Source organism: Triticum aestivum, chromosome 4D (assembly GCF_018294505.1).
Source record: "Triticum aestivum cultivar Chinese Spring chromosome 4D, IWGSC CS RefSeq v2.1, whole genome shotgun sequence".
In the NCBI taxonomy this organism is placed as follows: domain Eukaryota; kingdom Viridiplantae; phylum Streptophyta; class Magnoliopsida; order Poales; family Poaceae; genus Triticum; species Triticum aestivum.
Genome location: NC_057805.1, coordinates 309162854 through 309234942, shown reverse-complemented (window position 1 = coordinate 309234942; position 72089 = coordinate 309162854). Strand labels below are relative to the sequence as shown.

The 72089-nt window shown below is 46.1% G+C and overlaps 1 protein-coding gene across 1 annotated transcript; it reads left to right on the top strand.

Annotated features, from left to right (window-relative positions):
- Nucleotides 1-44358: 44358 nt before the first annotated feature.
- LOC123097608 (uncharacterized) lies at nt 44359-47697 on the top strand. The gene is made up of 11 exons (XM_044519391.1): nt 44359-44391; nt 44484-44765; nt 45193-45339; nt 45427-45538; nt 45940-46037; nt 46109-46177; nt 46291-46406; nt 46506-46560; nt 46655-46775; nt 47096-47238; nt 47331-47697. Exons 1-11 carry the CDS (start codon nt 44374-44376, stop codon nt 47430-47432), a joined length of 1263 nt encoding a protein of 420 aa, XP_044375326.1. The 5' UTR covers nt 44359-44373; the 3' UTR covers nt 47433-47697.
- The last annotated feature ends 24392 nt before the right edge of the window (nt 47698-72089 follow it).

Genomic DNA, 72089 nt, shown 5'->3' with positions numbered 1-72089 from the left:
GGAGAACCACGCAACACTATGTAAATGGTGTTGGGGAACGTAGTAATTTCAAAAAAAATCCTACGCACACACAGGATCATGGTGATGAATAGCAACGAGAGGGGAGAGTGTTGTCCACGTACCCTCGTAGACCGAAAGCGGAAGCGTTAGCACAACGCGGTTGATGTAGTCATACGTCTTCACGATCCGACCGATCAAGTACCGAACGCACGGCACCTCCGAGTTCAGCACACGTTCAGCTCGATGACGTCCCTCGAACTCCGATCCAGCCGAGCTTTGAGGGAGAGTTTCGTCAGCACGACGGCGTGGTGACTGTGATGATGTTCTACCGACGTAGGGCTTTGCCTAAGCACCGCTACGATATTATCGAGGTGGATTCTTGTGGAGGGGGGCACCGCACACGGCTAAGAGATCAATGATCAATTGTTGTGTCACCAAGGGGTGCCCCCTCCCCGTATATAAGGAGTGGAGGAGGGGGAGGGCCGGCCCTCTCTATGACGCGCCCTAGGAGGAGTCCTACTCCCACCGGGAGTAGGATTCCCCCTTCCAAGTAGTAGGAGTAGGAGTCAAGGAAAGGAAAGAGAGAAGAGAAGGAAGGAGGGGGCGCAGCCCCTCCCCCTAGTCCAATTCGGACTAGGCCTTGGGGGGCGCCCAGCCTCTCCTCTCTCTTTCCCCTAAAGCCCAATAAGGCCCATATACTCCCCGGCGAATTCCCGTAACTCTCCGGTACTCCGAAAAATACCCGAATCACTCGAAACCTTTCCGATGTCCGAATATAGTCGTCCAATATATTGATGTTTACGTCTCGACCATTTCGAGACTCCGCGTCATGTCCCTGATCTCATCCGGGACTCCGAACTACCTTCGGTACATCAAAACACATAAACTCATAATATAACCGTCATCGAACTTTAAGCGTGCGGACCCTACGGGTTCGAGAACAATGTAGACATGACCGAGACACGTCTCCGGTCAATAACCAATAGCGGAACCTGGATGCTCATATTGGCTCCCACATATTCTACGAAGATCTTTATCGGTCAAACCGCATAACAATATATGTTGTTCCCTTTGTCATCGGTATGTTACTTGCCCGAGATTCGATCATCGGTATCTCAATACCTAGTTCAATCTCGTTACCGGCAAGTCTCTTTACTCGTTCCGTAATACATCATCCCGCAACTAACTCATTAGTTACAATGCTTGCAAGGCTTATAGTGATGTGCATTACTGAGTGGGCCCAGAGATACCTCTCCGACAATCGGAGTGACAAATCCTAATCTCGAAATACGCCAACCCAACAAGTACCTTCGGAGACACCTGTAGAGCACCTTTATAATCACCCAGTTACGTTGTGACGTTTGGTAGCACACAAAGTGTTCCTCCGGTAAACGGGAGTTGCATAATCTCATAGTCATAGGAACATGTATAAGTCATGAAGAAAGCAATAGCAACATACTAAACGATCAAGTGCTAAGCTAACGGAATGGGTCAAGTCAATCACATCATTCTCCTAATGATGTGATCCCGTTAATCAAATGACAACTCATGTCAATGGCTAGGAAACTCAACCATCTTTGATTAACGAGCTAGTCAAGTAGAGGCATACTAGTGACACTATGTTTGTCTATGTATTCACACATGTATCAAGTTTCCGGTTAATACAATTCTAGCATGAATAATAAACATTTATCATGAAGTAAGGAAATAAATAATAACTTATTATTGCCTCTGGGGCATATTTCCTTCAGTCTCCCACTTGCACTAGAGTCAATAATCTAGTTCACATCGCCATGTGATTTAACACCAATAGTTCACATCACCATGTGATTAACACCCATAGTTCACATCGTCATGTGACCAACACCCAAAGGGTTTACTAGAGTCAATAATCTAGTTCACATCGCTATGTGATTAACACCCAAAGAGTACTAAGGTGTGATCATGTTTTGCTTGTGAGAGAAGTTTAGTCAACGGGTCTGCCACATTCAGATCCGTATGTATTTTGCAAATTTCTATGTCTACAATGCTCTGCACGGAGCTACTCTAGCTAATTGCTCCCATTTTCAATATGTATCCAGATTGAGACTTAGAGTCATCTGGATCAGTGCCAAAACTTGTATCGACGTAACCCTTTTACGACGAACCTTTTGTCACCTCCATAATCGAGAAACATATCTTATTCCACTAAGGATAATTTTGACCGCTGTCCAGTGATCTACTCCTAGATCACTATTGTACTCCCTTGCCAAAATCAGTGTAGGGTATACAATAGATCTGGTACATAGCATGGCATACTTTATAGAACCTATGGCTGAGGCATAGGGAATGACTTTCATTCTCTTTCTATCTTCTGCCGTGGTCGGGCTTTGAGTCTTACTCAATTTCACACCTTGTAACACAGGCAAGAACTCTTTCTTTGACTGTTCCATTTTGAACTACTTCAAAATCTTGTCAAGGTATGTACTCATTGAAAAAACTTATCAAGCGTTTTGATCTATCTCTATAGATCTTGATGCTCAATATGTAAGCAGCTTCACCGAGGTCTTTCTTTGAAAAACTCCTTTCAAACACTCCTTTATGCTTTGCAGAATAATTCTACATTATTTCCGATCAACAATATGTCATTCACATATACTTATCAGAAATGTTGTAGTGCTCCCACTCACTTTCTTGTAAATACAGGCTTCACCGCAAGTCTGTATAAAACTATATGCTTTGATCAACTCATCAAAGCGTATATTCCAACTCCGAGATGCTTGCACCAGTCCATAGATGGATCGCTGGAGCTTGCACATTTTGTTAACACCTTTAGGATCGACAAAACCTTCTGGTTGCATCATATACAACTCTTCTTTAATAAATCCATTAAGGAATGCAGTTTTGTTTATCCATTTGCCAGATTTCATAAAATGCGGCAATTGCTAACATGATTCGGACAGACTTAAGCATAGATACGAGTGAGAAACTCTCATCGTAGTCAACACCTTGAACTTGTCGAAAACCTTTTGCGACAATTCTAGCTTTGTAGATAGTAACACTACTATCAGCATCCGTCTTCCTCTTGAAGATCCATTTAATCTCAATGGCTTGCCGATCATTTGGGCAAGTCAATCAAAGTCCATACTTTGTTCTCATACATGGATCCCATCTCAGATGTCATGGCCTCAAACCATTTCGCGGAATCTGGGCTCATCATCGCTTCCTCATAGTTCGTAGGTTCGTCATGGTCAAGTAACATGACCTCCAGAATAGGATTACCGTACCACTCTGGTGTGGATCTCACTCTGGTTGACCTACGAGGTTCGGCAGTAACTTGATCTGAAGTTACATGATCGTCATCATTAGCTTCCTCACTAGTTGATGTAGGAGTCACAGGAACAGATTTCTGTGATGAACTACTTTCCAATAAGGGAGCAGGTACAGTTACCTCATCAAGTTCTACTTTCCTCCCACTCACTTCTTTTGAGAGAAACTCCTTCTCTAGAAAGGATCCATTCTTAGCAACGAATATCTTGCCTTTGGATCTGTGATAGAAGGTGTACCCAACTGTCTCCTTTGGGTATCCTATGAAGACACATTTCTCCGATTTGGGTTTGAGCTTATCAAGATGAATTTTTTTTCTTATAAGCATCGCAACCCCAAACTTTAAGAAACGACAACTTTGGTTTCTTGCCAAACCACAGTTCATACGGTGTCGTCTCAAACGAATTTAGATGGTGCCCTTTTTTACGTGAATGCAGCTGTCTCTAATGCATAACCCCAAAACTATAGTGGTAAATCAGTAAGAAACATCATAGATTGCACTATATCCAATAAAGTACGGTTATGACGTTCGGACACACCATTATGATGTGGTGTTCCAGGTGGCATGAATTTGTGAAACTATTCCACATTGTTTTAATTGAAGACCAAACTCGTAACTCAAATATTTGTCTCCACGATCAGATCGTAGAAACCTTATTTTCTTGTCACGATGATTTTCCACTTCACTCTGAAATTCGTTGAACTTTTCAAATGTTTCTGACTTATGTTTCATCAAGTAGATATACCCATATCTGTTCAAATCATCTGTGAAGGTCAGAAAATAACGAAACCCGTCGCGAGCCTCAACACTCATCGGATCGCATACATGAGTATGTATTATTTCCAATAAGTCAGTTGCTCGCGCCATTGTTCCGGAGAACGGAGTCTTAGTCATCTTGCCCATAAGGCATTATTCGCAAGCATCAAGTGATTCATAATCAAGTGATTCCAAAAGCCCATCAGCATGGAGTTTCTTCATGTGCTTTACACCAATATGACCTAAACGGCAGTGCCACAAATAAGTTGCACTATCATTATTAACTTTGCATCTTTTGGCTTCAATATTATGAATATGTGCATCACTACGATTGAGATCCAACGAACCATTTTCATTGGGTGTGTAACCATATAAGGTTTTATTCATGTAAACAGAACAACAATTATTCTCTAACTTAAATGAATAACCGTATTGCAATAAACATGATCAAATCATATTCATGCTCAACGCAAACACCAAATAACACTTATTTAGGTTTAACACTAATCCCGAAAGTATAGGGAGTGTGCGATGATGATCATATCAATCTTGGAACCACTTCCAATACACATCGTCACTTCATCCTTAACTAGTTTCTGTTCATTATGCAACTCCCGTTTCGAGTTACTACTCTTTAGCAACTGAACCAGTATCAAGTACCGAGGGGTTGCTATAAACACTAGTAAAGTACACATCAATAACATGTATATCAAATATACTTTTGTTCACTTTGCCATCCTTCTTATCCGCCAATTATTTGGGGTAGTTCCGCTTCCAGTGACCAGTCCTTTTGCAGTAGAAGCACTCAGTATCAGGCTTAGGTCCAAACTTGGGCTTCTTCACTTGAGCAGCAACTTGCTTGCCGTTCTTCTTGAAGTTCCCCTTCTTTCCCTTTGCCCTTTTCTTGAAACTAGTGATCTTGTTAACCATCAACACTTGATGCTCTTTTCTTGATTTCTACCTTCGCCGATCTCAGCATCGCGAAGAGCTCGGGAATTACTTTCGTCATCCCTTGCATATTATAGTTCATCACGAAGTTCTATTAACTTTGGTGATAGTGACTAGAGAACTTTGTCAATTACTATCTTATCTGGAAGATTAACTCCCACTTGATTCAAGTAATTGTAGTACTCAGACAATCTGAGCACATGCTCACTGGTTGAGCTATTCTCCTCCATCTTATTGGCAAAGTACTGTCAGAGGTCTCATACCTCTCGACATGGGCACGAGTATGAAATACCAATTTCAACTCTTGGAACATCTTATATGCTCCGTGGCGTTCAAAACATTTTTGAAGTCCCGGTTCTAAGCCGTAAAGCATGGTGCACTAAACTATCAAGTAGTCATCATACCGAGCTTTTGTCAAAACGTTCATAACGTCTGCATCTGCTCCTGCAATAGTTCTGTCACCTAGCGGTGCATCAAGGACATAATACTTCTGTGCAGCAATGAGGTTAATCCTCAGATCACGGACCAAGTCCGCATCATTGCTACTAACATCTTTCAACTTAGTTTTCTCTAGGAACATATCAAAATAAAACAGGGGAGCTAAACGCGAGCTATTGATCTACAACATAGATATGCTAATACTACCAGGACTAAGTTCATGATAAATTTAAGTTCAATTAATCATATTACTTAAGAACTCCCACTTAGATAGACATCCCTCTAATCCTCTAAGTGATCACGTGATCCAAATCAACTAAACCATGTCCGATCATCACGTGAGATGGAGTAGTTTCAATGGTGAACATCACTATGTTGATCATATCTACTATATGATTCACGCTCGACCTTTCGGTCTCAGTGTTCCGAGGCCATATCTGTTATATGCTAGGCTCGTCAAGTTTAACCTGAGTATTCCGCGTGTGCAACTGTTTGCACCCGTTGTATTTGAACGTAGAGCCTATCACACCCGATCATCACGTGGTGTCTCAGCACGAAGAACTTTCGCAACGGTGCATACTCAGGGAGAACACTTATACCTTGATAATTTAGTGAGAGATCATCTTATAATGCTACCGTCAATCAAAGCAAGATAAGATGCATAAAAGATAAACATCACATGCAATCAATATAAGTGATATGATATGGCCATCATCATCTTGTGCTTGTGATCTCCATCTCGAAGCACCGTCATGATCACCATCGTCACCGGCGCGACACCTTGATCTCCATCGTAGCATCGTTGTCGTCTCGCCAACTTATGCTTCTACGACTATCGCTACCGCTTAGTGATAAAGTAAAGCATTACAGGGCGATTGCATTGCATACAATAAAGCGACAACCATATGGCTCCTGCCAGTTGCCGATAACTCGGTTACAAAACATGATCATCTCATACAATAAAATTTAGCATCATGCCTTGACCATATCACATCACAACATGCCCTGCAAAAACAAGTTAGACGTCCTCTACTTTGTTGTTGCAAGTTTTACGTGGCTGCTACGGGCTGAGCAAGAACCGTTCTTACCTACGCATCAAAACCACAACGATAGTTTGTCAAGTTAGTGTTGTTTTAACCTTCTCAAGGACCGGGCGTAGCCACACTCGGTTCAACTAAAGTTGGAGAAACTGACACCCGCCAGCCACCTGTGTGCAAAGCACGTCCGTAGAACCAGTCTCGCGTAAGCGTAAGCGTAATGTCCGTCCGGGCCGCTTCATCCAACAATACCGCCGAACCAAAGTATGACATGCTAGTAAGCAGTATGACTTGTATCGCCCACAACTCACTTGTGTTCTACTCGTGCATATGACATCTACGCATAAAACCTGGCTCGGATGCCACTGTTGGGGAACGTAGTAATTTCAAAAAAATTCCTACGCACACACAGGATCATGGTGATGCATAGCAACGATAGGGGAGAGTGTTGTCCACGTACCCTCGTAGACCGAAAGCGGAAGTGTTAGCACAACGCGGTTGATATAGTCGTACGTCTTCACGATCCGACCGATCAAGTACCAAATGCACGGCACCTCCGAGTTCATCACACGTTCAGCTCAATGACGTCCCTCGAACTCCGATCCAGCCGAGCTTTGAGGGAGAGTTTCGTCAGCACGATGGCGTGGTGACGATGATGATGTTCTACCGACGCAGGGCTTCGCCTAAGCACCGCTACAATATTATCGAGGTGGATTCTGGTGGAGGGGGGCACCGCACACGGCTAAGAGATCAATGATCAATTGTTGTGTCTCCAAGGGGTGCCCCCCTCCCCGTATATAAAGGAGTGGAGGAGGGGGAGGGCCGGCCCTCTCTATGGCGCGCCCTAGGAGGAGTCTTACTCCCACCGGGAGTAGGATTCCCCCCTTCCAAGTAGTAGGAGTAGGAGTCCAGGAAAGGGGAGAGAGAAGAGAAGGAAGGAGGGGGCGCAGCCCCTCCCCCTAGTCCAATTCGGACTAGGCCTTGGGGGGCGCCCAGCCTCTCCTCTCTCTTTCCCCTAAAGCCCAATAAGGCCCATATACTCCCCGGCGAATTCCCGTAACTCTCCGGTACTCCGAAAAATACTCGAATCACTCGGAACCTTTCCGATGTCCGAATATAGTCGTTCAATATATCGATCTTTACGTCTCGACCATTTCGAGACTCCTCGTCATGTCCCCGATCTCATCCGGGACTCCGAACTACCTTCGGTACATCAAAACACATAAACTCATAATATAACCGTCATCGAACTTTAAGCGTGCGGACCCTACGGGTTCGAGAACAATATAGACATGACCGAGACACGTCTCCAGTCAATAACCAATAGCGGAACCTGGATGCTCATATTGGCTCCCACATATTCTACGAAGATCTTTATCGGTCAAACCGCATAACAATATACGTTGTTCCCTTTGTCATCGGTATGTTACTTGCCCGAGATTCGATCGTCGGTATCTCAATACCTAGTTCAATCTCGTTACCGGCAAGTCTCTTTACTCGTTCCGTAATACATCATCCCGCAACTAACTCATTAGTTACAATGCTTGCAAGGCTTATAGTGATGTGCATTACTGAGTGGGCCCAGAGATACCTCTCCGACAACCGGAGTGACAAATCCTAATCTCGAAATACGCCAACCCAACAAGTACCTTCAGAGACACCTGTAGAGCACCTTTATAATCACCCAGTTACGCTGTGACATTTGGTAGCACACAAAGTGTTCCTCCGGTAAACGGGAGTTGCATAATCTCATAGTCATAGGAACATGTATAAGTCATGAAGAAAGCAATAGCAACATACTAAACGATCAAGTGCTAAGCTAACGGAATGGGTCAAGTCAATCACATCATTCTCCTAATGATGTGATCCCGTTAATCAAATGACAACTCATGTCTATGGCTAGGAAACTCAACCATCTTTGATTAACGAGCTAGTCAAGTAGAGGCATACTAGTGACACTATGTTTGTCTATGTATTCACACATGTATCAAGTTTCCGGTTAATACAATTCTAGCATGAATAATAAAAATTTATCATGAAATAAGGAAATAAATAATAACTTTATTATTGCCTCTAGGGAATATTTCCTTCAAACGGTACCCGCACACAAAGAACAAATACTTGCAACCCGACGTGTAAGAGGGGTTGTCAATCCCTCCCGGGTAAAAAGATAGATAAATTTGAAGTAGATTGGATAAATAGATCTCGCGGAAACGCGAAATAAAATAAATAATAATACATTGTAGGAAGGTATTTTTGGGTTTTTGGATTAATTTATCTCAAAATAAAAGCAAATAAAAATATATCTCGAAGGCAAATATGATAAAGAAGAGACCCGGGGGCCGTAGATTTCACTAGTGGCTTCTCTCGAGAAAAATAGCATACGAGGGGTAAACAAATTACTGTTGGGCAATTGATAGAACTTCAAATAGTTATGATGATATCCAGGCAATGATCATTTTATAGGCATCATGTCCAAGATTAGTAGACCGACTCCTGTCTGTATCTACTACTATTACTCCACACATCGACCGCTATCCAGCATGCATCTAGTGTATTAAGTTCATGGAAAACAAAGTAATGCAATAAGAACGATGACATGATGTAGACAAGATCTATCATGTAGGAATAGACCCCATCTTGTTATCCTTAATAGCAATGATACATACGTGTCATGTCCCTTCTGTCACTGGGATTGACCACTGTAACATCAAACCCATCACAAAGCACCTCCGCCCATGGCAAGAAAAATTGATCTAGTCGGCCTGACTAAACCAAAGATTCGAAGAAGAAATACGAGGCTATAAGCACTCATGCATATAACAGATCAAAACTCAAATAACTTTCATGGATAAAATATATCTGATCATAAACTCAAAGTTCATAGGATCCCAACAAACACACCGCAAAAAGAGTTACATGAAATAGATCTCCAAGAGACCATTGTATTGAGAATCAAAAGAGATAGAGAGAGGAAGCCAACTAGCTACTAACTACGGACCCGTAGGTCTACAATGAACTACTCACGCATCATCGGAGAGGCACCAATGAGGATGATGTACCCCTCTGTGATGGTGTCTAGATTGGATCTTTGGTTTTTGGAACTTGCGGTAGATGGAATTGTGTTACATCGACTCCCTTAGGGTTTTTGGATTTTGGGGGTATTTATAGAGCAAAGAGGTGGTGCGGGACGCGGCCAAGGTGGGCACAACCCACTAGGGCGAGCCTGAGCGCGCCCTGGTGGGTTGTGCTCCCCTCGGGGCCCCCTCTAGTACTTCCTTGGCCCATCGTGTGTCTTCTGGTCCAAAAAGTTTTGCTGCATTTGGACTCCGTTTGGTATTGATTTTCTGTGAAGTAAAAAACAAGCAAAAAAACAATAACTTGCACTGGGCACTATGTCAATAGGTTAGTCCCAAAAATTGATATAAAGTTATTATAAAATGATTGTAAAACATCCAAGAATGATATAACATCATGGAACAATAAAAAATTATAGATACGTTGGAGACGTATCAGCTTGATCCCGGCCAAAATCAGGTCATTGGCCCGCTCCACCTGGCCGTTTGACTGGGGGTCCGCGATCGAGGCTAGGTTGAGCCGGATGCCGGACGTGGAGCAGTACTGGGCCAGGGCGCCCTTGGCGAAGTTGGTGCTGTTGTCAGTGATGATGTTGTGGGGCACGTCGTAGCGAACCGCGATATCCATGAGGAATCTAACGGGTGTGGGCCCATCGAGTTTCTTGATTGGTCGCGCCTTGATCCACTTGGTGAACTTGTCCATGGCGACCAATAGGTGCGTCATCCCATCTTGCGTGGTTTTGAATGGCCCCACCATGTCGAGGCCCCAGACGGCAAATGGCCACGTGATGGTAATGGTCTGAAGAGCTGAAGCCGGTTGGTGGCCGCTCTTGCTGAACCGTTGGCAACCCTCGAACTTGAGGACCAGCCGCTCGGTGTCTTCCAGGGCTGTGGGCCAGTAGAAGTCGTAGCGGAATGCTTTGGCCACCAAGGCTCTCGAGGCCGCATGGTGCCCACACTCTCCCTGGTGGATGTCGAGGAGGATCTCGTGCCCCTTGTCCGGCTCGACACAGCGCTGGAACACGCCGATCGCACTGCGGTTGATGAGCTCGTTGTTGATGATGGTGTAGGCTAAGGCCCAACGCTGCACTTGCCGGGTTTCGACTTCGTCGACCGGGGGCTTGCTGCTCTCGAGAAAAGCGAGGATGGGTTGAGCCCATGACGGCGCCATTACTATTGTGAGGACGGCAACTTCGGCCAGAGCCGGCTCGGCATCCCCCAGGCCAGCGTTGGCCGAGCCAGGGACGGCAGCCACCGGGATGCAGCCGGCAGCCCCCGAGGACGGGACAGGGACGGCAGCCCCCGAAATGGAGCCAGCAGGCCCCGAGGCTGGGCCGGGGTCAGTAGGCCCCGGGATGGAGCCTGCGGTCGGGCCGGGCGTAGGGGCGTTAGGTCGGCCGGGACGAAGATGGACTCTGAGTCCAGGGACGGCTTGATGGAGGGTTTCTGTAGGTGCTCGAGGGAGACGCCAGACGGGATCGCTTGTCGGGTTGAGGCTATCTTGACCAGTGTGTCGGCTGCCTCCTTGTCTACTCGAGGGACGTGGAGGAACTCACAGCCGTCGAAGTCATCGAACAGTTGCTGGACCAGGAAACGATAGGTGGCCATGTTGGCATCTCTGGCTTCCCATTCCCTGAAGGCCTGCTGCACCACCAGGTCCGAGTGGCTATAGCAAAGGATGCGACAAATGCCGATTTCCTTGGCTAGCCGGAGGCCGTGGATCAGGGCTTCGTACTCGATGATGTTGTTGGAAGTGGCGAAGTGGATCTACAGCGCGTACTGCAGCCGGTCGCCCTTGGGAGAAGAGAGCACGATGTCGGCTCCCAGGCCGGTGCGCATCTTGGACCCGTCAAAATGCATGCGCAAGTGCGTCGAGTCGGGTGCCGGCGGCAGCGACTGGATCTCCGCCCAGTCGACGAGGAAGTCGGCCAGCGCTTGGGACTTGATGGCGGTGTGGGGCTCATACAGGATCGTGTGGCTGGCCAGCTCGATGACCCACTTGGCAACCCGGTTGGAGGCATCTCGGCAGCCCATGATTTCGCTGATGGGGGTCGTGCTCACCACAGTGATGGTATGCTCCTGGAAATAGTGCTTCAGCTTCTTGGCAGCTAGGTACACGTCGTAGCACATCTTCTGGTATTGGCGGTAGTTCTGCTTAGAGAGGGAGAGCACCTCGCTCAGGTAGTACACTGGGCGCTGGACCGGCTGAGCCTTGCCCTCCTCTGGGCACTCGACCGCCAGCACCATGTTGACCACGTGGGAAGTCACCGCGATATAGAGCAACAGTGGCTCCTTCATAGCCGACACGGCCAGGACGGGTGCGGTGGATAGTACGTGCTTGAGGTCGTGGAAGGCCTCGCCCGCCTGGTGGTTCCACTCGAACGCCGACGTCTTCTTCATCAGCTAATACAGGGGCAGGGCCCCCTCCCCCAGCCGGCTGACGAACCGGCTAAGAGAGGCCAAGCGGCCGGTGAATTTCTGGACAACACGCAGTCGAGCTGCTTGTCCATGCGCTTGATCGCCTTGATCTTCTCCGGGTTGGCCTCAATACCGCGCTCCAAGACAAGGAAACCGAGGAGCTTGCCGGCTGGTATGCCGAACACGCACTTCTTCGGGTTGAGCTTGATCTGATACTGGCGCAGATTGGCGAAAGTTTCCTTAAGGTTGGCCAGGAGGGTGAGGTGCTGCTTGGTCTTCACCACGATTTCGTCAATGTAGACGTGCACGTTGCGGACGATTTGGGGTAGGAGGCATTTCTGCATGCAGCGCTGGAAGGTGGCGTCGGCATTCTTCAACCCAAACGACATGGTGATGTAGCAATACGCCCCAAAGGGTGTCATGAAGGACATCTTGAGGGTGTCTGCCAGGTTTAGCTTGATTTGGTGGTAGCCAGAGTAGGCATCCAGGAAGGACAAAAGCTCGCAACCGGTAGTGGAGTCGCTCACCTGATCTATCTGCGGCAAGGCAAATGGATCCTTGGGGCAAGCCTTGTTCAGGCTGGTGTGTAGTCTATGCACATTCGCTGGGTTTGTTCTTCTTCAGGACAAGGACCGGGTTGGCCATCCACTCAGGGTGGAAAACTTCCATGATGAAGCCAGCTGCGAGTAGCCGGGCAATCTCCTCACCGATGGTTCTTCGCTTCTCCTCGGAAAAGCGGCGCAGCGGCTGTCGGACATGCTTGGCGTCCTTGCGGATGTGGAGTTTGCGCTCGGCGTACTTCCTCGGAACACCTAGCATGTCTTTGGGGGACCATGCAAAGATATCCCGATTCTCACGGAGGAAGTCGACGAGCTCGCCTTCCTATTTGCTGCTGAGGCGGGTGCCCACCATGACGTACTCGCTAGAGCTGGGGTCAGCTAGGTTGAGCGGGACCTTCTTGGTATCTTTGGAAGGCTGGAACGAAGCCTCATTGGCTGGCTGCTTGGGCATAGCCGGCAGGGCCGGCTGCTCGTGAAAGCACAATTGCTCCCTGGGTGATTTTGGTAATTAATGTCAACATATCTCTTGTTGGACTAATATTTTCATCTAGTATATTTCAGAAAGTCCAACAAAGGCGTGGCATGGACAAGAGGATGTGGAACCCCTTCAAGATGCTAAGGACAAAGATTGGCAAAAGCTCAAGACTCTTCATTTTCATTTTAGTGGTCCAAGATCACATTGAGTCCATAGGAAAAGCCAATACTACTAAAAGGGGATGAGGTGTTGCTTAATGGCTTGCTTTCTCAAAGTGCTTAGTGATATGCTCCAAAGCCCGCAACCACTTTCTCATTTCCACATTTGTCCTAAACCTAAAGTCAAACTCGACCCCACCGATTTGATCTATCCGGCGCCACCGAGTACACTTGACATAACCACCGCCAGAAACCCTAATCAATTCGGTCTCACCGATGGGATCTCGGTCTCACTGAGATGGGCTTGCAAACTCTCTATTGCCTGTTGTGATTATTTCGGTCCCACCGAGATATGCAATCGGTCCCACCGAGTTTGCTTGACCAAGTCTTTGTTTGCTTATTACCAAAATCGGTCTCACCGAGTTTGTGTAATCGGTCAAACCGAGTTGAGGAAAGGAATGGGTTCTTGATAGTGGATGTGCAAATCACATGACCGGAGACAAGGATATGTTTCGTGAGCTTGCTGAAAACGAAGACCCTCGAAAGTATGTCACTTTTGGTGATAACTCAAAGGGTAAGGTGGTTGGCCTTGGTAAGGTGGCCATCTCACATGATAGCTCCATACAAAAATGGCATGCTCGTTGAATCTCTTGGCTATAATTTACTTTTCGTATCTATATTAGCTGACTTTGGATTCAATGTCCTATTCACTAAAGTGGATTGCCAAGTGTTTCGAAGAGATAATCATAGAATGGTCTTTACCGGTATACGTAGAGGTGATCTATACATTGTTGATTTCACTAAAAAAGGCTCAACCTAGAACTTGCTTAATTGCTAAATCTTCTATAGGTTGGTTGTGGCATAAAAGGTTTGGTCATGTGGGCAAGCGAAATCTTGATAAGCTTATTAAAGGTGATCATATCCTTGGAGTGAAAGACATTATATTTGACAAGGATAGATTGTGCAGTGCTTGCCAAGCAGGAAAACAGGTTGGAGGAAGCCACCCCGTGAAGAACATCATGACCACGAGAAGACCGCTCGAGCTACTTCATATGGATCTCTTCGGTCCAAATGCCTATAAAAGTATCGGTGGAAACTCGTTTGGTATAGTCATAGTCGATGGTTTTTCAAGATTTATGTGGGTGTTCTTTCTTGATGATAAATCGCAGGTCCAAAATATCTTCAAGAACTTCACTACGAAGGCCCAAAATCAATTTGAAGTGAAGATCAAGAAGGTTCGCAGCAACAACGGAATGGAGTTCAAGAACGCAAATGTGGACACCTTTCTTGACGAAGAAGGGATTTCACATGAGTTCTCAGCTACGTACACGCCTCAACAAAATGGAGTTGTTGAGAGGAAGAACCGGACTCTTACTGAGATGCGAGAACGATGCCTGATGAGTACAAGACGCCAAAACACTTTCGGGCGGAAGCGGTTGAGACAGCTTGTCATGCAACAAATCGCCTATATCTTCACAAGCTACTCGACAAGACGGTATACGAGCTTCTCACCGGTAACAAACCCCAAGTTGGATACTTTCGAGCATTTGGCTCAAAGTGCTATATTCTTGATAAGCATCATCGTTCTAAATTTGCTCCAAGGTCTCATGAGGGTTTCCTACTCGGTTATAGCTCAAACTCTCACACTTACCGTGTCTACAACAATTTCACCTGAAAGGTTGAAGAAGCAGTAGATGTGAAGTTTGATGAATCTAACGGCTCACAAGTAGAGCAATTGCCAATTGATGTAGGAGACAAAGACCATTCGAAAGCAGTCCAAGACTTGTCTATTGGCAAGATTCGTCCAACGGAGGTGAAGGAGAGTACCTCGTCCGTCCAAGTGGAAGCTTCTACCTCATAACAAGGTGAACCACGAGTTGACTCGGAGGCATCCACAAGTGGGACACGTCAAGATGAAGAAAACGAGGATGTACTGTTGGGGAACGTAGCATGCAATTTCAAAAAAAAACTACGGTCACACAAGATCTATCTAGGAGATGCATAGCAACGAGAAGGGGAGAGTGTGTCCACGTACCCTCGTAGACCGAAAGCGGAAGCGTTAGCTTAACGCGGTTTATGTAGTCGAACGTCTTCTTGATTCAACTAATCAAGCACCGAACGTACGACACCTCGGAGTTCTGCACACGTTCAGCTTGATGACGTCCCTCGAACTCTTGATCCAGCAAAGTGTCGAGGGAGAGTTTCGTCAGCACGACGGCGTGGTGACAGTGATGGTGAATTGATCCACACAAGGCTTCGCCTAAGCACTACGACAATATGACCGGAGGAGTAAACAGTGGAGGGGGGCACCGCACACGGCTAAGAACAATTGATGTACTTAGAGATGCCCCCCCCCCCCCGCCCCGCCCCTGTATATATAGGAGGGAGAGGGGAGGAGGCCGGCCTAGGGCGCGCGAAGTGGGGGGAATCCCACTTGGACTCCTAGTCCTATTCGGCCCCCCTTCCTTCTACCGGAGGGGGAGAGGGGGAAGGAGAGGGAGAAGGACAAGGAAAGGGGGGCCGCGCCCCCTCCCCTTGTCCAATTCTGACTCCCCATGGGGGGGCCACCCCCTTGTGGGCTGCCTTGCCTCCCTCCTATGGCCCATATGGCCCATATCTTCCCCCCGGGGGTTCCTGTAACCCCCCGGGACTCCGATATGTACCCGATACATTCTGAAACACTTACAGTGTTCGAATACTATCGTCCAATATAACAATCTTTACCCCTCGACCATTTCGAGACTACTCGTCATGTCCGTGATCTCATCCGGGACTCTGAACAATCTTCGGTCAGCAAAACACATAACTCATAATACAAATCGTCATCGAACGTTAAGCGTGCGGACCCTACGGGTTTGAGAACTATGTAGACATGACCGAGACACATCTCTGGTCAATTACCAACAGCGGAACCTGGATGCTCATATTGGTTCCTACATATTCTACGAAGATCTTTATCAGTCAAACCATAATGACAACATACATTATTCCCTTTGTCATCGGTATGTTACTTGCCCGAGATTCGATCGTCGATATCTTCATACCTAGTTCAATCTCGTTACCGGCAAGTCTCTTTACTCGTTCTGTAATGCATCATCCCACAACTAACTCATTAGTCACATTGCTTGCAAGGCTTATTATGATGTGCATTACCGAGAAGGCCTAAAGATACCTCTCTGAAACTCGGAGTAACAAATCCTAATCTCGATCTATGCCAACCCAACAAATACCTTCGGAGATACCTGTAGAGCATCTTTATAATCACCCAGTTACGTTGTGACGTTTGATAGAACACAAGGTATTCCTCCGATATTCGGGAGATGCATAATCTCATAGTCAAATAAATATGTATAAGTCATGAAGAAAGCAATAGCAATAAAACTTAATGATCATTATGCTAAGCTAATGGATGGGTCTTGTCCATCACATCATTCTCCTAATGATGTGATCCCGTTCATCAAATGACAACACATGTCTATGGTTAGGAAACTTAACACTACTGCAGGATGCTGCTAAGGCGACACTAAGATCAGAGACCCTTCGAGAAACTGTGTGCGACGCGATAATCGCAAACGGTGATGTATGAAAACCGTCAGAAATGTATAAAACATTTGTGATGATGGATGCATCAAACACGGTTCAGGTTTCAGTTGCGTGTGCGATGAAGGGCATATGGTTCAGTTCAATTAACTGTTTGCGATGAGGAGGAACAAAAGAAACGGGCAGCCAGATGAAGGTGTGTGCGATACACAGCATACGGTGCACTTGGATGAACTGTTTGTGATTAGGCAACACAAAACAAACGGGCAGCCAGATGAAGGTGTGTGCGATATACAGCATACGGTTCACTCGGATGAACTGTTTGTGATTAGGAAACACAAAAGAAACGGTCAGCCAGATCAAGCAGGTGTGTGCGATATATGCATGCGGTGCACTCGGCCCTTGTCATCAGTGTGTGACCTCTTTGCAACCGTTCGCTCCCCAAGGCACCTCTTCGTGTACCGTGGCAACCGTCCACCGCCTCTTCGCCTTCCCTCTCGATTTGGAACTGCTGTCGCACGCTCTTCCTCCCTTCATTTGCCTTCACCCTTCCTTCTGCCATTGTTCGATCATCTTCTCCATGGAGGGAACACGCCAAAAACGACCCCGTTATTCTTGCCCCAATCTGGAAGATGACGTGGTGGAGGAACTCATTGATCGGTGCGACGTCATCACCTCGGCTAGCATGGCAGGTTCGTTCAAGACCATTCTCGACTCAACTAATAACATCATTACAAGGAATCCAAGGGTCCAGGAGCGGTTTGATCTCCCCTATCTTCTTCGCCGTGATCCCGCTGACTGGCGCGGGGACGAGGGAAGCCTCGCCTTGTGCAACTTGATGCCGCTTGATAATGACACGTATGATGTTAAGATGCCATCGCTTGAGGGCAAGGCTTGGGCAGGCGCAAATGGAGATTGGGTTGTTTATATTGGGTACAACTGCGAGTGGGAACTTGTGAATGTGTACACTCGTCACCGGGTTCCACTTCCAAAAATCTCAGACGACTGCCCAGAGGTTGAGTACACCGGTATTCTACGTGAGTTCAAATACGATCATGGTGACTGTCGTCTACGGAAGATAGCAATTTGTCGAGTTCCCAACCGCTATTGGGATTACTCGAACTATGAAGTTGTTGCTATCTTCGACAAGCTTGTTGCCTTCCTTACTTCCAGGCCTCGATGGATATTGCTCAAAAATCAATTTCTGTACACGGATGAGTACTGTGATGCAATTCAATACGAGGGTCTTGTGTTTGCTGCCACCACTCGTGGCACTGTTTTTGCATGGAATCATCATGCTTTCGGTACGTTTGTCTTCCACCGTAATTATAATTGTTTCATCCACATGCATGCGGGTTAGCTAGTTTCCCTTTACTAATTAATTAACCTTCTTGTGTTTCCAAGGTCCTGTGAACATTCCACCACCTATACTTTAAATTTTATAACCAAGGGGGAGATGACGATGCTGATGATCACGAGCATGAGGACGAGCTGGACCCATATACTCAGTGGCGCCTGGCAACTTATTCCGATGGATCACCTCTTCTTGTCTGTATACAGGGCACTGCTGATGTTACTAAGGAAGCAGGTGTTGTCTCGCATGGTCGCACTCTCCGGACCTATTCCAACATCCGTTGCAGGGTATTCGGGATGGATACTAGTGTACTAGCGCCAACACCTTCTCCCTGGTTCAGTATTGAAAGTCTTGGAGGAAACTCGCTCTTCCTTGGACAAAACTATCCAATGATGGTGGAAGGCGATCCAGCTGCTGTTGACACAACGTTACTACCATTTATGAGAAGCAACTGTATCTATACCTCGGACATTGCTATGCTTCCCTACCGTCCCAATATGGGTCCTGACATAGGCCGCTTCAGCCTGGATGATCAGTCCTGCGTTGGTCTCGAGATTGACAGTAGCTGGCCCTTCCCAGAGAATCACTTCTGGTTCAAAGCAAGCGTTTCCAACGCCGACGAGTGGTTGAGCTGAAGTTCATTTCATCGCTTTGTTATTTGTTGTGTGAGAAAAACTTTACTAGAATGTTTTGTTGGAAATGATCTATAATCCAACGTGTATCCTCGTTGTCGTTGTGGGCTGATGACTTGTTGTATGTAATCAATGGTACATTTGCATATGCGTCCATCAACTCACGCCTGCTAGTGGTGTCCATATGAACAGTGCTAGTGATTTTTAGCTGCATATTTTGACAAATCGCAGTGTTACAAGGTTGACAAATGGCAATGTTACTAGATAAACAAATGTCAATCTTTCCAGTTTGACAAATGGCAACATACCCAAAATGACAGATATGCAAATCTTACCCAATTGTTTGTACGTGGTTGCACACGGGTCATGCAAAACAACCGTTTGCGTTGAAGGGATGCAGAAATCCTGCTCGGCACATTTTCCCTTGGCTTCCTGGGGAAGCTGTCGGTTTGCATACGGGTGTTCTAACTAAAACGTTTGCGATGAGTGTTTTATATTTAAAAACCATTGACGTTTTTTTCAAAAGAAAATCGTTTGATAAGTCTGTACATTAAGAGAGAAAAACGCAAGTTCGTTCAAACCATATCTTTCATTCAGTCACACTACGAATTTATATTCATATGATCGAGAATTCGAGATACAGTATTAAACCCCCAAAAAATTATTTCCGGCGGCGGCGGAGGCGGCATGCCACGCCGTCGTTGTCGTTGTCGTCCTCCGGGACACCGTTGTTGAAGTCCTCAAGGCAGCACAAAATGTTCTTCACTTGTAAATCAAACATCATGTCGTCGCGCGGTCGACGGGCGGGGCGCGGGAGGACGGCAACTAGCGCCGCTGAGAGGTAGCGGCCGACGGCAGCGTCCCATGCCGCTGAGGGGGGCACACGCACGGGCACGGGCGCGGCGGGTGCAGCCAAACGCACGGGGGCCGGCGCCACGGTGGGTGGAGAGGCGCGCACGGGCACGGGCGCTAGCGCTGGCATGTACATGAGCTCGCGCGGGTCCGCGGAGACCTCGCTGACGCACGCGGCTTCCAGATCTACGATAGTGCTCGGCGACCAGCCCGTCAATGCTACAGGGATGGTTGCTGGCGCGGGCACGGGGATGGGAGCGGGGACGGGAGCGGGGGCAGCAACCGCCGCGGCCAGCTCATTCTGGGCCATGTCCATGAGGCCGCATTCGTCCTTATTTTCTATCTCCTCCGGCTCGGAGTCGACTTCACCAAACTTGAAGACTAGTGGCAGATGATCGTTCTGCGGCATGGCGTTGGTGGAGGTCTGTGGCTGCGGGAGGGAGGGGAATGGGAGGCGAACAGTAAGGCCACCTGTATTAAACAGCGGCGCGGGCGCCATTAATGGAGAGGAAGGCGGGCGGCCATGGAAGTCAAAGGGCTCGCTTCCCAGTGAGCCTACGCAGCGTACAGCTCGCACGCTTCCCGATGAGCCTGCGCATTGGAGGACAGCTTGCACGCCTCTTGGTCAGCCTACGCACCAGACTGCGCTCGCACGCCTCCCGTTCAGTCAAGGTCAAGCAGTTGTCTGCACGGCACCTCCTACAGCCATTAAAACCAAGACATGTGGCGTCACATGAATGGTTAAAATAACGCACACGGTTTGAATTCTACAAACGTTTGAGATATTAAAGTGGCAGGTATTTTTTTCAAAATGCCTTTGTTGGCTATCAATATTCAAGTGCGCCTTCTCTGAAAATGGACACGAAAAAATGCCAGGGCATGTCGGGTGCCATTCCATGATAGCATGCCAAGTTTCATGAATTTCAGACGAGTTTTGGATTTACTAGAATTTAAAAACCAAGCATCTCAATGTTTTGCCGGCAATCAATGGTGCCCTGGTGTTTGAAATTCATTCCCATTTCTTGCATGGGACCTAAGCATGCACCCAACGACAGAGATTTGATTTTTCTAACCAATTTATATGCACTGGAGCATGTGCATGTAGTTCAAATTTGAATTATGCACATAAATGCATTGAAAACTCAGTTAATGCATAAAAATATCCAAACGAACCGCGATAAATACCAAAAATTGACACAACACTCCTGTTGTTCTATCTTGACACGAGAAAATTTATGAAAGCAATAAGGGGCAATGGATATCGTTTCGTACCCAAAGATGGGACGTTCCCTACCGAAACCATCATGCTAGTTGTGAGAAGCTCTGGTTTGTGAGAAGCGTATACCCGAACCTGCCCCGAATGGGACAATTTTTTTACCACGGCATGTTGATGCCGCTCCATGATAGCATGCCAAGTTTCATGAACTTCAGACGAGTTATGGATTTACTAGAATTGAAAAACCAGGCATCTCAACGTTTTGCCAGCAATCAAGAGTGCCCTGGAGTTTGAGTTTCATTCTCATCTCTTGCATGGGACCTAGAAATTCACCCAAGGACACCGATTCGATTTTTCAACCAACTTTTGTGCATTGGAGCATGTGCTTGTAGTTCAAATTTGAATTATGCACATAAAATGCCTAGAAAATCAAGTTAATGCATAAAAATGTCCAAACGAACGTTAAGAAATCACAAAAATTGACACAACATTCGTGTTGTTCTAGGTTGACACTAGAAATTTTTTGAAAGCAATAAGAGGTAATGGATATCATTTCGTACCCAAGGGTGGGATGTTCCCTATCGAAACCATCATGCTTGTTGTGAGAAGCTCTGGTTTGTGAGAAGCTTACACCCGAACCTGCCCCAAATGGGACAAAAAATTTACCACGGCATGTTGATGCCGCTCCATGATAGCATGCCAAGTTTCACGAATTTCAAACGAGTTATGGATTTACAGTTTTGCCGGCAATAAACAGCGCCCTGGTGTTTGAATTTCATTCCAATCTCTTACATGGGACCTAGAAATTCACCCTAGGACACACATGTGATTTTTCAACCAACTTTGGTGCATTGGAGCATGTGCTTGTAGTTAAAATTTGAAATATTCACATAAAATGCCTACAAAACCCAGTTAATGTATAAAAAAAGGCCAAACAAACCCCGAAAAAATCCAAGATTAAACACAACACTCCTGTTGTTCTATGCTGTCACTAGAATTTTTTTGAAAGCAGTAAGAGGCAATGGATATCGTCCCGTCCCCAAAGGTGGTACGTTCCCTCTCGAAACCATCATGCTTGTTCTGAGAAGCTCTAGTTTGTGAGAAGCTTATACCCAAACATGTCCCAAATGGGACAAAATTTTCACCACGGCATGTTGATGCCGCTCCATGATAGCATGCCAAGTTTCATGAATTTCAGACGAGTTTTGGATTTACCAGAATTTAAAAACCAGGTATCTCAACGTTTTGCCGGCAATCAACAGTGCATGGTGTTTGAAATTCATTCCCGTCTCTTGCATGGGACCTAAGCATGCACCCAAGGACACACATGTGATTTTTCAACCAATTTATATGCACTGGAGCATGTGCATGTAGTTCAATTTTGAATTATGCACATAAAATGCCTAGAAAACTCAGTTAATGCATAAAAATGTCCAAACAAACCCCGAAAAATCCCAAAAATTGACACAACACTCCTATTGTTCTATGTTGACACGAGAAATTTTTTGAAAGCAATAAGAGGCAATGGATATCATTTCGTCCCCAAAGGTGGGACGTACATTCCCTACCAAAACCATCAGGCTTGTTGTGAGAAGCTCTGGTTTGTGAGAAGCATATACCCAAACCTGCCCCAAATGGGACAATTTTTTTACCACGACATGTTTATGCCGCTCCATGATAGCATGCCAAGTTTCATGAATTTCAGACGAGTTTTGGATTTACTAGAATTTAAAAACCAGGCATCTCAATGTTTTGCCGGCAATCAACGGTGCCCTGGTGTTTGAAATTCATTCCCATTTCTTGCATGGGACCTAAGCATGCACCCAAGGACACATATTTGATTTTTCAACCAATTTATATGCACTGGAGCATGTGCATGTAGTTCAAATTTGAATTATGCACATAAATGCATTGAAAACTCAGTTAATGCATAAAAATGTCCAAACGAACCCCGAAAAATCCCAAAAATTGACACAACACTCCTGTTGTTCTATGTTGACACGAGAAAATAAATTGAAAGCAATAAGAGGCAATGGATATCGTTTCGTCCCCAAAGGTGGGACGTTCCCTATCGAAACCATCATGCTTGTTGTGAGAAGTTATGGTTTGTGAGAAGCATATACCCGAACCTGCCCCAAATGGGACAAATTTTTTACCACGGCATGTTGATGCCGCTCCATGATAGCATGCCAAGTTTCATGAATTTCAGACGAGTTTTGGATTTACTAGAATTTAAAAACCAGGCATCTCAACATTTTGCCGGCAATCAACAGTGCCCTGGTGTTTGAATTTCATTCCAATCTCTTGCATGGGACCTAGAAATTCACCCAAGGACACACATGTGATTTTTCAACCAACTTTAGTGCATTGGAGCATGTGCTTGTAGTTCAAATTTGAATTATGCACATAAAATGCCTACAAAACCCAGTTAATGTATAAAAAGGCCAAACGAACCCCGAAAAATTCCAAGATTAAACACAACACTCCTGTTGTTCTATGTTGACACTAGAAATTTTTTGAAAGCAATAAGAGGCAACGGATATCGTCCCGTCCCCAAAGGTGGTACGCCCTATCGAAACCATCATGCTTGTTGTGAGAAGCTCTGGTTTGTGAGAAGCTTATACCCAAACCTGCCCCAAATGGGACAAAATTTTCACCACGGCATGTTGATGCCGCTCCATCATAGCATGCCAAGTTTCATGAATTTCAGACGAGTTTTGGATTTACTAGAATTTAAAAACCAGGTATCTCAATGTTTTGCCGGCAATCAACAGTGCCCTGGTGTTTGAAATTCATTCCCATCTCTTGCATGGGACCTAGAAATTCACCCAAGGACACACATGTGATTTTTCAACCAACTTTGGTGCATTGGAGCATGTGCTTGTAGTTCAAATTTGAATTATGCACATAAAATGCCTAGAAAACCCAGTTAATGTATAAAAAAGGCCAAACGAACCCCGAAAAATTCATTCCCATTTCTTGCATGGGACCTAAGCATGCACTGAAGGACACAGATTTGACTTTTCAACCAATTTGTATGCACCGGAGCATGTGCATGTAGTTTAATTTTGAATTGTGCACGTGAAATGGCTAGAAAACCAGTTTATTGTATAAAATGTCCAAACGAACCCTGAATAATTCCAATTCTTTTACGACACACATATAGTTGCATGTTCACTGCAGATAAAAGGTCTAGCAATTCAAACAGCGTCCATTGCCGCTGTGACCCCATTTTGTAATTCAAATCAAGTAGATCCCACACAGTTTATTATCACCAACCGTGTGAGATGTAGTACAAAATATCTTGGAGCACCGTCGGTGTATAGTACGCCTATGGCTTACGCGAGAAGGTGCGTCTGCTACAGTCCACAGCCGGCGTGTCAAGCACACTAGCTCACTCCCCAAAAACTCCCGCCTCTGCATCCCTCGCAATCTCGAAAGTATCTATCGACTGGAAGGTTTTAATGTTTGATAGCACACGATTAGTATGTGCGGACTGTGTGCGATGTCTGTTACTCCCGCTCTGCTTCAGTCCCTTGATTCAAATTTTTAGTAGCCCCGGCATTTTATTCCCGCCTCTGCATCCCTCGCAATCTCAAAAATATCTGCTCGCCCTTGATCCAAATTTTCAGTAGCCCCGCCTTGTTACTCCCTCCTAGTAAAATTTTCAGTTGCCGCAGTATTTCCACAAACACAACCTTGCTCCCCCCTCCACACACACCCCCCAAAACCTCTGCTCACACAGACACACACAACCCTCGAAACCATTGGTAGGTCGCCGCCATCGTCGGCGCCTCCATCCTCAACCTCTGCCCGTGTGCCGGGGAGCTCGAGGAGCCAATGGCCAAAAAGAGGTTTATCGCGGCCTTTTCGCCCGACGCCAGCGAGGTGGCCGCCGAGGTGTCCTCGTCGTCCTCGGCGGGCCCGATCCACCGTCGCCGGTCCCCCGATCCGCCCGCCGCAGCGCCCCTACGCCGGTTCAAGGACTTCCCCGTCCTCCCTCGGACCCGGCAGCCGATGAAGTCCTACCTCGGGGTCCGGTAGCGGCGGTTGGGGACGTGGGTCGCCGAGATTACAGACCGGGAGACCCACACCCACCGGTGGCTTGGTAGCTTCCACACGGCCGAGCTCGCGGCCATGGAGTACGACCGCTGGCAGGTCCGCTACCACGGCGCGGCGGCTAGGCTCAATTTCCCCTTCGGCACACGTCCGGTCCACCTCATTCCGCCGGAGCCAGGGGTGGTGAGCTCGGCTATGGCGCGGGAGGACCGCGAGGCATGGGAGCGCCTTGAGGCCGAGGCCGCCGACGAGGCCTACATGCAAGAGCTTCGCCGGCAGCACCCGGAGCTCGTGGAGGCGGAGCGGGCGATCTTTGCCGGCACGGAGGGCAGCGAGGTTATCGCGCTCTCCTCCGATGATGAGGTCGAAGGCGGTGAGGACGGCGGAGCTGAGGGCGGCGAGGTTATCGCGCTCTCCTCTGATGACGAGGTCGAAGGCGGTGGCGATGGCGGCGCGGAGGGCATCGAGGTGGGCCCCGAGGATGAGGAGATCAATGTCTACGAGTGGAGGAGTGCCTTCCCCAACGACCCCGATGACGGTACTGGCCCGGACCCGGCTCGCGGCACACCGTACATGACGAGGAAGGATTGGCTCGACCTCTACTTCGACCGAAAGTAGTTTAGCTTAGTTTGAATTTATGTTTTATGTTCGGTTATGCAAAATTATCTATGTTTATGTTTGAATGCATGCTACTTTTGTTTGAACCTGGTTTGAACTTGATCAAATTGAAGTTTACAACCTTAAGTTTAGGGGATCGACTAGAAAAGGCCAAAAATTGCTGGAGTATATATATATCCACTAAGGGTTTTAGTCCTTTAACTTTTTAAGGATCGCCTAGAGATGTCCTTATGACTTGTTTATTTCAGTTCTTCACAATGTGATGCTCTATATGTGCAACTATTTGCCGTGCAGTTCAATTTCATCAATAACAGTTTCAACAATACCATATGAATTATGATATTTGGTTGATGTTAAGGATATTGCAGTTAACATGCCTTTTCGTTTTTTATTTGTTGTTTAGCAACATGCATTGTACTGAATGACTAAATATGCAATCCCAGGCTACATAGCAACAAGGAAGAGTGTTACCTTAATGTTCTGATGATGTCTAGATATACATGTAATAAAATCTTATATAATGGGATGGATGGAGTGTTGTACTACATCATTTTTCAATTGTTGTTTAGCTTCTAATATTAACTTGGTGCTTTTAGGTACATATATCATTGCCAAAGATCCACACTTGGACCCTTTCTGCGTATGGGGCAATGAGATATTCATGAATCAGCATCAAGTGAGGAAACTGATAAAGATTGTTATTAAAATGGGTCAAAAGATGTCAATCGAACTATTTGTTTACACTTTATGCAAGACAACAGTGAACTGCAGGATGGTAAGTAAGAACCCTGTAGCCTTCTTTTTACTGCCCGTAATGAGTTGTGTTAGATGACAATATCTGAATCTTTTTTCTTTTGCAGTGGATCCTGAAGCAGTTTACTCAAGATTACCTCTCAAACTACATGATTGGCGGCCGGCCATCACAAGGGGTTGGACTAGAGTCCTGCATGCCTTCTGCATCCAGGAGAGCACAATAGGGCCATTCCGCTTCACCTTGTTCAGCAACTGGAATGTCTGTCGCCTCTTTCTTTACCATCTGTAATAGTACAAGTATAGAACCCTGGTACATCATTCTTTATTTGGTGCTTATGTAATTCTTAAACATATGTACCTGTGAATCGAATAATGCATTGGTTGTTTGAACCTGATGGATATGAATAAAGCTATAGCCTACTTTCAAGTTTAAATTAGGTACAATTTTAAATAGCAGCAATTAAATTAGGGCGAAATTACATTGTGCAGGTCATTACGGCACACACGGTTGGTAAAACACAAACGTTTGCGATATACACCATAATCCGAGACGGTTCACAGAGAGGAAACGTGTGCAAGCATGCACACAGTTGCCGTTTGCAAAGCGTGTGTGATGTCAGACACTATCACATACGGTGCGGGAAAACTAAATGTGTGTGATTGTCTACCCATCATACACGGTTTATAATCATGAACTGTTTGTGATGTGCCAGGCATCGTAAAACTCCCGTGCCTAGAATCTGCCTGGAAAACTCCCGTGCCTGGAATCTGCCTGGTTTTAGGCAGAACCACAAAACTCCGACTGCGATGGCAATGCGAGCACAAACGAGTAGCAAGGATGAAGCGTTTGGGATATTCGAGATATCGGAAACGGTTATATAGGGACAACTGTATACATCAAGGCTCCCTATCCCCGACAGTTTCTGGGTCGTGTGGGAATGATCCCCCTATCACCCACACTCACTTGGCGACGGTTCCAAATGTCATCGCGAAAAGGGGTAATAAACCGTTTGTTTAGGACCGACGCGCACCAGTGTAACCATCTTTGATTAACGAGCTAGTCTAGTAGAGGTTTACTAGGGACACCGTGTTTTGTCTATGTATTCACACATGTATCAAGTTTCCGGTTAATACAATTCTAGCATGAATAATAAACATTTATCAGGATATAAGGAAATATAAATAACAACTTTATTATTGCCTCTAGGGCATATTTCCTTCAGTCTCCCACTTGCACTCGAGTCAATAATCTAGTTCACATCGTCATGTGATTTAACACCAATAGTTCACATCTTTATGTGATTAGTTCACACCGCCATGTGACTAACACCCAAAGGGTTTACTAGAGTCAATAATCTAGTGCACATCTCTATGTGATTAACACCCAAAGAGTACTAAGGTGTGATCATGTTTTGCTTGTGAGACAAGTTTAGTCAACGGGTCTGACACAATCTGATCCGTATGTATTTTGCAAATTTCTATGTCTACAATGCTCTGCATGAAGCTACTCCAGCTAGCCCACTTTCAATATGTATCCAAACTGAGACTCAGATTCATCCAGATTGGTGTCATAGCTTGCATCGACGTAACTCTTTACGACAAACTCTTTACACCTCCATAACCGAGAAATATTTCCTTAGTCCTCTTTAGGTACCTAAGGATAATTTTGACCACTGTCCAGTGATCTACTCTTGGATCACTATTGTACCCCCTTGCCAAACTCATGGCAAGATACACAATAGGTCTGGTACACAGCATAGCACACTTTATAGAACCTATGGCTGAGGCATAGGGAATGACTTTCATTCTCTTTCTATTTTCTGCCGTGGTTGGGTTTTGAGTCTTACTCAACTTTACACCTTGCAATACAGGCAATAACTCCTTCTTTGACTGTTCCATTTTGAACTACTTCAAAATCTTGTCAAGGTCTGTACTCATTGAAAATCTTATCAAGCGTCTTGATCTATCTCTATAGACCTTGATGCCCAATACGTAAGTAGCTTCACTGAGGTCTTTCTTTGAAAAAATCCTTTCCAACACTCCTTTATGCTTTCCAGAAAATTCTACATCATTTCCGATCAACAATATGACATTCACATATACTTATCAGAAAGGCTGTAGTGCTCCCACTCAATTTCTTGTAAATATAGGCTTCACCGCAAGTCTGTATAAAACTATATGCTTTGATCAACTCATCAAAGCGTACATTCCAACTCCGAGATGCTTGCACCAGTCCATAGATGGATCGCTGGAGCTTGCACACTTTGTTAGCACCTTTAGGATTGAGAAAATCTTCTGGTTGCATCATATACAACTCTTCTTTAATAAATCCATTAAGGAATGCAGTTTTGACATCCATTTGCCAGATTTCATAAAATGCGGCAATTGCTAACATGATTCGGACATACTTTAAGCATCGATACGAGTGAGAAAATCTCATCGTAGTCAACACCTTGAATTTGTCGAAAACCTTTTGCAACAATTCGAGCTTTGTAGATAGTAACACTACTGTCAGCGTCCGTCTTCCTATTGAAGCTCCATTAATTCTCAATGGCTCGCCGATCATCAGGCAAGTCAATCAAAGTCCATACTTTGTTCTCATACATGGATCCTATCTCAGATTTCATGGCCTCAAGCCATTTATCAGAATCTGGGCTCATCATCGCTTCCTCATAGTTCATAGGTTCGGCATGGTCTAGTAACATGACTTCCAGAACAGGATTACCGTACCACTCTGGTGCGGAACGTGCTCTGGCTGACCTACGAGGTTCGGTAGTAACTTGATCCGAAGTTTCATGATCATTATCATTAGCTTCCTCACTAGTTGGTGCCGGCATCACGGGAACGGTTTTCTATGATGAGCTACTTTCCAATTCGAGAGAAGGTACAATTACCTCGTCAAGTTCTACTTTCCTCCCATTCACTTCTTTCGAGAGAAACTCCTTCTCTAGAAAGGATCCATTCTTAGCAACAAGGATCTTGCCTTCGGATCTGTGATAGAAGGTGTACCCAACAGTTTCTTTTGGGTATCCTATGAAGATGCACTTCTCCCATTTGGGTTCGAGCTTATCAGGCTGAAGCTTTTTCACATAAGCATCGCAACCCCAATCTTTAAGAAACGACAGCTTAGGTTTCTTGCTAAACCACAGTTCATATGGTGCCGTCTCAACGGATTTAGATGGTGCCCTATTTAACGTGAATGCATCTGTCTCTAATGCATAACCCCAAAACAATAGTGGTAAATCGGTAAGAGACATCATAGATCGCACCATATCTAATAAAGTACGGTTACGACGTTCGGACACACCATTACGCTGTGGTGTTCCAGGTGGCGTGAGTTGCGAAACTATTCAACATTGTTTTAAATGAAGACCAAACTCGTAACTCAAATATTCGCCTCCGCGATCAGATCATAGAAACTTTATTTTCTTGTTACGATGATTCTCCACTTCACTCTGAAATTCTTTGAACTTTTCAAATGTTCCAGTATTGTGTTTCATCAAGTAGATATACCATATCTGCTCAATTCATCTGCGAAGGTCAGAAAATAACGATACCCGCCGCGAGCCTCAACACTCATCGGACCGCATACATCGGTATGTATTATTTCTAATAAGTCAGTGGCTTGCTCCATTGTTCCAGAGAACGGAGTTTTAGTCATCTTGCCCATGAGGCATGGTTCGCAAGTGTCAAATGATTCATAATCAAGTGATTCCAAAAGTCCATCCGGATGGAGTTTCTTCATGCGCTTTACACCAATATGACCTAAACGACAGTGCCACAAGTATGTTGCACTATCATTATCAACTTTGTATCTTTTGGCATCAATATTATGAATATGTCTATCACTACGATTGAGATTTAATAAACCATTTATATTGAGTGTATGACCATAGAAGGTTTTATTCATGTAAACAGAATAACAATTATTCTTTGACTTAAATGAATAACCGTATTGCAATAAACATGATCCAATCATATTCATGCACAACGCAAATACCAAATAACATTTATTTTGGTTCAACACTAATCCCGAAGGTAGAGGGAGTGTGCGATGGTGATCTTATCAATCTTGGAATCACTTCCAACACACATCGTCACTTCGCCCTCAACTAGTCGCTGTTCATTTTGTACCTCCTGTTTCGAGATACTCATCTTAGCAACTGAACCAGTATCAAAACCCAGGGGCTACTATGAACACTAGTAAAGTACACATCAATAATATTTATATCAAATATACCTTTGTTCACTTTGTCATCCTTCTTATCCGCCAAGCATTTGGGGCAGTTTCGTTTTCAGTGACCATTCCCTTTGAAGTAGAAGCACTCAGTTTCAGGCTTAGGTCAATCTTTGGGCTTCTTCACGAGAGTGGCAACTTGCTTGCCATTCTTCTTGAAGTTCCCTATCTTTCACTTGCCCTCTTTTCTTGAAACTAGTGGTCTTGTTAACCATCAACACTTGATGCTCTTTCTTGATTTCTACCTTCACTGATTTCAGCATCGCGAAGAGCTTGGGAATCATTTTTGTCATCCCTTGCATATTATAGTTCATCACGAAGTTCTAGTAACTTGGTAATAGTGACTAGAGAACTCTGTCAATCACTATCTTATCTGGAAGATTAACTCCCACTTGATTCAAGCGATTGTAGTACCCAGACATTCTGAGAACATGCTCACTAGCTGAGCTATTCTCCTCCATCTTGTAGGCAAAGTACTTGACAGAGGTCTCATACCTCTCGACACGGGCATGAGTCTGAAATACCAATTTCAGCTCTTGGAACATCTCATATGCTCCGTGGCGTTCAAAACGTTTTTTGAAGTCCCGGTTCTAAGCCGTAAAGCATGGTGCACTAAACCATCAAGTAGTCATCATACCGAGCTTGTCAAACGTTCATAACGTCTGCATCTGCTCCTGCAATAGGTGTATCACCTAGCGGTGCATCAAGGACATAATTCTTCTGTGCAGCAACGAGGATAATCCTCAGATCACGGGTCTAGTCCGCATCATTGCTACTATCATCTTTCAACTTAGTTTTCTGTAGGAACATATCAAAAATAAAACAGGGGAGCTATATGCGAGCTATTGATCTATAACATAGATATGCAAATACTATCAGGACTAAGTTCATAATAAATTAAGTTCAATTAATCATATTACTTAAGAACTCCCACTTAGATAGACATCCCTCAAGTCATCTAAATGATGACGTGATCCATATCAACTAAACCATGTCCGATCATCACGTGAGATGGAGTAGTCTTCAATGGTGAACATCTCTATGTTGATCATACCTACTATATGATTCACGTTCAACCTTTCGGTCTCCAGTGTTTCGAGGCCATATCTGCATATGCTAGGCTCGTCAAGTTTAACCCGAGTATTCTGCATGTGCAAAACTGTCTTGCACCCGTTGTATGTGAACGTAGAGCTTATCACACCCGATCATCACGTGGTGTCTCGGCACGACGAACTGTCGCAACAGTGCATACTCAGGGAGAACACTTATACCTTGAAATTTTAGTAAGGGATCATCTTATAATGCTACCGCCGTACTAAGAAAAATAAGATGCATAAAAGATAAAACATCACATGCAGTCAAAATATGTGACATGATATGGCCATCATCATCTTGTGCCTTTGATCTCCATCTCCAAAGCACCATCATGATCTCCATCATCACCAGCCTGACACCTTGATCTCCATCGTAGCGTCGTGGTCGTCTCGCCAACTATCTACAACTATCGCTAACGCATAGTGATAAAGTAAAGCAATTACACGCCGTTTGCAATTCATACAATAAAGCAACAACCATAAGGCTCCTGCCAGTTGCCGATAACTTTTACAAAACATGATCATCTCATACAATAACGTATATCACATCATGTCTTGACCATATCACACCACAACATGCCCTGCAAAAACAAGTTAGACGTCCTCTACTTTGTTTTTCCAAGTTTTACGTGGCTGCTACGGGCTTTTAGCAAGAACCGTTCTTACCTACGCATCAAAACCACAATGGTGATTTATCAAGTTTGTTGTTTTAACCTTCAACAAGGACCGGCCGCAGTCAAACTCGATTCAACTAAAGTTGGAGAAACAGACACCGCCAGCCACCTTTATGCAAAGCTAGTTGCATGTCTGTCGGTGGAACCGGTCTCATGAACATGGTCATGTAAGGTTGGTCCAGGCCTCTTCATCCAACAATACTGCCAAATCAAAATAAGACGTTGGTGGTAAGCAGTATGACTATCACCGCCCACAACTCTTTGTGTTCTACTCGTGCATATCATCTACGCATAGACCTGGCTTGGATGCCACTATTGGGGAACGTAGCATGCAATTTCAAAAAAAAATCTAGGAGATGGATAGCAACGAGAAGGGGAGAGTGTGTCCACGTACCCTCGTAGAACGAAAGCGGAAGCGTTAGCTTAACGCGGTTGATGTAGTCGAACGTCTTCTCGATTCAACCGATCAAGCACCGAACGTATGGCACCTCCGAGTTCTGCACACGTTCAGCTCGATGACGTCCCTCGAACTCTTGATCCAGCAAATTGTCGAGGGAGAGTTTCGTCAGCACGACGGCATGGTGACGGTGATGGTGAATTTGATCCGCGCAGGGCTTCGCCTAAGCACTACAACAATATGACCGGAGGAGTAAAAAGTGGAGCGGGGCACCGCACACGGCTAAGAACAATCGATGTACTTAGAGGTGCCCCCCACCCCCATATATAAAAGGAGGGAGAGGGGAGGAGGCCGGCCTAGGGCGCGCCAAGTGGGGGGAATCCCACTTGGACTCCTAGTCCTATTCGCCCCCCTTCCTTCTATCGAAGGGGGAAAGGGGGAAGGAGAGGGAGAAGAACAAGGAAAAGGGGGCCACGCCCCCTCCCCTTCTCCAATTCAGACTCCCCATGGGGGGGGCACGCCACCCCCTTGTGGGCTGCCTTGCCTCGCTCCTATGGCCCATATGGCCCATATCTTCCCCCCGGGGGGTTCCGGTAACCCCTCGGTACTCCGATATGTACCCAATACATTCCGAAACACTTACGGTGATTGAATACTATCGTCCAATATATCAATCTTTACCTCTCGACCATTTTGAGACTCCATGTCATGTCCGTGATCTCATCCGGGACTCCGAACAATCTTCGGTCACCAAAACACATAACTCATAATGCAAATCGTCATCAAACTTTAAGCATGCGGACCCTACGGGTTCGAGAACTATGTAGACATGATCGAGACACATCTCCGGTCAATAACCAACAGTGGAACCTGGATGCTCATATTGGTTCCTAAATATTCTACGAAGATCTTTATCGGTCAAACCGTAATGACAACATACGTTATTCCCTTTGTCATCGGTATGTTACTTGCCCGAGATTCGATCGTCGGTATCTTCAGACCTTGTTCAATCTCGTTACCGGCAAGTCTCCTTACTCATTCTGTAATGCATCATCCCGCAACTAACTCATTAGTCACATTGCTTGCAAGGCTTATTATGATGTGCATTACCGAGAGGGCCCAGAGATACCTCTCTGATACTCGGAGTGACAAATCCTAATCTCGATCTATGCCAACCCAACAAACACCTTCGGAGATACCTGTAGAGCATCTTTGTAATCACCCAGTTACATTGTGACGTTTGATAGCACACAAGGTATTCCTCTGGTATTTGGGAGTTGCATAATCTCATAGTCAAATGAATATGTATAAGTCATGAAGAAAGCAATAGCAATAAAACTTACGATCATTATGCTAAGCTAACGGATGGGTCTTGTCCATCACATCATTCTCCTAATGATGTGATCCCGTTCATCAAATGACAACGCATGTCTATGGTTAGGAAACTTAACCATCTTTGATTAACGATCTAGTCTAGTAGAGGTTTACTAGGGACACTGTGTTTTGTCTATGTATTCACACATGTATCAAGTCTCCGGTTAATACAATTCTAGCATGAATAATAAACATTTATCATGATATAAGGAAATATAAATAACAACTTTATTATTGCCTCTAGGGCATATTTCCTTCATATACACCAAGATGAACCTCATCAACTTCCTTCTCCACCTCCACAAGAGAAGAACAACACCAACAACGAAGAAGGCCAAGAGGAAGAACAAGATGATGAAGAAGATGTTCCACCCCGACCCAAAAAAAGCTCTCACGAGTTAGAGCAAGAGTCTCAAGAGACCACCCCGTCGAACAAATCTTTGATGATATTCAAACCGGGAGAATTACTCGCTCTAAAACTCGTTTGGCTAATTTTGAACATTATTCATTCATCTCTAGCATTGAACCTATGAAGGTTGAAGAAGCACTAGAAGATCCGGATTGGATAAATGCCATGCACGAAGAGCTACACAACTTTGAAAGGAACCAAGTGTGGACATTGGTAGAGAAGCCCGACAACAACCACAACATCATAGGTACCAAATGGGTGTTTCGGAATAAGATGGATGAAGATGGACAAGTTGTATGCAACAAGGCCCGTCTTGTCGCTCAAGGCTACACTCAAGCCGAAGGTATGGACTATGGTGAGACATATGCCCCCGTTGCTAGACTTGAGTCCATACGCATCTTACTTGCCTATGCCAATCATCATGATATCACATTGTATCAAATGGACATTAAAAGTGCTTTTCTAAATGGTGAAATTGAGGAGGAAGTTTATGTTAAACAACCTCCCGGCTTTGTTAATCCTAAGGAACCCGACCATGTTTACAAACTTCACAAAGCTCTTTATGGTCTTAAACAAGCTCCTAGAGCGTGGTATAAATGCTTGACCAAGTTCCTTATTGAGAAAGGCTTTGAGATTGGAAAAATTGATTCTACTCTTTTTACTAAAAGGGTTAATGGATAATTATTTTTGTGCCAAATTTATGTTGATGATACCATATTTGGTTCGACTAACCCTCATTTTAGTGAAAAGTTTGGAAGGCTAATGTCGAAGATGTGTGAACTCAAGTTCTTTCTTGGTTTGCAAATCAAGCAAACTAAGGAAGGTACCTTTATGTCTCAAACAAAGTATACCAAGGACTTATTCAAGAAGTTCAACATACAATAAACCAAAGGTATGAAAACACCTATGCCTACTAGTGGACATCTTGACTTAACTAAGGATGGCAAACCGGTTGACCAAAAGGTTTACCGCTCTATGATTGGTTCATTGTTATATCTATGTGCCTCCCGTCCCGATATTATGCTAAGTGTGTGCATGTGTGCACGATATCAAGCGGCCCCCAAAGAATGTCACCTTAAGGCCGTGAAAAGGATAGTGAGATACTTAATTCATACACCATATTTTGGCATTTGGTATCCTAAGAGGTCCTCTTTTGATCTTGTTGGCTACTCCGACTCAGACTATGCTGGTGACAAGGTTCATAGAAATTCCACTTCGGGTACATGTCAATCTCATGGTAGATATCTTGTGTCTTGGTCCTCCAAGAAACAAAACTCGGTATCCTTATCCACCGCCGAAGCGGAATACATTGCCGTCGGTTCATGTTGTGCTCAATTACTTTGGATGACCCAAACTCTTAAAGATTATGGCATATATGTGAAACATGTTCCATTGCTTTGTGATAATGAAAGTGCTATTAAAATTGCTCACAATCACGTGCAACATTCTCGAACTAAGCATATTGAAGTTCGTCATCATTTCATTCGAGATCATGTTGCTAAAGGAGATATTGATCTTAAGCAAGTTCGTACCGATAAGCAACTGGCGGATATATTCACCAAACCGCTTGATGAGAAAGTATTTTGCTGTTTGAGAGGTGAATTGAACATCATTGATGCTTCAAAATTGGAGTAGAAACTCCATTTGGGTACATGCAAGGCATGAGCCTTTGACTAATCCATGATATTTCTCTTATGATGATGATCATATGTCTTGGATCTATATGTGTACCCTTGCATGCTATCTAACCCTTGTAGGTACTTGGATGAATCTAAATCTATGAGATTGCAGCTCACTCACATCTTGAGCAATCCCTACATCACCAAGTTTCTGCAAATCAGTGGTTGAAGACAAGGAAGCGTAAATCGTTTCAACATATCCTTTGAAAATTCCTATATATCAAATTTTATGATTGTCACTTTGGATACACAAGTGCTCTTCCTTGCAAGACTAACCCATGTAGGTAGATGAACTCAAACTACAAGTGGTGCTCCCAACTCATTGATGAGCTACATCAACCTTGAGCATCCTAGACAAGTTCAACTACATGACCAAGATCAACACCACCACCCAAGGTATGTCATTCCATCTTAGAGAAGCTTTTACCCCAAGACATGGGTCAAAGCAGCTCAACAAGATGTGAATACATCAAAATGCTTAAACAAAAAATGGCAACCCCATTTTGAGCTTAAACGATGAGTATGACCTACGATCAAGTGTTCTCACTTGACTCCTCGGTCAATATACTCTAACATATGTGACTTTGTCGCCGACCAATTCTAGATGAAGTTCTCTAGTGTTTTTCTGTGTTCTTGCATTTGTCTCTTGCATGTTTGTTCCCCTTTTCAAAAAAAACTTCATCTAGATTTCTGTTCTTTTCTCTGTTATGTTCTGCATTCCCTGCATCCAATTCATTGCAAATCTTTCAGTTAATTCCTTGCAAATCTTTGTGAGATCTTGTTTGCCTAAGTGAGCTGAGATGACAATTGTTTTCTCTCTGTGTTGAATTCGGCCTCACCGATTTGTTTCCTTCGGCTAAACCGAAACACCTCGGTGCCACCGAAGCAAAAGACTCGGTGTTACCGATTTCAATACTGAGAAAACACTTTGCCATTTGCATCCTGCATATTTGTTCCAGCTCCACTCAATGATTCTTGTCCTCTACCAGCATCTTATATTACATGTTGCTTTGTAATGTGACTCAAGGACCAAAACTACTTGACTCATGCTCCATAAGATCCCTTCTTGGAAATTGATGTCAAAGGGGGAGAGAGAGCACATCAAAGCTTATCACATAAGAGAGAATGCACACCTTAAGATTCTCTAGATGCTTATCATCCATAGAGGAGAGAAGTCACATGTCTTCAAGAGGGGAAAGACATGTTAGTATGTGTTATGTTTGTTATGATTGTTTTGCTCTGATTTTCTTTTACCCTATCTTCTCCCATTATCCAATATAAGATTCAGGGGGAGAAAGACATTTAAGGGAAGGAAATCTTCGAATTCATTGCATATCTTTACTCTTTGGGGACATGTCTATATCCAAATAGAGTACCGAGTACTCACTCTCCGCATGTCATCCCAATCTTAGTACTCTTGTGGTTTTCTCAACTTCCTTTGTCTAGTAGGTGTTCGTGTGTTATCTAACCTTGTTTACTCAGGTTCATCTCTCCCAAAGCCAGCTCAAGACCACAAGGTAAGTATATGCATCACACTCATGTCAATAAGGATCTCTTGCTGATACACATATTGTTTGCAAGAAGGACTCATGAACATGGTCCACATGGAGTTATATTCCCTGTAGTTACATCATTTGCTCTAATGCATATAGCCAAGATACATGTAACTCATTGCTTGCTCTGACATGCTTATGCATTCACTTAATCTTATATTCTATATTTACATGATTTCATAAATGTAGGGGGAGCATATGCATGTTACATGTCCTTCCAAAGCATTACTTGTTATTCTTCATATCTTTATATAAAGCTTTGATGTATGTTGTCATCAATTACCAAAAAGGGGGAGATTGAAAGCACAAGTGCTCCCTGGGTGATTTTGGTAATTAATGTCAACATATCTCTTGTTGGACTAATATTTTCATCTAGTATATTTCAGAAAGTTCAACAAAGGCGTGGCATGGACAAGAGGATGTGGAACCCCTTCACGATGCTAAGGACAAAGATTGGCAAAAGCTCAAGACTCTTCATTTTCATTTTAGTGGTCCAAGATCACATTGAGTCCATAGGAAAAGCCAATACTATTAAAAAGGGATGGGGTGTTGCTTAATGGCTCGCTTGCTCAAAGTGCTTAGTGATATGCTCCAAAGCCCTCAACCACTTTCTCATTTCCACATTTGTCCTAAACCTAAAGTCAAACTCGGCCCCACCGATTTGATCTATCCGGTGCCACCGAGTTTACTTGACATAGCCACTGCCAGAAACCCTAATCAATTCGGTCTCACCGATGGGATCTCGGTCATGGGCTTGCAAACTCTCTGTTGTCTATTGCAATTATTTCGGTCCCATCGAGATATGCAATCGGTCCCACCGAGTTTGCTTGACCAACTCTTTATTTGCTTATTACCAAAATCGGTCTCACCGAGTTTGTGTAATCGGTCAAACCTAGTTGAGGTTTTGCCCTAACCCTAGCACATCGGTCTCACCGATTTGATCATGTCGGTCCCACCGAAAACTCTACATTCACATTTTGAACCATATCGATCTGACCGAGTTTCACTATTCGGTCCCCCCGAGTTTAGTAAATTGTGTGTAACGGCTAGATTTTGTGTGGAGGCTATATATACCCCTCCACCCATTCTCCATTCGTGGAGAGAGCCATCAGAACGTGCCTACACTTCCAGCATTCATTTTTTGAGAGAGAACCACCTACTCATGTGTTGAGACCAAGATATTCCAATCCAACCACAAGAATCTTGATCTCTAGCCTTCCCCAAGTTGCTTTCCACTCAAATCATCTTTCCACCATATCCAAATCTGTGAGAGAGAGTTGAGTGTTGGGGAGACGATCATTTGAAGCACAAGAGCAAGGGGTTCATCATCAACACACCATATATTACCTTTTGGAGAGTGGTGTCTCCTAGATTGGTTAGGTGTCGCTTGGGAGCCTCCGTCAAGATTGTGGAGTTGAACCAAGGAGTTTGTAAGGGCAAGGAGATCGTCTACATCGTGAAGATCTACCCAAGTGAAGCAAGTCCTTCGTGGGCGATGGCCATGGTGGAATAGACAAGGTTGCTTCTTCGTAGACCCTTCGTGGGTGGAGCCCTCCGTGGACTTGCGCAACTGTTACCCTTCGTGGGTTGAAGTCTCCACCAACGTGGATGTATGATAGCACCACCTATCGGAACCACGCCAAAAATCTCCGTGTCTCCAATTGTGTTTGCACACTCCAATCCCATCCCTTTACTTTCTTGCAACTTGCGTGCTTTACTTTCCGCTGCTCATATACTCTTGCCATGCTTGCTTGAAATGTATTGCGAATGTTTAAACTTGTGCTAAAACTCCACCTTAACTTAAAGAACTTAAAAACTGCTACTTTTATTTGTTGAGGGTCTAATCACCCCCCCTCTAGACACCTCTTTTCGATCCTTTCAGCTCGCCAGCCAGCGCCATGATCTGGTTGAGCTGGAGCCTCTCCTTGACGATGACCAGCGACTCGGCCAACTTGGAGCCGGCCCTGACGCATTCCAGGGACTTCTTTTAGTCGCGGACGACGGTGATGAGGCCCTTGGCACACCCGGCAACTTCATCTTCAGGTAGGCATAGTGGGGAAGTGCCAAGAACTTGGCCAGCACAGGCCGGCCCAGCAGTGCGTGGTAGGGGTTGGATAGGTCCACCACCTCGAACCAAATGGGCTCACGCCGGAAGTGGTCGCTGATGCCGAATAGGACGTCAAGCCGGATCTAGCCGATCGGGAGTAGGAGAGACTTGACATGATGCTGTGGAACACCGTCCGAGCCGGCTGCAGCTGCTAGGCCTTGATGCCGAGCTTGGCCATGGCGACGTGGTAGAGGATGTTGATGTTGCTGCCGTCATTGATGAGCACACGCGAAAAGCGGCGGGTGCGCTGATGTCTACTATGCAACCTTCTTCTTGTAGACTCTTGTTGGGCCTCCAAGCGCAGAGTTTTGTAGTACAGTAGCAATTTTCCCTCAAGCGGATGACCTAAAGTTTATCAATCCATGGGAGGCGTAGGATGAAGATGGTCTCTCTCAAACAACCCAGCAACCAAATAACAAAGAGTCTCTTGTGTCCCCAGCACACCCAATACAATGGTAAATTGTATAGGTGCACTAGTTTGGCAAAGAGACGGTGATACAAGTGTAATATGGATAGTAGATATAGGTTTTTGTAATTTGAAAATATAAAAACAGCAAGGTAGCAAGTAACAAAAGTGAGCAAAAACGGTATTGCTATGCTTGTAAACAAGGCCTAGGGTTCATACTTTCACTAGTGCAAAGTCTCTCAACAATTATAACATAATTAAATCATATGGAAATCCCTCAATGTGCGACAAAGAGTCACTCCAAAGTTCCTATCGCGCAGAACATAAGGTGAAATTGCTTGTAGGGTACGAAACCACCTCAAAGTTATTCTTTCTGATCAATCTTTTGAGCTATTCCTATAAGTGTCACAAACGTCCCTAAAGTTCGTACTAAAATAACACCATATGATACACATCAATCAACCCTAATGTCACCTAGATACTCCAATGTCACCACAAGTATCCGTGGGTCAATTATACGATATGCATCAAACAACTTCAGATTCGTAATATTCAATCCAACACAAAGAACCTCAAAGAGTTCCCGAAGATTTCTACCGAAGAAACAAGGATGAAAACGTGCATCAACCCCTATGCATAGATTACCCCAATGTCACCTCGGAAATCTGTGAGTTGAGTGCCAAAACATACATCAAGTGAATCAATAGAACACCCCATTGTCACCACGGGTATCCCACACAAGACATACATCAAGTGTTCTCAAATCCATAAAAGTATTCAATCCGATAATAGCGAAACCTCAGAGGTAAAACTCAATTCATCACAAGAAGATAGAGAGGGAGAAACACCATATGATCCAACTATAGTAACAAAGCTCGCGGTACATCAAGATCATGCCAAATCAAGAACACGAGAGAGAGAGATGAAACACATAGCTACTGGTACATAGCATCAGCCTCGAGGGTGAACTACTCCCTCCTCGTCATGGTGGCCGCCGGGATGATGAAGATGGTCTTTGGTGATGGTTTCCCCCTCCGGCAGGGTGCCGGAACAGGCTCCCAATTGGTTTTTCGGGGCTACAGAGGCTTGCGGCGGCAGAACTTCCGATCTAGGGTTCTTTTCGGGGTTTTGGTATTTATAGGAATTTTTGGCGTCGGTCTCACGTCAAGGAGGTGCATGAGGGGCCCACAATCTCGGGGGCGCCCCCCAGGCTTGTGGCTTCCTCGTCCACTTCCTGGCCCAGCTCTTGTGCTTCGGGGGTCTCTTTTGGTCCATAAAAAATCACCGTAAATTTTCAGCCCATTCTGAGAACTTTTATTTCTGCACAAAAAATGACACCACGGTAGTTCAGCTGAAAACATCGTCAGTCCGAGTTAGTTCGAATCAAATCATACCAAAACCATATAAAATTGCTTTAAACATGGCATGAATACTTCATAAATTATAGATACGTTGGAGACGTATCATGCGCCTTTCGGCGACTATGGTGGGGTCGAGGACGAGAGCGTAGCCGCCCGGCTTGGGCATGACGGCCGGGTGGTCCTCCCGAGTGCAGCTGACTGGGCGGTCGGACCAACGCATGTACTGAGGGATGGGGGAAACCACACGTTCACCTCGGCCTGGTGGCGGCGCTTGCTATGCTTATCACCGCCCTCACTAGTGAAGTCGACATAACACGCATTCGGGTTGGGGAATGCCTCATCGCGCATCGCACCGGCTACTGGGGGAGGCGACGGAGGAGGCGGCAGCGGCTGACCCGCATCCGCTGGTGGAGGGGGTGGAGGCGGCAGCAAGTTGACCTTCATCAAGCGCTGGGTGAAGGTGCACTGCCAGAGCGGGTGCATGGATGGCTTCGCGCCACTGTGGAGCCTGTAGGGGCATCAAGCATCTGCTCAAAGCCGGGGCTGGGCAGCCAGACAGTCTTGTCGGTCTGCTGGCGCCGGGTGCCGGCTTGCTCGACCGGCTGGGCTTCCTCAGCGATGGCGACGAGATGGTTGTCGTATCGGGGAGCCGGCTGCTCGCCCTTGCGCTTGTTGTTGTTGTTGTCCTGCTGGCGTCGGTCGTCGTCGCCAGCCGGTCGTGGGGTGGCGGGAGAAGGCGGTAGATCCTTTCTGGCTTCATCCAGATGGACTGGGACTTTCATGGTGGAGTCGACCGTGGTGTACTTGTCCGCCATGGCCATGAGCACGGTCATGGTGGCCGGCTCGGAGCGCACAAGCTTGTGCTTGAGCATGGTGCCGTCCTGGCACCCATCGATGAAGTACTGGATGGCCTGCACCTCATGGACCCCCTCGCGCTGTTGCGCAACTCGGTCCAACGCGTGAGGTACTCGCGAGCGGACTCGTTCGCCCCCTTGACGCGTGGACCGAAACAGGCTGGCCCGATCGAGCTCTCGTCCTCCACCTCGAGGCAACGGGCCAGCTGCTCGATGCAGTGGCGGGCATCATTGTCGTCGTAGGCGGGCTGAGGCCCGAGCCGGCTGGCCCAGGGAGCGCGAGGGGTCGTGCTGGCTGGTGCCGCGCGTGCGTAGGGTCGGCTTCAGGGGCGTCCGGCTAGCGCTGGTTACCTACGGCCGACTCGTCGTACAGGTTGTCACCGGTCGTCAGGGCGCGGTTACGCCAACCTCGGCTCCCTCGGCGCGTGCCGGACTGACTGTCGTCGGGGTGCGGGGAAGAAGCCTGCAGCGTGTGCCGGGGTGGATCGTCCGGGTTCTTCGGGTTGCGCGAGGTAGAGGCAGTGGGCTGGGCCGGGTTAAAACACCTTTGCTTCTCATTTGCCGTGGCGAGGAGCTCCGGATGCTCTGCTGCCGCAGGAGCCGCTCCTCGCCCTTCAGGAACTCGAGGTCTGCCATGGCCGCCTCCGCAACACGCATGTTCTTGACGGGGGTGTCGTAGACGGGCGGGTTTGCGCCGAGTGCGCGACCAATAGCATTGCCGCGGCGACGCACCTCGGCCCTCCGGCTGGGCTCGGGGTAGGTTGGCGTGAAGCCATGGACGGCGTCGTATTCACGCCGAGCGGACTCCACCCGGCGTCGCTCCGCAACAAGCGTCGTGGCCTCGTCCAGCAGGCACCGGCGCTCCTCGTTGAGTTGAGCCGCCGCGGATGGGTCGACGTCAGGGGCGATGGGGGTGCATAGGCTATGTATCACAGCGCGTAGCGGGTTAGACCCGCCAGCGCAAGCTGTGGCATCCGCAGCGGCCTGGGCCTTGGCGTGCGAGGTGGTGTCACTGGAGCCGGTGACCAGCATCTCCACATGAGTGCAAAGGTCCTCGATGTCGCTGGAGATAGCACAGCCGATGGGGACGGGCGAGTCGGTGACGTCGTACACCTTGCCAGGGAAGGTGTTGGGGACGAGCGCGATGGAGACGCGGAACGCGCAGAAGGGGATGACGGAGCTGACCGCGAGGCCGGCGGTGCCCGCGCTGAGCGCGAGAACCACGCCATGCATGATGTGCTCGCCGGAGCTGGTGAAGGGCCTCGTCCAGAACATGACTCCGGCCGACGCCACGAGTAGCCCCACGGTGGGCGCCAACTGTCGTGGTGATCTCACGGCAGATGCCATGGGTTGGCTTAAAGTGAGGGGCTACATGAGGACGTTGGTCGGTTCCGGAGGCGAGGTTGGCACGCATTGGTGTGTGGCACGAGACGTACCCAGGTTCGGGGCCCTCCGGGGGAGGTAACACCCCTAGTCCTGCCGAATGTAACTTATCTAAAACAAAATTATCCATATCTTTTAAATGGTAACTCTGATTTTAACATGCTATGTATGAAATTTTATTAGAAAAATATGTAGAATCGAAATATGATATTATTTTTAGCTGTTAAATATTTCCAAAATATTGTTTTTGGCGCAAACTGAATCTATAGTGCACGGTCTATCTTTCGTATCGCGGCGATCCAACTTTTAAATAAACACCCATTAAAACCAGATTGAGCGGAAAGAAAACATCAATAACCACACATGAACACCTCTGAAAATACTATGCGAGGGAAACAACATATTTATCATCTTATTCGGAGAGAGAGAGGACAATGACTTAGGACTGACCAATAGCCATACTGAAGCCACGTCCCGAGCCAACAACATTGGTACAGTGCCAAATAGTGATCTTGTAGCTACAGCCAACGAAGTATCAGCCGGCCACGTCCCGGGCCATGGCCCCGGTAGTCTGAAGGTTGTGTGAGCACCGAGGTCAGCTGTTGCCATATGAAATAAATGACGTGAACCTATTAAGTTCTTGAGTCATGATTATTGGGTTAAGAGTACGTGTTATTTTTTCTTCCGTTGCAACGCACGACTCTTCTCTATATAACGAGTGAAATTTGCATTTTATAAGTGAATGCTTCGCTGTTAGGTAAAAGCAACGGTGGATGCTTCGCCGTTAGGTAGCAGCACGGCAAGATTTACAGTACTATTTTGTCGAGTCAGTGCTTTGGATCGAAGGATCCTTCCCGCAGCTGAGTTCCTTCCCCAGCTGTCTAGTCAGTGCTTTGGATCGAAGTCCCCTCCCCGCTTCTTCTTAAAGCTTCGAGTCAGAATCAATCCCCTCCCCCAACGCAAGGCAGACTTCTTCTTCCCTCATTCGTCGTCCTCCCAATCACCGGATCCCGGAATCAACCAGGACCAGGACCCCTCGGTACGTGAGCTCGGTTGTTTTCCCCTTGTCAACTCGTAATCTGCTATATTCCAGCGGAAGGTATGCGCATGCTTCCCGGAGTTTTTCGAAATCGTGAAAAAGGCGTTAGGTTTTGAAGTTAGGCGGATGAACCTGTGGGGATCGATGGGGGAGTATAATTTGGTGGGATTAGGGTTCTGAAGGCACTCTGAATATTTCGATGGTGTTGTAGAAGGATTGCGATTTTCTTTTGAGTCTGCATTTAAGGGGCACTTTAGGTTCGTCTCTTTCTTTTTCCTTTTTTACTTTAGAGAACCTGCATTTTACAAGTGAATTGTTCCAGATAATACTTTGTGTGCTGTATGAATATATTCGTGCTTCAGTGCACAACTAAGATGTTGATTTTGTTTCTGTCTTTCTTGTTGTTCTGACTCTTTTTCTGGCATAGTACTTCATGTCAGCGAGCAATCTGAGGCGGCGGCTCCATCACGCAGATGTTGATGGAAGGAGGAATGAACATGTTGACATATCCCATGTAGATTCCCTGGATGAACCTCTACTAGGGAAGTCTAGTTATGACGGTGGCGGATCGGAAGTTAGTAATTTTCTAGACATAATTTCATAAGTTCTTCCAACCTTGAGGTGAATGCAGACTATTGACAAATTTCCTTACCTCCGGAAGGTATATGACCCCAGAAGGCAAGACTTGCGGGATGATGATGACAGGAAAAAGGAACAATTACACTGGTCATTTCTTTTCTCAAATTTGATTGCGCAGTGGGCACAGTGGTTAGGTACTGCTCCACGCATTTATCTATACACTTTGTAATGCTTGACATTAATGGACTGTTATATCGTCTTCTAGTTTGATGATTTTCTAGCACTTGGTATGCGAATTAAACTATTATTCATCTTTGCCAAATATAGATTCACTGATTACTTTGTGTAAATGGGCAGGCCGGTAGCTATCATGAAAATTAGAAGTAATATTTCCGATTTTCAAATCCATGACATATCTTTGATTGTATCAAGTCATGTAAACAATGTACTGATGTAGCAATGCTCTATCTTGGAAGTCGATGAGCTTTTGTTCTAGATGAATTTCTTCTGGCTATTGATGTACTGTCTTCCTAGCCATGATCTTAATTCTGTGATAATATTGATATTCTTCTGTCCTTTTTGCTATTTGTTGCAGCAAATATTATTGTAAGCTCCGGGTCAATTTTTGGTAGGTTGTTTCCCTTTTCTTCGGATAACGAAACCAGCAATCCAGTATATCTTAGTCCTTTGCAGGTAACATGTGGACGAAAGTTGGATAAAACAGGCCCTTAGAATTATTTAAGTTCTGAACTTCTGTTTTACAGGAAGAAAGATTGGACAATTTAAGACGCAGATTGAAAATCCCTTTTGATGGTTCCCGTATTGAGCACCAAGTACGTACAATCCGTTTGGAAAGCTCGGACATGCCCCTCTATTATTATTATTGTTTTTCCACTGGGCATGCTCTCATGGAAGCAAAGCAACTGATCGGCATTATTCTTTTTAGGACGCCTTGAAACAACTGTGGAAGTTAGCTTACCCAAGTCGCGAGATTCCTCCTCTAAAATCAGAATCGTGGAAGGAGATGGGTTGGCAAGGCACTGATCCATCAACAGATTTCAGGTCTCCTTTGAATAGTCTTGACTCTTAAGTACCAGGCTGCGCATCTGGTGTTGTTTACTCAATTGATAAAGCCATCTAATACAAATAGTCTCCATGCAGGGGTGGTGGATACATATCATTGGAGAACCTCATCTTTTTCGCTAGGAACTACCCAGTAAAGACCTAGAATTAAAACTGCTGGTCATATCTCTGTTATTACATACTCCTAGTCCTAGTTTTGTCTGATCATTACATCTGTTCTGTATCAGGCATCCTTTCAAATGCTTCTGAACAAAGTGCAAGGTCAAAGAGCAGATTGGGAGTACCCTTTTGCAGTTGCTGGTATCAACATTTCATTCATGCTGATCCAGATGTTGGATCTGCAATCAAGTAAGAGCATGTACAATTTCATTGGTTCTAAGAAAATTGCTAGAACTTGGTCCGAAGAAAACCAAAATTTCTCCAGTGTTAACTTTTTCGTAGCACCTACTTTTGGGCCCACATGTCAGATATTATATTCTTTTATCATCTATCATCCTCTCAATATTGAGCCAACTTGGGCCCCACATAGTCAACTCACTTAGAACCTGATTCTAGTACTAGAGTCGATGCTAAGATTTCCTAGAACCAGTGAAATTGCCAACATTGGCAATGCTCTGTAATGGTATTGTTCCTAATCCCTGGTTTTTGCGCTTCTCACTTTTTCGCAGCTGTTCCATCTTCAAAGTCAGGAATCCGTTTCCTGGAACTACTCGGACGAGATGAAAATGCGTTTGATCACCTCTATTGTGTAGCCTTTCGGATGCTCGATGCCCAGTGGCTCGTGAAACGTGCTTCATATATGGAGTTCAATGTAAGCTTTTTTTGCATTCCGTGTAGGCTAATCCTGATTTTAATTGTACCATTAAATCTGTAATCAGCTGCATTACTGTTTGGTTGCGCCAGGAGGTGATGAAATCCACGAGAACTCAGTTGGAGCGTGAACTGGTTTTAGAGGATGTATTGGCGGTCAAGGACCTACCGTCTTACACAATGCTGGACAAATAATAGAGCTTCTGCATTTGATTTGCCGTGAGATATAACTGACTCTGCTATGGGGGAAAGGGGCTCAGACAGAAGGGTTACTTATGATGTGTCAGTGTCTGGTGATAAATTGTGTATGGCCCCTTGTTGTGGCTATATATTGTTGCATGCAGTACATTATTGAACTTGATCATGGCTAGGAAGACAGTACATCACACAGACATCCAAAATTTTGAGGCGTTGTACATGTCTGTACCTAATAATAAAGGGACTATTGCTTCTGGCGGTACATCATGGAAATTACCTTTTAAAGGTCGACAAATTACCCATTATGCCACTTATAAGTGAGTGAAAAATGATTCATAAGTTCATGCACTGTATTTTAGTTTATTACCAGGCGACCCGCTTATTTAGCACAACCATGTAAATAGCCCATTGGCTTGAGCCCCACGCCTCCACTTGAGAGATCCAGGTTTGATCCCAGCTCGGCCTATTTTTCTTTTCTTTTTATTTAATTTTTTATCGGTTATATTCAAATACTTTTTAGAGTATTCATATCTTTCAAGTCCTAACTTAAAATCTAACATAATATATATGAAAATTCCTTAGAGAAATGTGTAGATTTCAAATATGCTATTATTGTGCATGATAATCATTTCTAAAATTAGGTTTACAATGCAACCTTAATTAATACCTTCTTTATATGGGGTATTTTAAAAATGCCTATTATATATGTCCTACACCATTTAAATTATGTGTAGATTTTAAATATACTATTATCATGCATGTTAATCATTTATAAAATTAGGTTTACAATGCAATCTTAATTAATACCTTCTTTAATTTTGAAAATGCCTATTATATATGTTCCGACACCATTTAAATTGAGTACATATGACAGTTACAGACAAAAACAATGCTCTTATGCACAAGTTATTGTTGTGTACTAAAACGTACTTCGCTATTTTCATCATAATGTAATATTTGTCGAGCATCACTAAAGAGGAACGACAACAAAAGTGTAAACAGATACCGATAACTAGGTAGATATTTTTGTTTAATAAATTAGAAACACCTTGAGTACACTTTAAAAATCATCCCACCTTTATGGTTTTGTGTAACACTACTTATCATGTTGCTTGTCGCTTGTCGTGCAGAATCGTGAAAGATTTTAAGCGATTTGCTCATGTCGTCGGATGTGTGTATGAGGGATGTTTTTTTTTTCCCGATGCAACGCACGGGCATATTTGCTAGTATATATGTAAGCATGTTATGCATGAGTCTCTGCAGCTTTGAGACTCACCACGACAACAAAATAAAGGAGGTAAATAAACTGGGAGTACCTAAACTTGTACTCGATGGTCACTTTGGTAGCTTAAGTTACAAAATGCTAGTTTCTGTTGCTTGAACTTGCCTCAACGTGCAAATATGATGCCTCCTCCGGTATGCGCTGCCTACATTGTTTGGGAGGACATGCAGGCCCTGCTTGTCAGCATAATAGAAATAAACCTCTCTACAAGGTGTGGGTCCTGATAAGTGAGGTATGCACTAGCAGCCTTGGTTAAAGGTGGGATGGGCTTCAAAGATTTACGGTTGCCGGCCTTGGTTAGAGGTCGGATGGGCTGTTTGGGAGGACATGTAGGCCCTGCTTGTCAGCATATTAGTAGAGAAATAAACCTCTCTATGTGGTGTGGGTCCTGATAAGTGAGGTATGCACTGGCAGCCTTTGGTTAGAGGTGGGATGGGCTTCAAAGATTTACGGTTGCCAGCCTTGGTTAGAGGTCGGATGGGCTGTTTGGGAGGACATGTAGGCCCTGCTTGTCGGCATAATAGAGAAATAAACCTCTTTATGAGGCGTGGGCCCTAATAAGTGAGGTATGCACTAGCAGCCTTGGTTAGAGCTGGGATGGGCTTCAAAGATTTACGCTTGGCAGCCTTGGTTAGAGGTCGGATGGGTTTCAAAGATTTACAGTTGTTCAATGACGCTATGTTAGCAAAGCGGGCTTGGAGATTGGACAAGCCAGAGAGTTTATGTGCTAGAGGCCTTCGAGGACAATACTTTTCGGCTGGGAACATTTTACGGGCTCGCTGCCCTGCGGGTGCTTCGGCGACGTGGAGAGACATTTTGTTAGGGGAGGAAAGTTTTGAAAGCAGGACTCATTATTATTTTTTAAATGGAGGCAAAAGATTTGACTCATCCATTAATTAAGCAGAAGAGAGTTGCCCAGTTAATTAACAAAAAACCGGGCGAAAACCATCACAAACTGCTGAGCGGCACACACATAATACCCCACACACACCTCACATAGAGGGTCTCGTTAAGATCGCACACCGGCTTCATCGTCATCCTAATCTCCGAGCAAGCGACTCAGACTTCGTTGAAGATGAACATCGACCCTCACCGTAGAGTTTATGTGGAAATAAAAGAAGGCTCCTGCCAAACTCAGCCACCCACGCCGAGGGTAGCGTAGCTCCGACTCTTAACACTAGCTTCGAAGGAGAACTATGCAAGGTTGGCATCGTGAAAGACCACCGAACAGACCTCTCCACCGAACAGACCATGGAGGGTAGCGTATGCTTTGGCATTGTATCCCCTCTCCGGGGCTACATGTCATCGTTGCCAACAAGACCTCACCACCGCAGCCCCGACTTCACCGCAACAAAACAACTCGAGGTAATCCCACGAACACGCCGGAGAGGAGCCGACTACCGCAACCATTGCCGCATCTCCGACATCGCGCATTCCCATCATCGTTCCCACAGAAGCCATGATGCCAACACCGCCATCTTCCATCGGTCCCGCTTGCCGATGCCTATCCAAAGATGAAGCCCCCGAGAGGGGATACAATGCCAAAGCATTGTCACCATCCGGTCACATGGATCTAGGGTTTCACGCGAAGCTACAAAGGTTGGGGCGAGGAGTACCTCGGCGATGCCACCAAGATGGAAACGGTGCTCGAAAGCGTCGACATTGCTAGCTCCGGACAAGCCGAGACAAGCTTTCGCCCGGGTCAACCTCACGAGCCCCGCGTAGCATGCATCACCAAGTCCTCTGTCGAGCCACCACGGCCAAATCCGGATGGATCTGAGCACCTTCTCTCTAGGCCGCTGCACTGGCCACCTCCACCAGTCCTTAGGAGAGCCCACAAGCCACAGAAGCTTGCCCACGACCGTTGCCTCCCGCTGCAGTTGGCAGACGTCGAAGCCGGAACATTCCACGTTCGCCGATGAGCGCCAACACAACTGGGCCAGTCCGCGCGTCACCCCTCTTGGCGACTTCACCTTCGCACCAGCGCTCGCCCTCTCGTTGCACACCTAGCCACCGACCACCACCACATCGCACACCCCCCCTCCAGATCCACGGCGCACCTACACACCAAGGCCATAGAGCGCACCACCAACTTCCACAGGGACGTCACTGATCACACCCGCGAGCAATCGAGCCGCCCCTAGTCTGTGTCGAGGCCCGAGCAGCACGCCCGTGTGGCGGCGATGAACGCGCACATCCGCGCCAGATTCGTGCACCACCCAGCTCGCCAGCTCCAGCGCCGAGCCCACGCGCGCCTCCGTCACCCCAGGCGTGACAACACCGCTAGTTGTCGCCGTGAATCCGAAGACACCTCGCCGCTCCACGCTCCTCTATAGAGCCGTGCTACCCGTGCCTGGCCCACCAAGTGACAGAGCGAAATACCGTCAGATCCCTCGGTAGGGGTCCAAGCACGGCTGGAAGTAATGGATCAGAGGTCACACGGAGGGTGTTGGGGAACGTAGCATGCAATTTCAAAAAAAATCCTACGATCACGCAAGATCTATCTAGGAGATGCATAGCAACGAGAGGGGAGAGTGTGTCCACGTACCCTCGTAGACCGAAAGCGGAAGCGTTATGTTAATGCGGTTGATGTAGTCGAACATCTTCACGATCCAACCGATCCAAGTACCGAACGTACGGCACCTCCGTGTTCGGCACACGTTCAGCTCGATGACGTCCCTCGAACTCTTGATCCAGTAGAGGGTCGAGGGAGAGTTCCGTCAGCACGACGGCGCGGTGACGGTGATGGTGATGTGATTCGCGCAGGGCTTCGCCTAAGAACTACGACGCTATGACCGGAGGAGTAAACGGTGGAGGGGGCACCGCACATGGCTAAGAGAAATCTTGGTGTGTCTTTGGGATGCCCCCTGTCCACGTATATAAAGGAGGGGAGGAGAGAGGCCGACGGCCAGCAGGGGCGCGCCATGGGGGGAGTCCTACTTGGACTCCTAGTCCAAGTAGGATTCGACCCCCCTTTTTCCTTTCTCCACCGGAGGGAAAAAGGAAGGAGAGGGAGAGGGAAAGGGAAGGGGGCGCCGCCCCCTCCTCCTTGTCCTATTCGGACTCCCTAGGAGGGGGGTGCGCGGCTGTTGGAAATATGCCCTAGAGGCAATAATAAAAGGTTATTATTATATTTCTTTGTTCATGATAATCGTCTATTGTTCATGCTATAATTGTATTGTCCGGAAATCGTAATACATGTGTGAATACATAGACCACAACGTGTCCCTAGTAAGCCTCTAGTTGACTAGCTCGTTGATCAACAGATAGTCATGGTTTCCTGACTATGGACATTGGATGTCATTGATAACGGGATCACATCATTAGGAGAATGATGTGATGGACAAGACCCAATCCTAAGCATAGCATAAAAGATCGTGTAGTTTCGTTTGCTAGAGCTTTTCCAATGTCAAGTATCTTTTCCTTAGACCATGAGATCGTGCAACTCCCGGATACCGTAGGAGTGCTTTGGGTGTGCCAAACGTCACAACGTAACTGGGTGACTATAAAGGTGCATTACGGGTATCTCCGAAAGTGTCTGTTGGGTTGGCACGGATCGAGACTGGGATTTGTCACTCCGTGTGACGGAGAGGTATCTCTGGGCCCACTCGGTAATGCATCATCATAATGAGCTCAATGTGACTAAGGCGTTAGTCACGGGATCATGCATTGCGGTACAAGTAAAGAGACTTGCCGGTAACGAGATTGAACAAGGTATTGGGATACCGACGATCGAATCTCGGGCAAGTAACATACCGATTGACAAAGGGAATTGCATACGGATTGATTGAATCCTCGACACCGTGGTTCATCCGATGAGATCATCGTGGAACATGTGGGAGCCAACATGGGTATCCAGATCCCGCTGTTGGTTATTGACCGGAGAGGCGTCTCGGTCATGTCTGCATGTCTCCCGAACCCGTAGGGTCTACACACTTAAGGTTTGGTGACGCTAGGGTTGTAGAGATATATGTATGCGGAAACCCGAAAGTTGTTCGGAGTCCCGGAGGAGATCCCGGACGTCACGAGAGGTTCCGGAATGGTCCGGAGGTGAAGAATTATATATAGGAAGTCAAGTTTCGGCCACCGGGAAAGTTTCGGGGGTTACCGGGACCACCGGAAGGGTCCCGGGGGTCCACTGGGTGGGGCCACCTATCCCGGAGGGCCCCGTGGGCTGAAAGTGGAAGGGAACCAGCCCTTAGTGGGCTGGGGCGCCCCCCTTGGGCCTCCCCCCATGCGCCTAGGGTTGGGAACCCTAGGGGGGGGAGCTTCCCCCTTGCCTTGGGGGGCAAGGCACCCCTTCCCCCCCACTTGGCCGCCGCCCCCCCTTTGGATCTCATCTCCAGGGCCGGCGCCCCCCAGGGGGCCTATATAAAGGGGGGGAGGGAGGGCAGCAACCGACAGCCTTGGGCGCCTCCCTCCTCCCCTGCAACACCTCTCTCTCTCTCGCAGAAGCTCGGCGAAGCCCTACCGGAGAACCGCTACATCCACCACCACGCCGTCGTGCTGTTGGATCTCCGTCAACCTCTCCTTTCCCCTTGCTGGATCAAGAAGGAGGAGACGTCGCTGCACCGTACATGTGTTGAACGCGGAGGTGCCGTCCGTCGGCACTCGGTCATCGGTGATTTGGATCACGACGAGTACGACTCCGTCATCCACGTTCATTGGAACGCTTCCGCTCGCGATCTACAAGGGTATGTAGATGCACTCCTTTCCCCTCGTTGCTAGTAGACTCCATAGATGCATCTTGGTGAGCGTAGGAAATTTTTAAATTATGCTACGATTCCCAACAGCGGCCACCTCCCGCGGGCTTCCCTCTCTCTCTCCCTTAGGCCCATGTTGGCCCAACACTTCCCTGGGGGGTTCCGGTAACCCCTCGGTACTCCGGTAAAATACCCGAATCACTCGGAACCATTCCGATGTCCGAATACAACCTTCCAATATATGAAGCTTTAACTCTCGACCATTTCGAGACTCCTCGTCATGTCCGTGATCTCATCCGGGACTCCGAGCAAACTTCGGTCACCAAAACACACAACTCATAATACAAATCGTCATCGAACGTTAAGCGTGCGGACCCTACGGGTTCGAGAACTATGTAGACATGACCGAGACACATCTCCGGTCAATAACCAATAGCGGAACCTGGATGCTCATATTGGTTCCTACATATTCTACGAAGATCTTTATCGGTCAAATCGCATAACAACATACGTCATTCCCTTTGTCATCGGTATGTTACTTGCTCGAGATTCGATCGTCGGTATCCTCATACCTAGTTCAATCTTGTTACTGGCAAGTCTCTTTACTTGTTCCGTAATGCATCATCCCGTAACTAACTTATTAGTCACATTGCTTGCAAGGCTTATAGTGATGTGCATTACCGAGAGGGCCCAGAGATACCTCTCCGATACACGGAGTGACAAAGCCTAATCTTGATCTATGCCAACCCAACAAACGCCTTCGGAGACACATGTAGAGCATCTTTATAATCACCTAGTTACGTTGTGACGTTTGTAGCACACAAGGTGTTCCTTCGGTATTTGGGAGTTGCATAATCTCATAGTCAGAGGAACATGTATAAGTCATGAAGAAAGCAATAGCAATAAAACTAAACGATCATTATGCTAAGATAACGGATGGGTCTTGTCCATCACATCATTCTCTAATGATGTGATCCCGTTCATCAAATGACAACACATGTCTATGGTCAGGAAACTTAACCATCTTTGATTAACGAGCTAGTCAAGTAGAGGTATACTAGGGGCACTTTGTTTTGTCTATGTATTCACACATGTACTAAGTTTATGGTTAATACAATTCTGGCATGAATAGTAAACATTTATCATGATATAAGGAAATATAAATAACAACTTTATTATTGCCTCTAGGACATATTTCCTTTAGTCTCCCACTTGCACTAGAGTCAATAATCTAGATTACATAGTGATGATTCTAACACCCATGGAGTCTTGGTGCTGATCATGTTTTGCTCATGGAAGAGGCTTAGTGAACGGGTCTGCAACATTCAAATCCGTATGTATTTTGCAAATCTCTATGTCTCCCTCCTTGACTTGATCACGGATGGAATTGAAGCCTCTCTTGATGTGTTTGGTTCTGTTGTCAAATCTGGATTCCTTCGCCAAGGCAATTGCTCCAGTATTGTCACAAAAGATTTTCATTGGACCCGATGCACTAGGTATTACACCTAGATTGGATATGAATTCCTTCATCTAGACTCCTTCATTTGCTGCTTCCGAAGCAGCTATGTACTCCGCTTCACACGTAGATCCCGCCACGACGCTCTGCTTGTAACTGCACCAACTGACAGCTCCACCATTCAATATAAATACGTATCCGGTTTGTGACTTAGAGTCATCCGGATCAGTGTCAAAGCTTGCATCGACGTAACCATTTACGACAAGCTCTTTGTCCCATAAACGAGAAACATATCCTTAGTCCTTTTCAGGTATTTCAGGATGTTCTTGACCGCTGTCCAGTGATCCACTCCTGGATTACTTTGGTACCTCCCTGCTAAAACTTATAGCAAGGTACACATCAGGTCTGGTACACATCATTACATACATGATAGAACCTATGGCTGAGGCATAGGGAATGACTTTCATTTTCTCTCTATCTTCTGCAGTGGTCGGGCATTGAGTCTGACTCAACTTCACACCTTGTAAAACAGGCAAGAACCCTTTCTTTGACTGATCCATTTTGAACTTCTTCAAAACTTTATCAAGGTATGTGCTTTGTGAAAGTCCAATTAAGCGTCTTGATCTATCTCTATAGATCTTGATGCCCAATATATAAGCAGCTTCACCGAGGTCTTTCATTGAAAAATTCTTATTCAATTATCCTTTTATGCTATCCAGAAATTCTACATCATTTCCAATCAACAATATGTCATCCACATATAATATTAGAAATGCTACAGAGTTCCCACTCACTTCCTTGTAAATACATGCTTCTCCAAAAGTCTGTATAAAACCATATTCTTTGATCACAGTATCAAAGCGTATATTCCAACTCCGAGATGCTTGCACCAGTCCATAAATGGATCGCTGGAGCTTACACACTTTGTTAGCACCTCTACTATCGACAAAACCTTCTAGTTGCATCATATACAACTCTTCTTTAAGATATCCATTAAGGAATGCAGTTTTGACATCCATTTGCCAAATTTCATAATCATAAAATGCGGCAGTTGCAAACATGATTCAGACAGACTTAAGCATCGCTACGGGTGAGAAGGTCTCATCGTAGTCAACTCCTTGAACTTGTCGAAAACCTTTTGCAACAAGTCGAGCTTTGTAGATAGTAACATTACCATCAGCGTCAGTCTTCTTCTTGAAGATCCATTTATTCTCTATGGCTTGCCGATCATCGGGCAAGTCAACCAAAGTCCACACATTGTTCTCATACATGGAACCCATCTCAGATTTCATGGCCTCAAGCCATTTCGCAGAATCTGGGCTCGTCGTCGCTTCCTCATAGTTCGTAGGTTTGTCATGGTCTAGTAACATGACTTCCAGAACAGGATTACCGTACCACTCTGGTGCGGACCGTACTCTGGTTGACCTACGAGGTTCAGTAGTAACTTGATCTGAAGATTCATGATCATCATCATTAACTTCCTCACTAATTGGTGTAGGCATCACCGGAACTGATTTCTGTGATGAACTACTTTCCAATTCGGGAGAAGGTACAATTACCTCATCAAGTTCTACTTTCCTCCCACTCACTTATTTCGAGAGAAACTCCTCTAGAAAGGATCCATTCTTAGCAACGAAAATCTTGCCTTCGGATCTGTGATAGAAGGTGTACCCAACAGTTTCCTTTGGGTATCCTATGAAGACACATTTCTCCGATTTGGGTTCGAGCTTATCAGGTTGAAGCTTTTTCACATAAGCATCGCAGCCCCAAAACTTTAAGAAACGACAGTTTAGGTTTCTTGCCAACCACAATTCATATGGTGTCGTCTCAATGGATTTAGATGGTGCCCTATTTAACGTGAATGCAGCCGTCTCTAAAGCATCACCCCAAAACGATAGTGGTAAATCGGTAAGAGACATCATAGATCGCACCATATCTAATAAAGTACGGTTACGACGTTTGGACACACCATTACGCTGTGGTGTTCTAGGTGGCGTGAGTTGCGAAACTATTCCACATTGTTTCAAATGAAGACCAAACTCATAACTCAAATATTCACCTCCACGATCAGATCATAGAAACTTTATTTTCTTGTTAGGATGATTTTCTACTTCACTCTGAAATTCTTTGAACTTTTCAAATGTTTCAGACTTATATTTCATTTAAGAAGATATACCCATATCTGATCAAATCATCTGTGAAGGTCAGAAAATAACGATACCCGCCGCGAGTCTCACCACGCATCGGACCGCATACATCAATCTTTATTATTTCACATAAGTCAGTTGCTCGCTCCATTGTTCCGGAGAACGGAGTCTTAGTCATCTTGCCCATGAGGCATGGTTCGCAAGCATCAAGTGATTCATAATCAAGTGATTCCAAAAGCCCATCAGCATGGAGTTTCTTCATGCGCTTTACACCAATATGACCTAAACGGTAGTGCCACTAATAAGTTGCACTATCATTATTAAATTTGCATCTTTTGGCTTCAATATTATGAATATGTGTATCACTACAATCGGGAACCAACAAAAATAGACCACTCATCAAGGGTGCATGACCATAAAAGATATTCCTCATATAATTAGAACAACCATCATTCTCTGATTTAAATGAATAACCGTCTCGCATCAAACAAGATCCAGATATAATGTTCATGCTCAACGCTGGCACCAAATAGCAATTATTTAGGTCTAAAACTAATCCCGACGGTAGATGTAGAGGTAGCGTGCCGACGGCGATCACATCGACTTTGGAACCATTTCCCACACGCATCGTCACCTCGTCCTTAGCCAATCTTTGTTTAATCCGTAGCCCCTGTTTTGAGTTGCAAATATGAGCAACAGAACCATTATCAAATACCCAGGCGCTACTACGAGCATTAGTAAGGTACACATCAATAACATGTATATCAAATATACCTTTCACTTTACCATCCTTCTTATCCGCCAAATACTTGGGGCAGTTCCGCTTCCAGTGACCAGTCCCTTTGCAGTAGAAGCACTCAGTTTCAGGCTTAGGTCCAGAATTGGGCTTCTTCTCTTGAGCAGCAACTTGCTTGCTGTTCTTCTTGAAGTCCCCCTTCTTCCCTTTGCCCTTTTTCTTGAAACTAGTGGTCTTGTGAACCATCAACACTTGATGCTCCTTCTTGATTTCTACCTCCGCAGCCTTTAGCATCGCGAAGAGCCCGTGTTGGGGATATAACTATTGGGTTAACCCACCCAGGAGGGGCCGGGTTAAGCCACGGCGGTCTATCAAGACAAAGCCCATAGAGATGCTGAAGATGGTGGTTCACTATGAAGACTCGTTAAAAGGCCCAGAGCCCAGAGGCGGCTTAAAGCCCATAAGTGTAAACCGCCATATATGTATGACTTGTATTGTAAGGTATGTGTATTTGGTCACCGAGCCGGACACGTTGTTATGAACCGGCCGGGACTCTATAAGCCGTTGGGCGTTAACCTGAGTATATAAAGGGACGACTCAGCGGTGGCTTATGGCAAGAGATAATAGATCGAAAGCTAGGTCAAGTGTATTCGCTCCCTGGTAATCAAGGCATAAGCAATACCACCTCAAACTGGATTAGGCCTTTACCTTCACCGCAAGGGGCCGAACCAATATAAACTCATGTGTCCTTTGTCCTGTTTAACCCCTTTAAGCTAACCTAGTGCGATGGCTCCACGAATAAGTCCTCACCCTAGGAATTCTGCCGTGACAATTCCACGACAGTTGGCGCCTACCGTGGGGCATGCGCACGGTGGTTTCAAGTTCTTAAAGGGCAACTTCAAAGGGATCAAGGGATACGCTGTGGGCCGGATGACCAAGAGTCGCCGCGGCAAGCTCTACATCGACGATGCAGGCTGGGGCCCCGAGGCCGGCTCAATTGAGTACGGGTACCGGGTCCCCTTCGGCGGAATTCATGTTTTCATCGGCAAGATCGGCGAACTGGGCCCTGAGCCAGACATCTGCACCGACATCATCGAGACGGCTCAGCGTGCATGACCCGCCTGGTTTCAACCTGCCGTGAAGCACGCCTTTGTTGGATTCATCCATGGGGCGGAATTTGAGGAAGGATCCGTGTCTGGCGGTGAGACGGCCATCTATTCTGATGGTGAGTCATCCACAGGTGAGACTACCTCATTGTATCAACTGCAAGACGGTAGGCTCGGGGGCTGTTCTGATGGCGATAGTATTCCAGACCCCTATGAGCCGCCAAACCGGGTTGCGATTTTCATGGCTGGTACACAGCTAGGGCTGAATTCTTCGACTGCAGCGGCAATGGTTTCTAGGTCAGTAGTGGCGACGGCGGCCGGGGCAGGAGGCCCTGCGCGCCTGCCGGCTCAGGTTTTGTTCGACTTATTGGACACCTTGACAACATTGTTGATAGCAGAGGTTAACCCGAGAAATCAAACTCAGCATAATGCGGAAGTTGCAAAACTACAAGATGAGATAGCTCAAGCCAAGGAAGATCTGGCGGCGGAGGACGCGAGGATGACTGCGGAACTATCCGCTTTGGATGCTTAGGCGCAACGAATCGAGGCTGATTCCTTCCGGCTCTCATTGGATCAGAACGCTTCAAACGAAGTCCTAAGGAGAGGACACCGGAGTCGTCTGCCTCCGAAGTTCAATACACTTTGTGCAGGGACCAGTGACCCGCCAGGGGTAAACCAGGCAGGAGCCGCGCCTGGGACTGGAGCGCCGGCTCAACCACATACGATGGACCCGCCTCGTCAGAATAATATCCCACCACAACATGTGTCGACACCACCGGGTCATTATTCTAACCCTTTGGATAACATGATCGCCGCGGCATCGTGATTGGCGGCTCTCCCAGTTGAAGGCGAGTCTCCAGCTGCAGTTGAAACACGGAGGGCTAGAGAGCTTCTTCAGACAGCATTGGTACAACAGGAGGATTATTCTACAGTCATGAGAGGATCCATTCAACCCCTCGCCCAAGTCGGAGTTATAGCAGACACATGGACTCCCCGGCGGTGTCGAGCAGTGAGCAGCACCGTAACCTACCCCGTGGACATGACCCGCCCCATAATACTCAGGCCCTGATGGATCAGGATGGAGCACGTCGAGAGGCTGAGCTGGCGGCTTAGTACGCGGCTCATCAACCATCTCCGGTTTATCCACAACTTTGGTGGAGGCAGGCGTGACCTCTAGAAGCACGGGTGTACCATGTTTAGTGTCGGCTCTGCGTAATGAGCGTCTGCCCAAGGATTTCAAAGGACCTCGTAAGGTGCCTAACTATACAGCCGACTTACCACCTGAGGTGTGGATTGAGAGTTACGAGATGGCCATGGAGCTGTTGGAAGTCAGCGATGCCGCGTGTGCTAAGTACTTCACCATGATGCTGGATGGGATGGCCCGTACTTGGCTAAAGGGACTGCCTGCCAATTCAATTGGATCGTGGGCTGAGTTGAAGGCCCGGTTCATCCAGAATTTTAAAGATACGTGCAAACAACCCATGTCGATTGTGGATTTGGATGCCTGCGCCCAAGAAGAGGTCGAGTCAACGACCCATTGGGTGCGCCGGGCCAAAGCCATCCTACACTCATCAGATAACATCAATACCGGCTGAGCGGTCCTAATGTTGGAGAAAAATTGCCGTTTTTTGCCTCTTAAACAGAAGCTAGGGCAACTTAAGCGCCACTGCAATGACATGGGGGAGCTGATGGCAGCTCTGATTAAATATGCCGACTCTGATAGTACCAAGGGCCCCGAGTCTGATGATGAAAAGACGGAAAAGGGAAAGAAGAGTGGCAACACCAAGGGTCAGCATCATAACCCGACGAGTCAGGGGGGCAATGGTAAGCGCAAGGCCGATAACAGCTCAGATTTTGTGGCCAATACCAACATGCAGAATAATGGTCAGCGTCGTAAGGGAAAGCCACCTCCTCGGGCAGGAGGGTCAGGTATAAATCTTGAGCAGATGATGAATGAACCTTGCCCAAAGCATGGTACGTGGGAAAGGCCGTCCAGTCACCTCTGGAAGGACTGCCAAATTATGAGGGAGTGCAAAAATTCAAACTTGTTCCAGAATAATCATGGGCCGGGTGGCGGTTCAGGTTCCGGTTCTCATGGTACAGGTTACGGTGGGGGCCATTCTAATTCTGGTTTTCAGGGTCACCCAAGCAATCAAGGCAATCAGGGGGGTTATCATCAACAGTCCGGTCAGGGGAATCAACAGCAGCAATCTGGTTATCAGAGTAACCCGAAGCAGTTGAATAGTCTGCAGTACCACGTCTTCACCACAAGTTTATGTAAGAGGGATCAGAAGCTTCATAAAAGGGCAGTAAATGTCGTTGAGCCGGCGGTTCCCCGTTATTTACGATGGTCTGAGCAGCCCATTATTTGGAGCCATGAGGATGATCCGCCCCGGGTGGATAATCCGGGTCATTTGGCGCTGGTGGTGGCGCCTCAGGTGGGAGGATACAAGTTCACTAAGGTACTCATGGATGGAGGCAGCAGTATTAATATCCTCTACTATGATACTTTCCATCGTATGGGGTTGACCGACAAAAACCTCAAACCGTCAAACACTATTTTTCACGGTGTGGTACCTGGTAAGTCGGCATATCCGGTTGGTAAAATAGCCCTGGAGGTTGCTTTTGGAGATGATTATGACTCCCGATCTGAGACGTTGACCTTTGAAGTAGTCAAGATTCAGAGTCTGTATCACGCTCTGTTTGGACGGCCGGCTTATGCCAAGTTCATGGCACGACCTTGTTATGTTTATCAGCAGCTCAAAATGCCGGGTCACAAGGGGACTATCACAGTGCATGGAAGCCGGAAGATAGCTTTGGAGTGTGAAGAAGGTGATGCGGCTTATGCTGAGTCTGTCTGCACAACAAAGGAATTGAAGTTTTACAGAGATAATGTTGACCCAGCAGATATGACATCTTTGAAGAAGCCAACCACGGAGCACGATCCGGTCTTGAAGTTTAAGTCGGCGGATGACACCAAGCTAGTTGATTTTGTTCCTGGCGATTCATCCAAGCAGTTCAGCATCAGTGCTAATCTGGATCCGAAATAGAAGGCGCGCTCATCGAGTTCATCCGTGAGAATCGGGACATCTTTGCATCGAAACCTTCTGACATGCCGGGTGTACCGAGGGAACTCGCTGAGCACACTCTTAATATTGATCCGAAGTTTAAGCCGGTCAAGCAGTTTCTTCGTCGTTTTAATGAAGAGAGGCGTAAAGCCATTGGTGAAGAAGTGGCCCGACTTTTGGCGTCCGGGTTCATCGTTGAAGTTTTTCATCCCGAGTGGTTGGCTAACCCGGTGCTAGTACTTAAGAAGAACGACACTTGGCGTATGTGTGTGGATTACAAGGACTTAAACAAGGCTTGTCCGGCTGATCCTTTTGCTCTCCCTCGTATTGATCAAATTATTGATGCTACGGCGGGTTGTGAGCGTTTGAGTTTTTTGGATCCTTATTATGGTTATCATCATATCAAAATGGCAGTTAAGGACCAGGAGAAGACAACTTTCATTACTCCGTTTGGAGCCTTCTGCTACGTGTCCATGCCGTTTGGGCTCAAGAGTGCCCAGGCGACTTACCAACGGTGTGTGCAGAATTGCCTTCATAATCAAATCGGGTGTAATGCTCATGCTTATGTGGATGACATTGTGGTAAAATCCAGAAAGAAGGAAACCCTGATTGATGATTTGAAGGAGACCTTTGATAATCTCTGGGTTTATAAGATGATGCTTAACCCGGCCAAGTGTGTTTTTGGTGTACCAGCTGGTAAGCTTTTGGGTTTTCTGGTTTCCAACAGGGGCATTGAAGCTAACCCGGAGAAGATCAAGGCTATTACCTCCTTAACTAAGTCGGCATGTGTCAATTATGTTCAACGTCTGGCAGGTCGTATTGCGGCCTTAAGCCGGTTCATATGCCAGTTGGGTGAAAAGGCTATACCGCTGTACCAGATGATGAAGAAAACGGATCACTTTGTCTGGAGTGATGCTGCCAATCAAGCATTTGAGGACTTGAAGAAACAGTTGGCTGAGCCGCCTGTTCTAGCTGCTCCCATTGATAAAGAGCCTTTGTTGTTATATGTGGCTGCCAATAGCCGAGCGCTTAGTGCTGCCATTGTGGTAGGAAGGAAGGAAACAGGCAAAGAATATCCGGTTCAACGGCCGGTTTACTATCTCAGTGAGGTCCTTATTGAGTCCAAACAAAGGTATCCACATTGGCAGAAGCTTGTGTATGGGGGTTTTATGGCTAGCCGGAAGCTTAAACAATATTTTTTTGGGTCATCCTATCACTGTGCTTAGTTCTGCCCCCTTAGGGGATATCATTCAAAACAGAGAAGCCAAAGGTCGGATAGCCAAGTGGGCCATTGAGCTTGGACCTCATGGTTTCAAATATGTGCCCCGTACAGCCATCAAGTCTCAAGCACTTGTGGATTTTATCAATGACTGGACAGAATTGCAGATGCCCGAGGAGAAGCCGGATAACACATACTGGACTATTCACTTTGATGGGTCCAACCAGTTGGAAGGCTTGGGCGCTGGAGTTATATTAACTTCCCCACGAGGTGATAAATTTTCTTATGTTCTCCCGCTGATATTCCCTTGTACTAACAATGCAGCTGAGTATGAGGCCTTGCTCCATGGTCTTCGGATGGCTAGGCAGATGAGCTTAAGCCGGGTGAGGTGCTTCGGCGACTCAGATCTGGTGGCTCAGCAAGTTTCTGGCACTTGGGATTCTAAGGATCCACTCATGGCGGCTTATCATCGCGAGGTTGATGCTATTGCGGGTCACTTTAAGGGTTATCAAGTTGAACATGTTGGACATAGGAAAAATGAGGCGGCTGATGCTTTAAGCCGGTTAGGGTCTCGGTGTAAACCGGTGCCACCTAACACTTTCCTAGATATTCTGCATAACCCTTCTGTCAAATTGCCTACAGAGGAAGATCTGGCTATTCCTGACCCAAAAGCACAATTGGTGGCAGCTCTTCATGCGATTCCTGATTGGACAGTTCCATATTTGGCTTATATGACCAGGGGCGAGTTACCTGAGGATGAAACTTTGGCCAGGCAGATAACCCGGCGGTCCAAGTCAATGACTATTGTTCTTGGAGAGTTGCATCATCGCAGTGTCACAGGGGTGTTTCAACGTTGTGTTTCTCCAGAGGAGGGCCGTGAGATTCTACGTGAGGTTCATGAAGGGGATTGTGGTCATCATGTCGGGTCTAAATCTCTTGTAGCCAAGGCTTTTCGTCATGGGTTCTATTGGCTGACGGCGCACGCGGATGCGGATGATCTAGTCAAAAGATGTGATGGTTGTCAGAAGTTCTCACGGCGCGCTCATGTGCGGCTCAAGAATTGAGAATGATTCCAATTACTTGGCTATTTGCCGTCTGGGGGCTTGATATGGTTGGGCCTTTCAAAAGGTCCAAGGACAAAAATACGCACCTCCTGGTGGCGGTTGATAAGTTTACGAAGTGGGTTGAAGCAGAGCCGGTCAGCAAATGTGACACAGTGACGGCGGTTCAATTCATGAAAAAGGTGATTTTCCGTTTTGGTTTTCCCCACAGTATTATAACTGATAATGGCACTAATCTATCCAAGGGGGCCATGGAGGAATTTTTCCAACGTGAGCATATCCGGCTTGATCTATCATCAGTGGCTCACCCCTAGTCTAATGGTCAAGCGGAGAGAGCTAATCAAGAGATCCTAAAAGGCATCAAGCCCCGGCTTATGGTTCCTTTGCAGAGGACGCCAGGTTGTTGGGTGGAGGAGTTACCCTCAGTATTATGGAGTAGGAATACTACCCCCAACAGATCTACGGGTTACACACCTTTCTTCATGGTTTACGGAGCAGAGGCGGTTCCCTAGTGACATCCGTCATGGCTCGCCCCGTGTGGCAGCTTATGTTGAAGCTGATAATGAAAGAGGACGTCAAGACGCACTTGACCTGTTAGATGATGAGCGGGACCTTGCGACGGCTCGATCAGTGATTTATCAGCAAGATCTACGTCGTTATCATAGCCGCCGAGTTAAGACCAGAACCTTTCAAGAAGGTGACTTGGTGCTCCGGCTTATTCAGGATCAAACAGATATGCATAAACTATCTCCACCTTGGGAAGGGCCTTTTGTGATCAGCAAGAATCTGAACAATGGATCATACTACCTTATCGATGTTCGAGACCACAAGGACTCACGCACGTCGGAGGAGGAGATCCGTCGGCCGTGGAATATTGCTCATCTTCGGCCTTACTACACTTGAGCCGCCGGCTCTTACAATGTACATATCTTGACAATGTATATATTATGATGATTATAATAAAGATGGCCCCCCTGCTAATACAGGGCCTCTGTCTGTTTCATCTCAAGGAATAATGAGTCTTTTTTCAAAATTATGGTCACTTGGGGGCTTCCTGCCCATATTTGAGGCATAGCTGTGAATATCCCTCTTGATCAGCGCAATGCCAAAATTATGGTCACTTGGGGGCTTCCTGCCCATATTTGAGGCATAACTGTGAATATCCCTCTTGATCAGCGCAATGCCAAAATTATGGTCACTTGGGGGCTTCCTGCCCATATTTGAGGCATAGCTATGAATATCCCTCTTGATCGGCGCAATGCCAAAATTATTGTCACTTGGGGGCTTCCTGCCCATATTTGAGGCATAGCTGTGAATATCCCTCTTGATCGGCGCAATGCCAAAATTATGGTCACTTGGGGGCTTCCTGCCCATATTTGAGGCATAGCTGTGAATATCCCTCTTGATCAGCTCAATGCCACACTTATGACCACAACCTCTTGGGGGCTTCCTGCTCATATTTGAAGCATAATCGTAAATATTCCTCTTGGTCCGGCTCATACGCCATGGTTATAAAGCACATGGGGGCTTCCTGTTCAAACATAGGTGTATTCACCAAAGAGAACATAACGTTATTACCCTCGTGAACTGACTTTGGATGTTAAGTTGCTATAATAATGTTACATACTTGGAAATATCGTCTTCTCAAGTTTTGGGTTATTACCCTTACTGCATTGGTATGGTAAGCCGGCATTTTTATTCAAATATCACAGGTATGATATTCTTTGATTCTATATGATTATGATTAACACCAGCCTTGGTTATGACCTTTTTTGTCGCCAGTGGTTTATATAGGGCATTATGACCCGCCCCGCGGTAAACCGCCGGGGCACTTGTGATCTGTTTGTGTGTAGGGTATTGACTAAATCTGAGCTGCATATATTAACGTTATCATAAGCATAACGTGCTCGTTTGTCAACTGACGGATAAGCAGTTTGCGCAAAACCAAATGTGCACGATGGCACAGCAGATCAAAGTGTCACTAGTCTATTACATGACTTGGTAAAGCCAAAAAGATAAGTGTTTTTCGGAAGATCAAATGTTTCAACCGCCCAACGGATCAATCTTCTTGGCCTTGATGACTTGAAGCTTCCGGTTCATCCTTCTCCGGTTCTTCGTCCTCCGCCATCTGGAAGTCGGGTGATGACTAGTCAATGCCGCGCAACACTTGGAATTCAGCCTCGTCACCTATAAGGTCGGACGGATCAACTTCAGGGGCGAAAGTATGCTTACGGATTGGGGGAATTAGATCCATCACTTTATAAGCCCGCGTGGGCATCTTCTGGTTGTCTGCATCATAAGCCGGCTGATATTTTGAGAGATTTGTCTCATCAGCAATCAGAGTCGCCAAAGGACGTATTTCTTTAACACAGGCAGCGAAGTCTTTCTAGTCAAAAGCAGTGCCGTCTTCCTTGGATACCCAGTAGCTACATCGGCTGGGTCTAGCTCTGGTAACCATGCCTTAGCACGGCTCAAGGCCGTCACGGCGCCGGCTCTTGCACATGACCTTTTTATCTCTTGAATCCTCGCATGCATAATTGATAATTTTTTCAAGACGTCACTTAGCATATTGGGTCCTTGATTTGTTGGAGAAATCATGGCTAACGTGCGCTGGGTTCTGGTATATAATTGTTCAACCAGCGTATATATGACTTTAAGCTTCACCAGCATATCTTGACTAAGGTTACTGCTCCTCGGACCTGTGTAACAATCATGGAGTGATCAGCGGCGGTTTATGATATAAAAGAAGAGATTCAATTATGATGTTGGCAAGGCAGCTCACCAAAGATAGCAGAAACCATCTGGGATACACGGTGTTTTAAACCGGTAAGCTCAATGGTCACCTCTTGAAGAGCCACCTCCGCTTTTTCAGCCTGCTGCGTCAAGGCAGTCTTTTCTTCAGCCCAGGCGTTTCTCCCAGCCTCAAAATTGGTCTTCAGCTTTTCCAGTTCAGCCACGCTAAATTGGAATTTTGAATCAGCTTTCCAGGTCTCAGATTCTTGCTTCTCCAGACGGGTCTTTGCATCAGCTAATTGTGATTGAAGTTCAGCAGTGGCGTCCTCTACAAGCACAGAGTTGCAAACACATTCATAGCCGGATTGCAGGAATATAAGTCCCAAGCACTTTTCAAGCAAGAGTACTTGGCACTTGGGGGCTAATGCCTGCCGAAAAAATTCTTCATATAGCGGTTCATGTGAATAAGTCCCAAGCACTTTGTAAGCAAGAGTACTTAGCACTTGGGGACTAATGCATGTTGCTTGTGTCTCCTTACTATTCTATGATGACCCGGTTGTGTTGTAAACAATCACAGCCGGTTCATGGGGGCTACACAGGTAAGCTCTCCTTTACAAACAATGGTGAACAGGAGCGGCTCATTCATGCTGATTAAACCGGCCCTTGGGGACTACGGATGCAATGTTAATTGTTTAAAATCCGATTTAACTCTAAATGTGAAAACCGGCCTTGGAAGGATTCTACCAAAGATGCTCATGGTTATTCTAAGTCTAAAGCATATTCAATTCTATCATACCCAGTAGACTTGGGGGTTGGCAGGATATACATAACTCATTTAAGCAGGAATTCATACCTCATACCTCTGGTGCATCTGTTTTACCATGTTAACCTCAAGATCGCGGATGGTATGAACTTGGTTGACATAACCAGAGAGTACTTCACTGGCGCTTAGTTGAGAGTAATCAGCAATATCAAATCTCACTTTTCACCGTTCGATGAGCTCCTCTTTGGCAGAGTGCTTGGCCAAGACAGTGGGTTGTCCCGGTTCTTTGAATCCGGTCCCAGTGATCACAACATCGTCGGTGGGTGTTCCAGACGGTTTAATGGGGCTTGACGATTCAGTGCTCAAAGGATTGACATTTGTAGGGTCATTAGAGAGGTCAGGAACTTCTGGTGGAACATCATGGACAGGCTCTCGAGGTGGTGGCATGGAGGTGTCAGATGCTGGAGTTTGCTGTTCTGGTTCATGGGCTTTGGGCTGTTCAGCTGGTTTGGTCACCTTTGCTTTCTTGCTAAGCTTTGCCTGACCACTGTACGGGTTATGAGAGGACAGTACAAGTATAAGAGCATAAGAGGTCGAGAATAAAGTGATGTTACCCAGGAGCAGTCTTCAAAGCCGACAGCTGGGTCTGAGATGAGTCGCCGGAGGAAGAGCGAGAAGCCTCCTGATAGTTTGAATCGGAAGGATTAAAGTGGCTGGCGAATGAGACCCGGCAGTGGATAAAAAGAGTTTAAGTTTGGAAACACCTTGTTTCGACGTTTCCGTGGAGCTGGAGTATTTCGTAAGCCGGACGATAACTCTTCACCTCCGCTGGTCAGAGTTTGTCATCGGTTCTCGTGCTACTGTTGCTTCAAAAGAAAGTGAGGATCCAAATGAGCTAAGGGGTGTGAAAAGCTTACTTTCCAGGTTACCCGTCGAAATTTCTGTCTTGGCAAAGGCTCTGAGTCGGATGAAATAATAGTTACCTCTCCTTCAACTGCTTGGCTGGCCCCCGTGTCGTCCTGAGGATAATCAGTGTCAATAAGGTAATTGAAAAAGGAGCCAAGGGAGTCAAGGGCTACCTCCGACTCAGAGTTGTCATCTAGTTCAAACATATCGGAGGCACTTGGTTTCTTCTTATTTTTCTTGGTGGCTTTCTTGGCAGCCCTGGCCTTTTTGGCAGCTTCATGGTCATATTTCTTTTTCCAAAAATCAGATTCAGCCTGTGAAAGTCATCAAAGTTGAGTTAATAAGGTACTTGAATGATGAGGTACAAGTAAGTGAGTTGGAGACTCACATCCGGTGGCGGGTTAAGTTTGCAGAAAGGGTTCAGACCCACTTTGCCGCGGTCTTCTGGATCTTCATTCAGAAGGGACTTTGTCATTTCATTGATTGCCTCATCAGTTAAGCGCACAGAGCTGTGGCGCAGCGGATCCTTTATACCACCCGTGTAAGTACACATTAAGCCGGGACGACGACTCAAGGGTATGATTCGCTAGGAAATCCAGCACCGAACCAAGTCAATGCCAGTTAACTCGTTTCCCAGCAGAGCCTTGACCTTCGCAATGGTGGGGGCAAGTTTTTTATGTTCCGTAGAGGTAAGCTTTTCAGGAAGATGATGCTTTGGGTCAAGACGCTGGACACGATAACCCAACAATGGATTCTCGTCAGCCAGAGAGGTATCTTTGCAGTAGAACCATGTCTGGTTCCAATCTTTGGGGTGACTCGGCAAACAAGCATAGGGGAAGATAGCATCTCGTCTTCGTTGAATTGAGATTGCGCCAAGTTCCAAACTGGGTCCATTCCTAAACTCGTTTAGGCGGTTTGAATAAAAATATTCCCTAAGGAGTTTAACACTGGGCTCCTCTTGAAGGTATACTTCGCAGAAGACTTGAAAGTTGCAGATATTTGACACGGAATTGGGTCTGATGTCTTGAGGATGGAGTTGAAAGAAGTGCAGAACTGAAAGTGCAACTATCCCTGGGTGGTTTTGGTAATTCCTAAAAACATATAGCTCATTGAGCTAATACTATTCCAAGATAAATATTTCAGGAAAGCTCAATGATTGGCATGGCATGGATTAGAAAGTGGACCCTTCAAAATGCTAAGGACAGAAGATTGGCTCAAGCTCAAAGCACAAGACTCTACATTTTCTATTTTAGTGATCCAAGATCACACTGAGTCTGTAGGAAAAGCCAATACTATTAAGAAGGGATGAGGTGTTGCTTAATGAGGTTCTTGCTCAAAATGCTTAGTGATATGCTCCAAAAACCCTCCACTACTTTCTCATATCCACATACGTCCCAAACCAAAAGTCCAACTCGGCCCCACCGAAATTTCATATCCGGAGCCACTGAGTTCAGTTGACATAGCCACAACCAGAAACCCTAGTCTTTTCGGTCCCACCGATAGGGATCTCGGTCTCACCGAGATGGGATTGCAAACTCTCTGTTTCCCTTCATAACGTTTCGGTCAAACCGAGATGAGCGATCGGTCCCACCGAGATTGCAATGCAAACTCTCTGTTTCCTTTTCGTAACATTTTGGTCCAACCGAGATTAGCGAATCGGTCCCACCGAGTTTGCCTGACCAACTCTCCATTTGTCTATTACCAAAATCGGTCTCACCGAGTTTGTGTAATCGGTCTCACCAAGATTACGTTATGCCCTAACCCTAATGAAATCGGTCCCACTGAGTTGACATGTCGGTCCCACCGAGAATCCTAACGTTCACATTTTGAACTAAATCGGTCCGACCGAGTTTCATGATTCGGTCCCACCGAGTTTGGTGATTTGTGTGTAACGGTTAGATTTTGTGTGGAGGCTATATATACCCCTCCACCCACTCTTCATTCGTGGAGAGAGCCATCAGAACATGCCTACACTTCCAACACATATTTTCTGAGAGAGAACCACCTACACTTGTGTTGAGGTCAAGATATCCCATTCCAACCACATAAATCTTGATCTCTAGGCTTCCCCAAGTTGCTTTCCACTCAAATCTTCTGTCCACCAAATCCAAATCCTGTGAGAGAGAGTTGAGTGTTGGGGAGACTATCATTTGAAGCACAAGAGCAAGGAGTTCATCATCAACACACCATTTGTTACTTCTTGGAGAGTGGTGTCTCCTAGATTGGCTAGGTGTCACTTGGGAGCCCCCGTCAAGATTGTGGAGTTGAACCAAGGAGTTTGTAAGGGCAAGGAGATCGCCTACTTCGTGAAGATCTACCCTAGTGAGGCAAGTCCTTCGTGGGCGACGACCATGGTGGGATAGACAAGGTTGCTTCTTCGTGGACCCTTCGTGGGTGGAGCCCTCCGTGGACTTGCGCAACCTTTACCCTTCGTGGGTTGAAGTCTCCATCAACGTGGATGTACGATAGCACCACCTATCGGAACCACGGATAAAAAATCTCCGTGTCAACATTGCGTTTGCTCCCTCAAACTCCTCCCTTTACCTTCATATGCAATGGTTTTACATTCCGCTGTTATACTCTTAGAATTGCATGTGTAGGTTGATTGCTTGACTTGTGCTAAGTTGCTAAAATCCGCCAAGAACTAAAATTGGGAAAACGCTAGATTTTTATTTGGTCAAGTAGTCTAATCACCCCCCTCTAGACATACTTTCGATCCTACAAGTGGTATCAGAGCTTTGGTCTCCATTTGCTTTGATTTCCATAGCTTTTGGTGGTCATAGCCTTGGTTTCACAACCTAGGAGATTATGGCGTCTAGCGAGGGAAATTACCACCGTAGAGGTCCTTACTTTGATGGTACAAATTTTGCTAGTTGGAAGCATAAGATGAAAATGCATATTCTTGGACATAACCCCGCCGTTTGGGCTATTGTGTGTATTGGCTTGCAAGGTGAATTCTTTGATGGGAGAGAACCAAACCGTGAAGCTACCGCGGAAGAGTTGAAGATGCTACAATACAATGCTCAAGCTTGTGATATTCTCTTCAACGGATTGTGCCCCGAAAAATTCAACAAAATCAGCCGTCTTGAGAATGCAAAGGAAATTTGGGATACTTTGATTGATATGCACGAAGGTACCGACTCCGTCAAGGAATCCAAATTGAATGTGCTCCAAAGTCAGCTTGACAAGTTCAAAATGAAGGATGGTGAAGGTGTCGATGAAATGTACTCTAGGCTTGCTCTCATCACAAATGAGATTGTCGGCTTAGGAAGTGAAGAGATGACCGACAAATTCATCATCAAGAAGATCCTAAGAGCCTTGGATGGAAAATATGATACCGTGTGCACATTGATCCAAATGATGCCCAACTACAAAGATCTCAAGCCAACGGAAGTCATTGGAAGAATTGTTGCTCATGAGATGTCACTCAAGGATAAGGAAGAGCTTCACAATAAGTCAAGTGGTGCTTACAAA

What these genes read in the sequence shown, in the direction of transcription:
- LOC123097608 (XM_044519391.1), top strand. An exon ending in ATGACGGTGGCGGATCGGAA is followed by an intron (nt 45,340 to 45,426) that starts GTTAGTAATTTT and finishes TACCTCCGGAAG; the next exon opens with GTATATGACCCCAGAAGGCA. An exon ending in GCAGTGGGCACAGTGGTTAG is followed by an intron (nt 45,539 to 45,939) that starts GTACTGCTCCAC and finishes TATTTGTTGCAG; the next exon opens with CAAATATTATTGTAAGCTCC.